Source organism: Perognathus longimembris, chromosome 5 (assembly GCF_023159225.1).
Source record: "Perognathus longimembris pacificus isolate PPM17 chromosome 5, ASM2315922v1, whole genome shotgun sequence".
NCBI classification, from domain to species: Eukaryota; Metazoa; Chordata; class Mammalia; order Rodentia; family Heteromyidae; genus Perognathus; species Perognathus longimembris.
Window position 1 is genome coordinate 8,280,097 of NC_063165.1, and position 57,551 is coordinate 8,337,647.

The 57,551-nt window shown below is 43.7% G+C and overlaps 1 pseudogene; it reads right to left on the reverse strand.

The window, feature by feature from the left end:
- Positions 1-4,284: 4,284 nt before the first annotated feature.
- On the reverse strand, positions 4,285-9,705 carry LOC125351019 (annotated as a pseudogene).
- Positions 9,706-57,551: the final 47,846 nt, after the last annotated feature.

Genomic DNA, 57,551 nt, shown 5'->3' on the forward strand with positions numbered 1-57,551 from the left:
GTAATACAAAAAAAAAAAAAATACACAATACAGACGCCTCATTGGGAGCCTGGTTTATAGGTTTGGAATCTGATCATGCATGGGGACCTGATTATCTGTTTATTCAGCAAATATTTATAGAGGACTCTATGACACTTGGATTATTGTTCCCAAACATTTACTGCCCACCATTGTGGAGAGATTACATATCTAAATGCCACTGATACAGGGAGGGGAGGGAGGATTTAACTTGTTTGTCCAATGAGCAGTCAACAGCAGCAATTTGTGTAACTTCTAGGCAGAGGTTGTAGGAGCCAATGTGGAGTTCTCTGTGACCTTCTTTCTTCCCACCAAGGATTGGCAATGTTCCAAAGACTGGCTCTGTCAGCTTGAGTCCCAACGTAGGATGGATGACACATGGTATGGAGCTACAGGAGATGCACAATGGACATATAGTCTGTTTGCCATTGCTGTCATTAAAAAAAAAAAAAACAACCTACTGGATTTATAATGATCAGAAATTTATTTAGCTCATGGTCTAGAGACCTGGAAGTTCAAGATCAAAAGACTGCATCTGATTAGAGCTTTGGGGTTATGAAAACCTTGTCTGAAGGGCAAGTGAGTACATGCAAAAGAGCTAAGGGTGAGGAGGGGTCAGACTCACTTTATAATCATCTACTTCCCTTATGAATAACTCACTCTCGTAGTAATGACATTAACCCATTCATGAACCCAGCACATTGCATCTTCAAGCCTCCACTTCTCAACACTGTTACAATAGCAACTAAATGTCAACATGCATTTAAATCTTAGCAATGAGCAAGAGATAAATCTGCCCTGCTAAAAGTTACTGAGATCTGGGGACTCATTTGTTATAGCAGCCTCTGATTAACACATAGATAGCCATTAGGCAAACATCAGCGTGCTGATGTATAATTCATTTACATCTAGTAGATCATGGCCCCCAAATAAGAAAAGTAAAATAATAATAATAACTTTTAAATTAGAGTATTCTCTATGTTACAGAAGATTTCAAATTTTCCTTAAATCATAGGACTCACAGATACAGAACTCACTATAAAGCAGACACTAGTAGAACTGCTCTAGTTGTTGGAGTGAGGACCAGAAACTTGGCAGATCAATCTCCCCAACGACCATAGCCAATCCATGCCAGACATCTGGCCAACACTCAGTTACTATTTGTTGAATAAGTAAGCAAATATATCAATTCCTAAGAATTTTTTGAGGACTCACTAAGGCCCCCTGGAATGTCATAGAAGAGAATTTAAAATTCCCTTTAGGGAACAGATGGTCCCTAGAGGGTTCAGACATGGTTGTCAAATTTATATGTATAGAACAAGAAGATGAGAGCAGAGACTATAAAGATCTTTTTCAGATCTAAGGATGTTGCTCCTACATCTTTCTACCCACAGTTTATCATCCCATGTCAGCACAAGATATAAATGATTGTTATTGAATAGTTTTGTTGAATGTTTCCTGTGACATGTTTTCTCCATGGTCCAGCCAATTGTAAAGATGCTAACAAATAGAGAAGATAAAAAGGAGTAAAAGATCCAATAAAATTCCTACGTTGAGTAATTACTCCCAAAGCACTCACTCAATTCCCCATATCTAGATTGTGTTAGAGATGATGCTACATTGACAAGCCCAAGAGACAGGGCACAAAATTATCCAATGTAAAAATTATTCTCCTTACTAGACTCTCTCTTCCCTTCCCCCACCCCCATGAGTGTGACCTGCTAAACATTATCTAAGATTCATATTATCCCACTAACAATGACATCTTAGCAAGGCTAGAGAGTTTTGTTAACAGATGTCAAGCTAAGATAAGAGATCATTTAAGGGGCTGGGAATATGGCCTAGAGGCAAGAGTGCTTGCCTCGCATACATGAAGCCCTGGGTTTGATTCCCCAGCACCATATATACAGAAAATGGCCAGAAGTGGCGCTGTGGCTCAAGTGGCAGAGTGCTAGCCTTGAGCAAAAAGAAGCCAGGGACAGTGCTCAGGCCCTGAGTTCAAGGCCCATGACTGGCAAAAAAAAAAAAAAAAAAAGAGGTCAGTTAACCCTCTTGATGTACTGCCTTAAATGTGATCTTGTAAAACCTTTTCTTCTTCTTTTGTTTTGTTTTGTTTTGTGCCAATCCTGGGGCTTGAACTCAAGAGGGCATGGGTGCTGTCCTGCTGTCCCTGTGCTTTTGTGCTCAAGACAGCACTCTACCACTTTGAGTCACAGCTTCACTTTTGGCTTTCTTTTTTTAAAAAAAATTTTTTTTGGTAGTTAATTGAAGATCAGAGTCTCATGGATATTCCTGCCCCAACTGGCTTTGAACCACGATCCTCAGATCTCAGCCTCCAGAGCAGCTAGGATTGCTAGGATTACAGGCGTGAGCCACCAGCGCTCCACATTAAAATTGTTTTCTAAAAAGGACAGATAATGAAGGAAGGGATGGCATTGTCCAAAAAAGAAAAAAAGGAAGCCTTTACCTGACTTATGTAACTGTATCCCCTCTGTATATCACCTTTATAATAACCATAAAAATATATAAATATGAAAAAAAGGATGGAGCTCACATGAAAAAAGAAACTTCAGTGGCCACACAGTAGGATAGGGGGTACTGGCTAGCTTGCGTGTGAGCTGATGCGGGAGGTGTATGGGTAAACAAGGAACTTGAGTTTCAGTGTTAATGTGAGGACAGATGCTAGATGAGATGTAGAGGTAGCATCTAGAACTCAGGGATGGAGCTGGACTGTGGAAAAGCTGCCATGTTAGCACCAGCGTAGTGTCTTAGTCAGCACCAGCTACTGAAACAAAACACTGAAACTGGCTGGTTTATAATTACTTGTATTACTTGTAAAGGTTTACTTGTAAGGGTTTTAGAGGTTGGAAGATCACAGTGCCAGCAGAGTCAGGTGTTGATAGGGACCGGAATCTGGCTGGGACACGGGTCTTTCCTCTTATCCTCACATGACCAGGAGCGTGAGGAGAGTAAGGGAGCTTTCTGTAGACCCTTTTCTAAGGACACTAATCCTACGCATGCGAGTTCCACTCCCCTGACCTGAGCACCTCCCGAGCCCCACCTCCCAAAACCATCACATTTGGGGATATATATTTGTACATTTCAGCTTACGAATGGGGAGGGAACATTCAGTTAAGAAAAAAAATTCACCTGTCAATAAAGGGAGTAGTTAAGAAAGGAAGCTCACATCATCGCCTTGTGAAAATAAAGAAATCTAATTACTGTAGCATTTCTTTAGATATTATAACTTCTTTCTCTTGGGTTGGTCATAACTAGAGCTCTTATTATAAAGTCCCCAGGTTTTGAATAGACTGCTTAAGCACTTAGCAGCTTTTAATTAAGTCAAGTCTATTTTACTCCGGTGTTTTCTATTTGTTTTTAGAGACTATGAATAAATTATATAGTCTAGAAAAAAAGCTATTTACACAAACTCATCTTCTCTACTGTTCTTTGAAAATTTCAAAAATGTAGTATTTTTTAAAAAACTATAGAGAGAGCATCAGAAAAGTCAAGCTAAGGGACCTCAAAAAGCAATTCCATTACAAAAGGAACAAGAATACTGAAAAAAAATGGTCATCATTATAATTATTATTATTATTAATTTATTTTTTGGTGCTTGAGCTCAGGGACTAGGCACAGTCCCTAAGGTCCTTTTGCTCAAGGCTAGTGCTCTACCACTTGAGACATAGCTCCACTTCTGGCTTATTTTTTTTTCTTTTTGTAGTTTTAGTGCAGATAAGAGAGTTTCACAAACCTCCCTGTCCAGGCTGGCTTCAAACCATGACCCTCAGATCTCGACCGCCTGAGTAGCTAGAATTACAGGCATGAGCCACCAGCGCTTGCCTGACACAACAACTTTTTTAAAACTAGAAGTAGGGTAAGAGGCTGCTAACGATCCATCAAGAAAGCATAACAAGGGCTGGGGATATAGCCTAGTGGCAAGAGTGCCTGCCTCGGATACACGAGGCCCTAGGTTCGATTCCCCAGCACCACATATACAGAAAACGGCCAGAAGCGGTGCTGTGGCTCAAGTGGCAGAGTGCTAGCCTTGAGCGGGAAGAAGCCAGGGACAGTGCTCAGGCCCTGAGTCCAAGGCCCAGGACTGGCCAAAAAAAAAAAAAAAAAAAAGAAAGCATAACAAAAATAAAAACACATATGTACCTAACAACAGAAATCCATAATATATGAAGCAAAATAGAGAAAATGAACAGATATAAAGGGGGAAATAGTCAACAGTAAATATTGAATTTAAATTTCACCTTTTTTTTTTTTTGGAGGAAAGAAAGTTTTTATTATCTTCATGTACAGAGAAATCAACATTGTACACTTAACCCAGCTTGGTGGCCAGTTCCTTAGCCTTCGCCTTTTCCAGCTTTGCAATTGGTGCCACGGATTTTGGACCCAGGGCATTGCCTCCCCGGCCACGACGGATCTCATCATATCTGTCATTGTAATTGGTCCTGATGGCCTCCACCAGCTTCGCCAGAAATCCTTGGTCTTTGGAGTTAACTTGAGTGAAGGCAACGGTGGTGCACGTCTTCCTGTGCACGAAGCGCCCCGGCCTGGCCTTCCCCTTAATGCTGCCACGGAGAACACCCACCTGCGGTACAGAGCAGGCAAGAATACAACCAGCTCGATGGGGTCCAGCTCGATGGAGTCCACGTCATGTGCGATCACCACAAGCTGAGCCTTCTTGTTCTCCACCAGGGTAGTAACAGTGTTAACCCTTGCTCAAAGGACTGGAGGTGTCTTGGTGGGGACGTCTCCTTTGCCAGCAGCTTTCTTCTCAGCTCCAGCCAACAGTCTCTGCTTCTTCTCCTGCTTTGTCTCTGGCCTGTACTTGTGGGCCAGCTCAAGTAGCTGTCTGTGTAGCTGTCTGGCAGTCCAAGGTCTGGGTAAACTGGTTAATCGCACGAGGCACTTTCAACCGTTTGTACCGAATCGCCCTTTGTCTTTGCAGCCGGATGTATCACGGCCATTTGACAAAACGGGCGAGGTCCCTCCTGGGCTGGATGTCCTAGCCAATGCCAAAGTTCTTAGGCCTCTTTTCAAACAGAGGATTGACCACCTTCTTAAGCCTCCTGCTTTTTCACATCAGCAGCGGCGGGGGCCACCTTGGTCCCCTTAGCCTTCTATTCCTTTTGGCATCTTGGGTGGCTGGAAATAGCTAAATTTCACTTTTAATAAGACAGTAAGAACAGATTGTTGGGGTTTGGACAACCCCTTTCTCCCCCCACGGGGAGAATGGTAACCACAAACTCTATGAAAGAGCACTCAGCCTGGCCCTCCGCCAGCGGAAGGCCAAAGGCGTGCTCACATGGACCTGCGCTAAGTTGAGGAAGGGTTGCTGAAGCCTCCCCTCCCCCCAGTCCCCCCACATGTTACCAAGGGCGGAGGCGAAAAGGAAGGCATCAGGGACACGCTGCGGTGGTGGGAAGCGTCTCAAAGACTTTAATATGGAAGGGCACTTATATAGAAGTAATGGCGGGAAAGAAAGGGGGCTGGCCAAAGGGCCAGTCATAGGCTAAGGATCACGTTCATCAAGTGACATCACGAAACTTCCCTTTGTGGGCGGGACAACCCCATCATGGTGGCACACACGTGTTCACCTCCCAAGGGGTGGAGGCCAGAAGGTGGGAGGGACTTCCATTGTCCCAAGGCTGGTGGAAGGGCAGCCTTCCCCAGGCCATAATAATCCCCAACACAGATGATCTGGCTGGGACTGTGGCTTAGTGGTAGAGTGCTTGAAGCCCTGGGTTTGATTCCTCAGTACTGCATAAAAAGAAAAGGCTGGGAGTGGCACTGTGGCTCAAGTGGTAGAGTGCTAGCCTTGATCAAAAGAAACTTGGGGACAGTGCCCAGGCCCTGAGTTCAAGGCCCAGGACTGCCCCCCCAAAAGAACAGATGATCATTGAGGAAACAGAATACTTGAACACCATCATGAAACAATCAGACAACCAGACATCAACAGAACATTTCTCCCAGTAAAAGGATAGCATTGTGTGTACATGGGAAACTCTCTAGGAAAGACAGCGTGTTAGGCCATAAAACAAATCTTGATAGGTTTGAAGGGATAAACTGTATGGGTCTGCTTTTTTTGACCATAAAGAAATGAGATTGGAAATGGGTTACAGAAAGAATTGGAGGGGGGGTGGCAATGTGAAAATTAAACTAAGAACTCCTAAGGAATCAGTGAATAAAAGAAGAAATCACTCAGGAAATTTGAAAACACTTTTAGATAAATGAAAAATAAAGATTGGGTAAAGTGGTTCACGCTTGTAATCCCAGGTACTTGGGAGGTGGAGATTGAGATAATCACAGTTCAAGAACAGCCAGGGCAAAAAAAGTGAGACTATATCTTGAAAAATAAGTTAAGCCAAGTGAGTCATGCCTGTGGTTCCAGCTATACAACAAGCTATAGGTAGGAGAATCACAATCTGAGGCCAGACCTGGAAATATATATGATATCCTACTTGAAAAAATAGAAAGGGCTGGAGGCAAGGTTCATATGGTATATCACCTGCCTAGCAAAAAGGAGGCTCTGAGTTCAAACCCTACTACCACAAGAAAGAAAGGAAAGAACAAAAGGAAGGAAGGAAGGAAGGAAGGAAGGGAGGGAGGAAGGGAGGGAGGGAGGGAGGAAGGGAGGGAGGGAGGGAGGGAAGAAGGAAGGAAGGGAGGGAGGAAGAAGGAAAGAGAGAAGGGAAGGAAAAGAGAAAGAAAGACAGACAGGAAGAATATTGTGTCATTTGCTGGGAAATGGACAGACCTATAACAAATCATGTTAAGTGAGATAAGCCAAGCTCAGAAAGACAAACAGCATGTTTTCTCTCATATGTAGAAGCTAGATCTAAAATATAACTAGACAAGGTAAATTATACAGGACTCTATGCATTTGCACATGGTCAGACTAAAGGAGGATTCCCTTAGGAAAGGAACCCAAAGGTGTAACTTCTCTGAACATTTAAAATAAGGTTTTGTGAAACAAATTCCAGGAAATGGAAACATTATTTTGGTTGTTATTGTTACTGTTGATGTTGTTGAAGGTGATAGTGTTTGTTTTTGCTTTGGAGTTTTTTTCTTTGGGGGGAATGAAGGAGGGGCACAGGAAAGGAGGGAGGACGGGTGAACAGATGCAATCATACTTTTCGGAACTCACCATGTGGAAAATGACCTATGTAACTTGTGGCAGGGATGGGAGGAGGAACTGGAGAAAGCAAAGAAGTGACACTCTCCAAAAAGAAATATATTCATTACCTGACTTATGAAGTAGTAACTCCTCTTACCACACTTTAATAATAGCAATAACATTATATTTTTTAAATAATAGCCTTCTCTTTCTCCACTGTGCCCCAGGGCTGGGACCATTTAATGGGGGAGCCCATTAAAATCTAATGTCAAGAGAAACGGCAAAAACTTAGAAAGTTATCTAATATCACACAGCTGATAAAACAGTTGGAATTAGATGGTCTTTTCATTTCTAGGCCATTGCGTTTTTCAGTATGTAACGGACAACAGAGAGAATTTCACTGTTTGATTATTGTCAATTCTTTTCATTATGACATGAAAACTGAAAACATGAATGAGCGAGGAACGAGAACATCTAGCCAAAGGCCGTATTTATCCATGTCTGTGACTGCCTAGAATTCGTTTCCTTCTTTGGGGATGTGGGAGCAAAGTTGGCATAAATAGCTCCCCATGTCTCTCATCCTGGGGGGCACCATGTCGAGCAGTAAGAGCACACACCATCAGAAACAGTATGCAAATTTGAATGTGAGGAAAACTCATTTGATTCTCCATCTGTCTCCCCATTTAATTACTTAGCCATAAATTAGCACATTTTTTACTAGCTATGTTCTGCAAATGTGATCAATTCACTGACTTTAATGTCAAATAAGGAATATTTTTTGACTTTCAAGCACTTAGCCTTTTAATTTACATTCACATTTAGAAATATAAATTAACTGCTGAAATCTGCACAGATACAACATTAGGGATTTTTTTTTTCTATTTGTCTTCTCATTGATGACATTTCTTTGATTGAATCATTGATGATATGCATTTTTGAAACATGACATTTTTCCCCCTAAAGGGCAAGAAAAGAAAGTATTTTCAATCGTTCAAGGATGTAATTGGGATACATATGATGAACAGTGTGAACTCGGGGCCTTAAAGACACAGAACCTTGGGTTCAATTTGCTTGCAACCTGACAGGATGGCTTTGATCTACCTTCTCTAAATGACCATCCCCATACTTTGATCAATAGAAGCTGCCACCTTCCCAGAATCCCTTGCACATACTATCCTATACATACTATTAGAAAACAACTTTCCCTCTCCTCTGTTACTAAAACCATCCCACTGTTATTAGATTTTCACTATGTTCATAAACATTATCCAGGTCCAAAAGGGAAATAGAGAAAGTGAGGTAAGTACTGATCCTCTAAGACTATCAGGCATGAGGATAGGCCTACAAGAGGCAGAAGTGTGTATATATGTAGATGTGTGTATGTGTATATATATTTAAATTGCAAGACATATTTAGTTACAAAAATACTAAAATACATCCATAAAAGAGGAAAAGTTACTGAAAAGCCTAAGCGTTAGTTTAATGTCTGCTTTCCATTTAAGTCTCAAAATATCCAGCTGATCCAATTTCACTTCCTCGGTTGGAAGCTGATTCATCAACCCACTAAGACAGTAGGTTCCGATATGTTCTTTGGGCTAGAACAAATGCAAGAGAGAGATGTGTTGGTGTTTGGGATGATATATGCAGATAGTTCTGGTAGAAAAAGAAAAACATTTAAAGGTTTCATTGCTTGAAACTCAACACAAACAGGATACCTCCTGGCTAAGGAATGTCCAAGTTAGCATGGCTGGGATCAACTTCGAAGCCCTTCTGGTGGGCTTAATAAGCCAGTAAAGAAATACTAGTTGGACCCAAAGCAACTTGCAAATTCAATGCAGTCCCTCTGCAAAAAATGGAAAAGTCAATCTTCCTGTTTATATGAAATTGTAAGGGGCTCTGAATACCCAAAACATTAATAAAGAAGAAGAGAGCTGGAAGATACACACTTTCCAATATGCTTCATACAAAAGCAGTTTATGGTTAATTTTTTTTACAAAGATGCCAAATCATTCAGTGGTAAAAATAATATCACTTCTCTCGAATTGATGGTACTGGTTAACCAAATTGACACATGTAAAAGAACCTTTACCTTAGTCCATATGCAAATATTATCTCTAAATGAGTCAATGACCTAAACAGTAAAGCCAAATCATAAAGGTCTTCAAATAAAGCACGGAAATAAACTCCATGACGTTGATTTGGCTATGCATTCTTCAAAACATCACCAAAGGGGGAGAGAAAAAGGGGGAGGGGTGAGAGGGGAAATGAGGAAGGAGGTAACAAGTTATACAAGAAATGTACCTACTGTAACCCCTCTGTACATCACTTTGACAATAAATAAATAATTTTTTTAAATCACCAAATCAAAAGCCATGGAAGAAAATATAGATAAACTAGGCTTGACTGAATCATAACTCTGTCTATCAAAAACCACACTGAGGGCTAGAAAAACAGGGAGAATATATTTGCAAAATATAAATCCAACCTGAGCTTAATATGCAGAACATCTCAAGAACTCATATTCAGCAACAAAAAGAAGACAACTCACTTTTCCGCATCAGCAAAGTACTCTAATAGACATCTCCCCAAATAAGACAGATGAGTGACTGAAAGAGATATTCAGTCAAATACATTTCACACCTAATAGGAATAGCCATGATTTTACGAAATGAGAATTAACCAGTACTGACGAGGATACAGCGAAAATTAAGACTCTCATCTGTTGCTGGTAGGAACATAAAATGGTATTGCCACTGTGGTAAACAAGTCAGTGATTCTTCAAAAAGCTAAATGTTAGCTGGGTGCTGGTAGCTCGCGTCTGTAATACTAGTTACTTGGGAGGCTGAGATTTCAGTTCAGTGGCAGCCTGGGTAAGAAAATGTGTAAGACTCTTATTTCTGGCAAAAAGCCAAAAGTGGAGGTGTGGTTTCAGCCTTGAGCAAAAGATTTAAGATCCTAGACCCTGAGTTCAAGCACTAGTACCAGGACATAAAAGGGGTAGTGGGGGGGCTGGGGATATGACCTAGTGGCAAGAGTGCCTGCCTCATATACATGAGGCCCTGGGTTTGATTCCCCAGCACCACATATACAGAAAATGGCCAGAAGTGAAGCCAGGGACAGTGCTCAGGCCCAGAGTCCAAAGCCCAGGACTGGCCCAAAAAAAAAGGGGGGGGGGGGGTAGTGGGTCCTAACTATTGCATAACCGTAAGACACAGTAATTTAATCCTATACTTAGAAGGATTGAGACCACAGATTCAAACTGATACTTACATGGAAATAATCATGACAGAGTCGTTCACAATAGCCCAAAAGTAGAAAAATCTCAGGTGTGAGAGACTTGAGTTAGGAACTTTTCCTTTAAACAAAGGCAAACTTATAGCACAGATTTTATGACATTGAATCTTTCTAATTGATAAACCCTTCAAATCTCCTGGAGGGAATTTCAAATGACTGAGGTCACTCAATCATTTGATTGCTTCCTTAACAAAACCAATATAAATAATTTATACTTACAGATTGTTGTTTTATTCTGACAAATATTTTAACTTTTTTTTGCCCTGGTAAAACAGAAGCATTGAAATTCACTAATGTAATATAGAATCTCTTTCTGCAAGGCAAGCACTCCTTCCTTCCTTCCTTCCTTCCTTCCTTCCTTCCTTCTTTCCTTCCTTCCTTCCTTCCCTCCCTCTACATGAAGCTCTCGGTTCGATTCCCCACCACCACATATATAGAAAATGGCCAGAAGGGGCGCTGTGGCTCAAGTGGCAGAGTGCTAGCCTTGAACGGGAAGAAGCCAGGGAAGGTGTTCAGGCCCTGAGTCCAAGGCCCAAGACTGGCCAAAAAAAAAAAAAAGAGAGAGAGAGAGTTAGAAAACACAGCCTTCAGATTCTGATCTGAGGCCTCCATGAGACAGGAAGAGAAATGCGTTGGGTGAGATAACCCAGACAGAAATCCTGCCTTTATCATTCACTGTGCAATCCTGCTCTGTGAGAAGACTGTTGATATAGCCATGTCACATGGGAACCAAGGGGCCACTTAAACCTTGTGTCTGCCTGCCTGCCTTTCCTTTCCTTCCCTCCCTCCCTCCCTTCCTCCCCCCTCCCTCCTTTCCTCCCCCCTCCCTTCCTCCCTCCCTCCCTCCCTCCCTCCCTCTCTTCCTTCCTTCCTTCCTTCTTCCCTCCCTCTCTCCCTCCCTCCCTTCTACCCTTCCTTCTTTCGTCCCTTCCATCCATCTTAGTCTTTGATCCCAAACCTAAATGTTGGTCATGCTGTGTCTTGTAATCTTTCCAGAAACCATCAGGCAGATTATCATCAGGATTGGGCAATATGTTCTCAAGGGAAATCTTATTTCCCACTCAATCCCATCATAAATCAGAAACTTGTTTGTCTGGTTGATTCACAGCTATCCCTCTTCCCCGTGCCTCAGAGAACTGAATTTCATCTTATGTAAAGAAGTGCCTAAAATTAGTTGCTCTAATTTAAATTATTTTCAAAGGATTGTTAATACCTTTACCTATTTTTTCAGTTCCTAGTGAATTAACTCAAAGTGAATTTCTTGTGTGCATAATTAGACTTTTTTTTCATTTTGAAAAAAAGTCTTTAAAATATTTTTTAAGTTGAGCTGCTTATTAGGTATGAATTTAAATCCTTGCCACCTACATCTATCTCAATGTTCAGTGAAGTGTTGGGTTGACAACATCAAATTATCTGTTCTTTAAGGTAGGAAAGAATGTACTGTACACAAAGCTGAAGATGCCAGTATGTCCCCCGGGAGAAATTCTGTACACAGAAGAGAGGCTGGATCGAGGGTTAGACACATCTAGGTTAAGAAGAACGGAAAATAAATTCAAGGACAAATGTCTTGGGAGGGGGAAAAAGCATGGACATAAGACAACTTAAAAGTAGTCCCTTTGGGCTGGGAGACAGTGGCTCACACCTGGAATTCTAGCTATTCAGGAGACTGAGATCTGCGGAGATGATGATTCAAAGCCACCTTGGGCAAACAAATCCATGAGATTCTTATCTCCAATCAACGAACAAAAAGCCAGAAATGGAAATATGGCTCAAGGGGTAGAGTGCCAGCCTTGAGTAAAAATGAAAAACAAAACTGAGATAAGACTGGGCTGGGGATATAGCCTAGTGGCAAGAGTGCCTGCCTCGGATACACGAGGCCCTAGGTTCGATTCCCCAGCACCACATATACAGAAAACGGCCAGAAGCGGTGCTGTGGCTCAAGTGGCAGAGTGCTAACCTTGAGCGGGAAGAAGCCAGGGACAGTGCTCAGGCCCTGAGTCCCAAGGCCCAGGACTGGCCAAAAAAAAAAAAAAAAAAAAAAAAAACTGAGATAAGAGGGCAAGATTCTAAATTCAAGTCTTGTACCAGCACAATTTTTTTTAATCTTCTTTGAACTGGAGATGTGACTCAAGGGTAGAATACCAGCCGTGATGTGAGCAAGAAAGCCTAGTGAAAGTGCACAGCTCTGAGTTCAAGGCCCTGTACTGGCACCAAAAACAACCAAACAAATACATAGTTATGAGCAAGAATCCCTTCTTTGGATCAAAAAGATAGTGCTCAGAGTACCCAGAACCTCAGCACTTTCATTCAAATCCATCCTGAGATAAAGCCTGCCTTCTTGCGTAGGAAATGAGGCAAAAGGAACACGTGATCGAGGAGTAATATCACTATCATTTTGTTTGTTTGTTTGTGTACCAGTACTGGGGCTTGAACTTCAGTCTTCCTGCTCCCGCTCAGCTTGCTTGCACATAGCTGATGCTTTACGGCTTGAGCCATACCTCTAGTCTGGCATTTTGCTAGTTAATTCATGATGGAGTTTGGTGGGCTTTGCTGATAGCTAGGATTATAGGCATGAGTCTCTGGCACCTGGCATACCAACATTATTTTTAAGAAGAGAAAACATTGGGCATGGCTTTGCACACCTGTAAACTTAGCCTTCAGGAAGATGAGGTAGAAAGATTGTGAATTCAAAGGCAACCTGTGCTACATAGCAAGACCTTGCCTCAAAAAAATAAAAGTATATCCTTATTTTTTTCTGCCATCCCAAGACATTCCATGTTTCTCTTGTATATTTCTTATTCTAATTTTTCTTTTTACTTTTGTGTTCTGGTCCTGGAGCTTAAACTCGGGACCTAGCCATTATCTCTGAGCTTTTGTTTCCAACTCTACCACTCTGAGCCACAGCTCCACTTGGCAGCTTTTTGGTGGTTAATTGGAATGAGAGTCTCACTGACTTTCCTGCCCAGGCTGGTTTTGAACAGATTCCATCCTCCTGAGCAGCTAGGATTACAGGCATGAGCCACCAGCTTCTTATCCCAATCTTAAAAACAGATCTTCCCTCCCTTCCCCTCTTCTTCCTTCTCCTGGCGTCTCTTCTTCTTTTACCTACACATACTTCTTTTTTTTTTTTTTGGCCAGTCCTGGGCCTTGGACTCAGGGCCTGAGCACTGTCCCTGGCTTCTTCCCGCTCAAGGCTAGCACTCTGCCACTTGAGCCACAGCGCCGCTTCTGGCCGTTTTCTGTATATGTGGTGCTGGGGAATCGAACCTAGGGCCTCATGTATCCGAGGCAGGCACTCTTGTCACTAGGCTATATCCCCAGCCCCCTACACATACTTCTAATACTAACTTTATAGGGTCATAATGGGGATATTTCCAGAGACGGTTGGCATAAAGGTTAAATCCCCAAATCAAGACCCAGACTACTTTGGTTTTGTTTTTCTCTCATCCTCAGTGCTTCATGTAACTTTTCAGATGGGTTCCCCTTGGGTGGTGGCTCACAGGTCACCATAGCTCCATGATTACACATGTCACTTTCTCACACATGTACACCAGCATTTGTAAAAAGAAGCATGGCTACCTTTTCGAAAGCAAAAGAAAATTTCCCGCAAGAACTTGAGCAGATTTGTCCTCTTATCTCATTAGCCCAAACTGTGCTCCATGCTCATCTCTCTAGCAGCCCCTTCAGACATCTCTAGTCCGTTCCACATTTTTCTACCAACAAAGTGACTTGTACAGCCAAGAAGTTGGTTTCGCTTACAGTTAGTGGCTGAAAGCATGAGAGTCACATCTAGTAGCCCCCATGAGGATCTCATGGCTCTGCCATAACTCGGCAGATGGCACTGTGAGCCTGTGTGAGCAAGGCAAGGGGGGCATGCAGAAGAATCTGCATGGTGAGACAGGAAGGGAGTACATGGGTAGATGCAGGCTCTACAATAACAACCCATTCCCGAAGGAACTGCAAGAACTATCCTAATCCCTTCAAAAGGTAGAGCCCTAAGATTCCATCATCTCTTCACTGTCCTACCAGCTGATCACCAGTCCATGGGAACCATACCCCATATCATTGCAGAGGGAAAACAAGCTCTTCTACCCTGAATCTGGAGCCATGGTGAGACCTTTCCTACACCGAACAGCATGGCCATTCCACTGCAGGGTCATTGACAAATGGAACCCTATCGGAGTGAAATTAAGGGGACTAGAGCTTGTTACCAGATGGCATATCGGTCTTCGAAATGTATCTCTACTGACAGAAGAGCTGTTAATACTTAGACAGGAAGAGTGTGGTGGGAAAACAGTAGGGATATCACAGAGGCTTTGTTGCAGAGATGACTTGGGAGTGCACCAAAATAGCCCTGGTACAAAACACCCTCCTACCCCATGCATCCCATCTTCCCTACTCTCGCATGGCTTTGTCAATTTATTATTACAACTGTCTTCTCCCCCCGCCCTCCAGTCTTTTATGACATTTCCTGCGTTCTATCTCATTTCCTCTCAAAGAATCATTTGAGTTTCTAAATTACCAGCTTCCTTTCAAGGTGCTAAACAAGGCGACAGGCAAGAGCATGTTCCAAGGTCCTCAGTAGCACAATGGACTAGATCTCTGCACTTGAATACTGGTCATAACTTGATAGAATCACAGTGAGAACCATCAAAGGGGGAAATTTCTTTATTCACACACAAAAAAATAGTGATTGAACATGTGGGCTTAATGTGGGCTCTAGGAAATGGAGTGTTAGGGAGAAGCAGGAAAGAAAAGGCAATTCTGTCTTTGAGAAAATAAAGCAATGTTCCTTGCCATCACCCCGTGTCCCCAGCTCATGCCACCTCCTCACCATACTGATTATACTGGCTAACACGCGGTTAGCTAGAGGTAATGAAAAAAAAAAAGAAAACATGAACTCTTAGATTACTTTTTCTCCACATCTTAAGCTGTCTGGAGAGGTCATCTCACTGTCATTTAGTTCACTGGCTCAGGATCATCTAAGCATTTAAACCTTTCCATCCTGTTATCCACTACTTACTGGCTTTCTGTCTTTGGATTTATTGTCACCTGGTCGGAAGATGGCTGCCACAGCTCCAGAAATCATAAGCATACTCAAAGTCAGGATGCAGTGAAGCAGATAATGAAGGAACTCCCCTTACTTTTCCAGCCTTCTATTAAAGGGACCAAAGATATTTTTCATACGCCATCAACAGACATCCCCTTTGTCTCACCGTTCCATACCTGGTCTCAATCTTCCCCAGCTACAAAGGGGACAATGATATGATATGAATACTTGTTAAATGCATTAGCTTTGCCATGACCTGCTAAGCCAATCACAATATATACCTAGAAACCAGACACATTCCTGCCTACTCCTTTCAGAGAGAAAACAGAGAAATAGCAGATACCCAGATCTCCCAAATTCATTACATATGTGCCTTTTATTCTTGTCACCTCACCAGTGGTAGCTTCACCAGCCATCCTTCTTAATCAAGGTCATTTATACATCAGGGTTCCAGATCTCCTTGCTAAATTTAGGATATAGCCAGGACCTATATTATACCCCAAAAAGAAAGCTGCTTTGGGGATAAACAGTGGGCTCTGGAGTCTGCTTTCCAGAGCTTGAATACCGGCCCTGTCTCTTTCTTAATTATAGCGTTTTAGGAATTGATTGAGCCCCCTGAAAGTGAGGGCCTTTTCATTCCCTCATCCATCCAGTGAGTAAAAATGCAGTGACTGGCACAAAGTTGTCTTTCAAGTTTAAGGAAAGCTGGCTAGATGGGTAGATGATGGCTGGATGGATGCATGAGTTGGGTGGGTGGGTGGGTGGGAAGGTTTGTAGGGAGATGAGACGTCAGAAGCTAAAACATCCAAGAAGAGCAGGAAAGAGGAATATATCCTCTCATTTCTAGATCTGAGGATAGTAGTTCAAAGCCAGCCCAGGCAGGAAATCCATGAGATTTTTATCTCCAATTAACTCTCCCCTAAAAAAGTCAGAAATGGAGCTGTGGCTCCACGTGATAGCGTGCTAGCCTTAAACACAAAAGCTCAGGGACAGTACCCAGGGTCTACGTTCAAGCCCCTTTCCAAAAAAATAACAAATATTGGGAAAGCTCCATAATTACCTGGGAACCTAAAATTTGCCAAGCGGTGAAGTTGCAATCTCCCGATTGTTTTTGTAATCAAGTTGTTTCTTTTATACCTTGCATGCCCAAGCTCAACCTCTTTGCTGCAGCTACTCTTTCTGAGTCCTCATCTCTGCACATGGACCCTCCATAAATCTGTCTCCTCCACTCACATTCTGCCAACATTGCAAGGCCAACTTTCTGTGTGATGGCTCTCACATTATTATCATGGAGCCAGTGACCATACTGCTCATGACGATACTGCTTTGCTAGGGCTTCCCTTCAGCTAGGTCCTCTCCTTATAGCATGAGTCCTGTATACTGAGCCTACATCCCTTCCTACACTGGTACTCTCATCGTTTCCCTACTTGAGAAGTTCTTTGACTTGCACTCTTTTCCTTCCTTAAATGCAAATATCTCACCTGGAGCTCTGAACTCTACACATTCTCCCCACACATCAACCCCCATCATCCTTTCCTTTACTCATTGAAAATCCTGTCGTACATTCAGAAGTGTTCATGAGAGCTATACAAATTGTCACAGAGACTGCACCTGTGAAACCACCCATCACAGTGAGACATGAGACGTGTCAGGCTTGTCAGCTATTCATTCTCCTCTTCTTCCTCCCATAATTTGTGCCCCTCCCTCTCCCAAGAGCTGACATCGCTGACATTCCACAATCATGCCCTTGATTTCTCTGCAGCGTTATAAATCTTCATAAATGACATATTCCTCAATGTGGCTAGATTCCGAAGTTTCTATAGACAGTATCATTCTCTATGTATTTCTCCTTTCCTGACAGCTTATTGGAGATATAATTCGTAGGCCATACAACTTACCTACTTAAAATGCACAATTCAGTGGGCTTAGTACATTTGGTGCAACCATTAAAACAACCTAATTCTAGAAAATATTGTATCACCCATCAAAGAGATCTGTATTCATTAGCAGTTACCTCCCAAGCCCTAGACAACCATGAATCCTCTTTGTGTCTCTATATATGTGCCTTATCTGTTTTATTTCATATCCATAGACCATATGCATTTGGGCCTTCTATACACTCTGTGCTGTCATATGGCTGGCCAATCAGTCTCCAATGTGTGGGAACATTTGTCATTCTGGCCTGAGAATGGTGGCCATTGCTGCCCATCCAGGCCTAGGGTGGAACTCGTTATATGTCTCTTCAAGGGAATCTCTCTATCCCTAAACCCTTCCAGCCTTGCCAACATTTTGCATATACGCTGCAACTAGATGGTCAGCTGGTTTTCAACCATCTGGTTGGCAGGTCCTGGGGAGGAAATTGCTCTCTCTTCAGAATGTCAATGATCTTGTTATCTTTTTTTTTTTTTTCTTTTCTTTTTTGTTTTTGCCAGTCCTGGGCCTTGGACTCAGGACCTGAGCACTGTCCCTGGCTTCTTTTTGCTCAAGGCTAGCACTCTGCCACTTGAGCCACAGCGCCACCTCTGGCCATTTTCTGTATATGTGGTGCTGGGGAATCGAACCTAGGGCTTCATGTATTAGAGGCAAGCACTCTTGCCACTAGGCCATATCCCCAGCCCCTCTTGTTATCTTTTGACTTGGGGCTTCAGCTAATCTAAAGAAAAAGGCTTTTGTCTTATTCTGTCACAAGACTAGGAGCTCCTGGAAGACAAAAAATCTGCCATCTTCGTGGTGTTGCCTTCACCCCTCTTCCCAGGTGCCTCATTGGTACCAGGCTCCAAGTAGGAATTTCAGAGAGACCAATGTTGACCACCCTGCCTTAGAAAGAGGATGGAAAGTGGAAGAGCTTGAGCTTGCAGCCATGATTCAAAGAGAAGGCTCTAGAATGTTCACATATTATTCAGGATTGAATGCTGTTTTTCAAGGAAGTCAGACCATCTCCCAGGTCAAAACCAGTCAAGCAGAAAGCCCACGAGGCTCTTATCACCAATTAACTAGCAAAAGGGCCAAAAGTAGAGACATGGCTCAAGTGATAGAGCACCAGCCTTGAGTTTTGCCCAGGCCCTGAGTTCAAACCCCGTGGTCAGCACACACACACATGCACATACACACACAGTATTCAGAAAAACATTACAACTGTACTGAATACATACTGACTTCCAAATATACACAATAATAATCGTTTTGCACATATTTACATTATGTTAGGTTTTAAAGTTTATAAGCAGCTTGCTTAGGTTATATGAAATTAGTATACCATTTAGGGCTGAGACTTAGGTACCCACAGGGGTCCTTGGCAGTTACATATAACATAGGTAATCTTATGCAGACTGGCCTTATCGTGCTGAGATATATACAACACAGGAATTAGGAGGCTTAAGTGGAAGAAAGGATCCCTCTCACTGAATCTAGGACCTTAAATTATTTTCTATATAACACTATTCCTGAAAACTCATCTGCCATCAGCCACTTCTCTGAGCTAGTAGGCAACATACTTGTCTGTTTTGCCTGGACACGGCAGGTACTCAGGTCTCAGACATGTACAGAAGGCATGTTTATTAGCAAGATAGAGAGCTCAGGGTCTAGAAATCATCAAACAAAATGTCAAACTTGCTTCCATTTAAGTAACATACTGAGAGCCACTCAGAGCTGGCTCTCATCCCTTTGCACCTGGGTCTCTGTTTCATCCTAAACTATGGTGACTCCCTACTCTCATTGTCAAACATTTACTGACAATGGATAGAAGTTCTGGTTAAGGCTTTCAAGCCTGTCCCTCCTCCTATCACTAACCTCCTCCTAAGAGGTCTGTGGTAGAAATGACCCAGAACCATAAGATCCTCTTCCTACCATTAATATTTTACTACCTCCCAGTACAACCTGAGGTTTCCTCTTTGACTTCCAATGGCCTGATCGAGTTGTCACCTTCACTCATACACAGAGGTCTGTCAATACCTTATCCCCTCCCAACCTCTTATCTAGTCAACAGCCTGATTTAGATGTCTGTTCAAGGCTAAACTGGGTCTCCTCAAAATCTCTATCTTGAAGCTCCGAGCCCCAGGTCTGCAGAATGTATTTGGGGAAAAGGTGTTTAAGGAGGTGAGGAATTAAAGTAACATCCTTAGGGTGGGCCTTAATCCAATATGACTGAAGTCCATACAAGAAGAGATTTGAGGGCTGGGAATATGGCCTAGTGGAAATAGTGCTTGCCTCATATACATGAAGCCCTGGGTTCAATTCCTCAGCACCACATATGTAGAAAAAGCCAGAAGTGGAGCTGTGGCTCAAGTGGTAGAGTGCTAGCCTTGAGCAAAAAGAAGCCAGGGACAGTGCTCAGGCCCTGAGTCCAAGCCCCAGGACTGGCCCCCCCCAAAAAAAGAGATTTGATGCAAACCTGTACATTCACATGAGCACCCACGTGAGCACGCGCGTGTGCGAGCACAGACGCGCACACACACCAAGGAATGATCATATGAAGACAGAAGAAGGTGGAACAAGCTAAGAGTAGAAGCCTCAGAAAGAACCTGCCCTGCAATACCTGGGTCTCAGAACTGTAGCCTCCAGGACTGAAAACATGGTTTTTGTTAAGCAGATGGCTTGCGATACCTTGCAATGGCGGCCATAGCAAGCGCATACAATGCCTCCTTTGCTCCCCACATATAGATCCACACACTGTCCTTTTTTTTTTTTTTTTTTTGGCCAGTCCTGGGCCTTGGACTCAGGGCCTGAGCACTGTCCCTGGCTTCTTCCCGCTCAAGGCTAGCACTCTGCCACTTGAGCCACAGCGCCACTTCTGGCCGTTTTCTGTATATGTGGTGCTGGGGAATCGAACCTAGGGCCTCGTGTATCCGAGGCAGGCACTCTTGCCACTAGGCTATATCCCCAGCCCCACACATTGTCCTTTTTAGAATGCTTCTACAGCCCTCATTTCCCTTTGTAGCAGATTTAAAATACTTCATATAAGACAAATAAATACACATTATTCTGAGCCTGCCTCTCTCCCTGTTGTCATGTCCTTTTTCTCTCCTGTTCTAGGCCCATCTCCAACCCCAGAACTCAACCTATCAACACTAATGTCATTATGTTACCTTGACTATCCGCCTTCCCCTGTACTTCCCTTGTCTTTCAAGACTCCATTCCAATGTCTCCATCCTATGAAGTCTTCTCTGCACCCCCATGCAAAGTTTGTCCCCTATCCTCTGTGTACTTTCATTAGCAATTTATTCGGGTTGTGATTGCTTGGAGACAGAGATGGTGTTTTACTCATCAACAGAATCGTAATACTATGTAATTATAGTACTATACAGTTAGAAATACTTGTTGAATGGCTAGAAGCCCTAGGTTCCAATGGAATGGTAAGTCATCCTTCTGTGATCCAGAGTGCAATTGGTTCCCACAATTCTCACAGACACCAAAATCTCTTTGTGAAAATCAGCCCATCCCAATTGTCTCCTGTGTCTTAGATCTTGGCCAGCATCACCCAGTTACAAGATTACCCCATGCTGCGGAGAGAGAGCCTCTATTGGAAGCTTGAACACAGCCCAAATTGCCTGAGTGCAAATCCAGAATTCTGAACTCCTCACAAATTATGCAATTTCACTCCCATCGGCTTTCTCCTAAAATGGTGATAACATACATAATTCAAGCATACATAATTCTAATAAATTATATTAGTTTAAACATGCATTAAATTGAAAGGGAAATATAATCCACCTGCAACTGAAGCATTTCATTTCAGGACTTAGCTATTGCATTTCTCTACTTGTAAGCAGGTAAACCTATTGTGTCAACAAAGAAATACTTGGTGAACTGAAATTTTCTCGCCCTTATAACTGACATTTCAGTAAGCTTGCCCAACCCCTCCTCCTACTTGCTGTGTGAACGAGTCTGAGAGCTGCAGAAATTGTGGGGCACAGATCTGAGTGCCTACTTTCTCGTGTGTCAAGTTGCTGAGAGACAAGTGAAAGGGTGTTTCTGGATGCCCATATGAAAACATCCCCACCAGGACTTGGAGGAGGAAAACCCCTAGAGATACAAGTGCTCTCCTGTTCTACTCTTCAGCACTGCAGCCGTGAGCCATGTGTAGTCCACTTCATGTATACTTGTCACTTTTGAAGCATTCAGGAGTTGCCTCTGGCTGGTAGCTTCCGTAGACTTGGAGAAAGGGAACAATCCCATTATGGTGGAAAGTTCCACTGCAAAGTTCTAATCTATGACATAAATAATGTGTTTATGGAAGACCAGAATGTGGTCATTCTAATTTTGGATTGAGTGTTGGGGGAAAATATGAAGTGGACTTTGTTGACTGCAGGAAGAACAAAATGGTATGTTTTAGAAATTAACATTTCTAGTTTCAATTGACACAAACAAAAAAGGGGAGAGAAAAGGAATATTAACCAGGTGGTAATCGGCACTGAAGGGATTCCCTGACAATCAAGGAGAGCCTCATTGTTCCTCAGGCAAATGAAAACCAGGGGTCAGAGGCTAACTTGCTCAAAGCCCTGCTGAGAGGTGGCAAATTCTTTTCTACATGAGAAATGCAGGCATGTGCTCAGACAAGCATGAGGCCTGGACTGTACAGGCAGAGTCAAGATGCCCCTAAAGTGCTAGCATCCACCCCTGTGGATACCAAATCCATGGATGCTCAAGTTCCTTATACAAAATGGCATAGCAGTTGCATATAAATAAACATACTCTATACATACTTTAGATCACATCCAGATTACTTTGAATACCCAATGCAAGATGAAGGCTATGTGAACAGTTATACAGTGTTGTTCAGTACAGTTGATTGGTTGCTGTTGTTACTGTTGTTGAATCTATGTGAACCTTCAGACACAGAAGGCCAACTGCATTTGTGTTTCTATTTAAAAGACCTAATATAGCCAGGCATTAGTGGCTTATGCCTGCCATCCTAGCTACTCAGGATCTTGAGGAGCATGGTTTAAAGCTAGCCTAGGTAGGAAAGTCTGTGAGACTCTTATCTACAATGAGTCACCAAAAAGCCAGAAGTAGAGTTGTAACTCAAGTGGTACAACACCAGTCTTGAGCAAAAAAGTTGAGGCCCTCAGTTCAAGCCCCAGTATCACCAAAAATTAATTAATTAGCTAGTTAGTTATAAGATCAAATATAGATATGAAGAATGATAGGACTTAAATCATTCCTAACTTCTACCTTAAGACTACATTACGAAGTATATTGATTTTTCATTTCTCAGACAGAATACTCAAGCAAACCAACTTAAAAGGAGGAAGAGGAAAGTGGTGGCTCATTCCTATAGTCTGAGCTACTGAGGAGGCTGAGATCTGAGAATCTCAGCTCTGAGCCAGTCTATGTAGACAAAGCCTTCAGACTCTTATCTCTAATTAACTAGCAAAAAGCCAGAAGTAGAGGCGTGGAGCCCAAGGGGTAGGTGTCAGTCATGAGCCCAAGAGCTGAGCTGGAGCTCAAGATTCTGAGTTCAAGACAGTACTACGTGTGCGCACACGTGCACAACACACACACACACACACACAAAAGGAAGAAAGATTTATTTTACCTCATGGTTTCAGAGGCTTCAGTGCATGATCATCTCACTTCATTGCTTTTATGGTGAGGCATAATTTCATGGTGGGAGCTGATGGCAGCCAGAAAGCAGAAAAATATAGGAGAACACTCTAAATAGGATATATACTTGAAAGTTACAGCTCCAGGAACAGACTTCCTCCAATCAGGCCCCGCCTCTTGCTTTCCACTAACTCTCAATAATGCTATCAAATCAAGAAACCACCATCTGAGGAATCATTGATAGGATTGGAGCCATCATGATCCAATTACCTCCCCCAAAGCCCACCCACTGGCCTCCCAGCCCCTCAGCCTTCAGGGAACATTTCAAATTCAAACAGTGACATTTGGTCATCTACAAGGGCACCAGTGCTGGGGATAGGAACTGAGGTTACTCCTAGGTTAAAAAACAAACAAACAAAACCAAAAACAACAACAACAACAAAAAGCCTCATTGTAAGCCTGTTGGGAGAGAGACACAGGAATCTATCATTCTAAGGAGACGATGCTATAGTATTGGGAGTTTAGCTAGTGCCAGCAAATGGATACCCACGTGACCAGCTTCTCTGCTTCCTTCCCTATTTCTAAGGATGTTTCAAACTTTGCTTACTAAGATTCCAAGCCAGGTGCCAGTGGGTTATGCCTATAGTTTTAGCTACTTAGGAAACTGAGATCTGAGGACCTGGGTTTGAAGCCAGTCCCAACAGGAAAGTCTGTGAATCTCTTATCTCTAAGTAACCTCCAAAATCTGGAAGAGGAATTATAGCTCAAGCGGTAGAATACCAAACTTGAGTGAAAATGCTAAGGGATAGCATCCAGGCACTAAGTTCAAGCCCCACACACAAAAATGCCATCCTACTATACCACCAAATAATAAGCAGCTAGCATGCATTCTGCCGCCATCTTGGCTTTTCAAGGCTTGCTTGTCATAATCCTGGCAGAGTAGTTCGACTTGTAAGGCTCTAAAAGAGCTCTGAAGAAAATCAGCACGCCTGACTCCCCACTCCAGCTGACCTGTGAGGTAGACTGGCCCAAGCACAACATGATTCAGAAAGGCTCTGGAACTGGGCAGACCTACTCGTGCAAGTGTGAGACACTGGTATCATTGCTTTCTTGTTTTGAGCTTCCAGACCATTGTTATCTGGATTCCTAAGTCTCTGCTCAGTCAGCCATGTCTGATCCAGCAGCTCTCCAGATTGGCAGGATGACGGAGGCTGGCTTTTGTTAGCAATGAAATCAAGATATAAACCCCCTCTGCCTCTCACTCCAACCAGCAGAGGAACAACAGGGAGCTGCAAGCTCAGGCACAGAAACAGAAATGCTGCACAACCAGTCTGTGCCAGACACCTGCCCCCTCCCTCGTTCCCCTCCCCCACCCAGCACTATCACCCACCCACCCTCTCGCGTAAGGACAGTCTTGTCCACCCATAACCAGGACTGGCAAGCCTGTGCACCCAGTGAGGCCCAGGGCAAACTGTTAATAAGGCTATAGGCTTAGCACATACACAACACTTGCTTATGTAGGTATGCATGTATATACCCATTCTACACATACAATGTACACACACATGCATGTGTGTATATATACATGTGTACGTGTGTACATGTTCATGTACACACATATGCATGCGTGTGAAAGTTCAGCTATTACCAGCATTACTTTGCCTAGCTAAGCTTGAAGCTACCTGTGAATGGGAGGTAGACTCAGAGATGAAATCCAGCTGGCCTCTCACAGCCCTAGAGCAGTTCCAGACAAGAAGGAAGGCGCCTAGGCCGAACCCTCCTCTGTGTCGGTCCCTCCCAGAGGCATAGAGTCAGCCAGAGCTCAGGCAAGAGGTTGAGCTGTTTGCCAGATTCATCAGATATCCTGTACTATATACTACATCCTGTACTATAGTACTATATCTCTCGTTAAAAAGTATAGCCTACCTTCCAGGCATGGTGGCACTCACCTATAATCCCAGCTACTCTGGAAGCAGATAGAGGAGGATCATGGTTCTAAACCAGCTCAGGCAAAGCTAATATGGGACCTTATCTGAAAAACACACTAGAGTAAAAGTTCTGGGAGTGTGGCTCAAATGGTAGAGCTTTCCATTCAATCTGCAGTTTCACCAAAACAAACAAACAGGATACCTTACTGTTATGGGGTTTGAGGGAAGGGGGACTCCCTCCAAAAGTCCACCACACAGAGACAGTCTCAAGCAAAAAGATGGGTTTATTGGGGAAGCAAAAAGCGAACTGACCGGCCAGGGCTGCAGCACAGACTCAGGAGCTGAAGTGCAACAGTGAAAAGTGGGCCAGGGACACAATGCAGACTCGGGCGCTGCTCCCGTGACCCCAAGAAGTCCTTAAATTAGGGCTTATAAAGGTAAAAGGGTAGCACAGATGTAGAGGGTAGATAAAGCAACAAAGAAGTTAAGCAAGCCATTTACAGAAGCAGAATTTTGGGGTCAGGTTGACCTAATCTACTCCCCCCAACATTTCCTACCATGTTTCCCTAATCAAGATGGCGTCCGCTGTACTCCCTACAACACTTACTACCTAATACCTTATGACCTGTGATACTATATGTAGAACATATGAAAGATATATGATATATAATGCATATGTGTATATATTTGTATGCGTGTGTGTGTGTGTGTGTGTGTGTGTGTGTGTGTGTGTGTGTATGAACAGACCAGTGAGAGAAGAAAGCAACAGCCCCCTAACAAGCAATCAACAGTCTATGTTTAGAAGCTGATCCTGCAGCCTGGTTGAAATCACATTCACAAAAGTGATGGACGCTGTGGCCTCTTCAGCTCCAGTGTAAAAAGCATAAGCAGGAATGGCTACCTCAAGGAAATCTGGAAGAAATATGGGCTGATGGAAACGGCAGGAATGTGATTTTATTTTTTTAAGGGTGGTGCTAACTGGCTAATAATATCCGGGTTTGGGGCTGTGAGGCAGACAATCTCAGGCTTCTGCAAACACGAGCTAATTAACCTGTGATCAGAGGTGGGTGCATGTCTGAATTGTTACCACTTCAGCTTGCAGACCCACTTATCTCTGTCACACCTCTTGTAGCAACATGCCAAGTGATCGCTAAAAACACGCTGAGCTTAAAATACCTGCATTTAAACTAATAGTTCTGGGGATTTCTGAGGCTAGCTTGTGCATTTGAATTAGAATTCTCCCTCCCCCTTCTAGCTCTTGGCTGCTATACATTCTCCTAGACTAACACCCACTCAAATGTCTACCTCTGCTACAAAGCTTTCCTCCTCTGTGCTTGCTCCTAAATTGATTGTTCTCTATGGTGACCAACACTCCTGGTTTACCCAAGACCATCACAGATTTAATACTGAAAATCCCACACCCCCAGTCCACACCAGAGTCCTGGGCAGACCCAGGATAGCTTGGTCAATTTGAGATTTTTACTTCCCTTCAGAGTCTATAGTATGTACCTATAATGCTACATAAAATTACACTATACTAAGCTGGGCACAAGTGGCTCACACCTGTAATCTTAGCTACTCAGGAGGCCAAGATCTGAGGATTACAGTTCAAAGCCAGCCCTGCAGGAAAGTCCATGAGACTCTTATCTCCTCCAATCAATCACAGAAAAAGCTGAAAGTAGCAATTTGGCTTAAATGGTAGAGTGCTAGCCTTGAGCAAAAGATGCTAAGGGACAGTGCCCAGGCCCAGAAGTTAAGCCTCATTACAGACAAAAAAAATACACTATACTATCTAGGACTATAACCTAGTTAGTGCTGAATTTGTCTCTAGGTAGTGAACTGTTCAAAATTAAGAGCCCTAGCCAAGCTCCAGTGGCTCACACGTGTAATCCTAGCTACTAAGGAAGCTAGGAACTGAAGGACTAAGGCTCCCCCAACACCAGCATCCAGAAAAGACTGTGAGACTCCATCTGCAATTTACCAGCAAAATGATGGGCTGGAGGTATGGATCAAGTGGTAGAGTACCAGATGAGCAGTGTAAGTTGAGTGAGAGTGTAGGCCCTGGGTTCAAGCCACAGTACCAGCAAAAGTCAGGGGTGGGGAAACACTGACAGTCTGACATCTGAGCCTCCTTTTATATTTGGGGAAATGTCTCCTTACACAAGTTTTGTCCAGCCACCTGCCCAGTACAAAAGCTTAAATGGTCAGATATCTGGTCTCACTGTCAACCTTACAGCTAGGTCTAGGCATGTGATGTTGAGGTCATGTGAGGCTCACATTACCATATTGCACTTTGCAAGTAAGGCAAGAAGCAGTATTTTTCCACTCCTTCCTGGAAGTAGAAATGGTTGCAATCAGGAAGATTTTTAGCCTAGGAGTTTCGAAGCTAGCCACAGTGGTTAGTGAGACATAGTAGTCAGAAGACTGCCCGATTTGGACGGCTCACAACAAAGTAGTCAGTTCTGCTTTAACAAAAGCAGATCATCAAGCTGACTATGACTGTCCATGCCTGTAATCCCAGCACTCAGGAGGCTGAAGCAGGAGGATCAGGAGTTGTTTGCCATGGATTTGTATGCCAAGAGTTGATAAAAAAGAACTTGGGACCAAGACAAGCAAATAGAAGAAGCAAGAAGCTTATGAAGGTGCTACTAAGAGAAGCAGCAGGCCACTGAACACAAAGAAATGTTGCTGTTGCATCCATTTGAAGACTGGGCAAATTATTAATACAAAGCAAATATATGTCTCCAGCAGGAAAGTGGGCAGACAAGAGTGAGATCAGGATTTCATTGGGGTGTGCAGAGATAGGAGTGGTCACTCTTAGAAGACTGGCAAATGCGTCATCAACTCTCAGAAGACTGAGCTATGTGTGATCAATTCCTACCACAAATTGGAGGTAGGTAGCATTGGATGGTAAGATGGGTTGGTATTTTCTGTGGGTTTCATGGACTTCAGGGTCATTAAGACTCTGTTGTATTTCACAAGCCATTCTGTTAGAGTCAGCAATTTAGGGTTTGGGGCCTCATGACAATCAAGCCACAAGCCTCAACCATCAGGTCTCCTAACTTCCTGCCAAGCCCCTCCACCATTCTCCTTTCATGTGGGCTTTTATAATCTTATAAGAGAGGAGGACCCTAGGAAATTCTCAAACTACTTCCTGCTCAACAGGGGTGTTGGCCTTGCTTATGGGCTCCCTTTCTTTTTGCTGTCTAGTGAGGGTGACGCTAAGACATAGTGGTGGAATAGAACACTTCACTCGTCTACTTTAGAGGTCTTGGTGCTACGGGAAATGTAGTGCAGCTAATCAACCTCAATACTTTTTTCTAACTTGAGAAGAACTCAGGTAAAAGTGATAGGAAAGCTTACCAGGCCAGAGATATGCAAGAGGAAGTTATGGGACATAGATGATAAGAAGATAGCATCTCAGCCCATCCTCAGTTATTTTTCTGCTGTTTCCAGGGGCACAGACATTGCCCCTCAGGTGAATAGAGAGAAAGGGCGCAGGGTATGGGAAGGCATACAGAGTTAAAACAGTCTAAGTCCTAGGCAGGTTGAGAGGAGGTGGCAGCTAGTTTCATAGTCCATTGTCTTGGGATTGGTTGGATGAGTCCTTGTTACAATAAGAGTCATTTACATTGATAGGTGGTCCATGGTCCTTTCTGGATTCTAAGATGACTACAAAATGACCACAAGAGAAAAGAGCTCAAGAGCATTTTGATAATGGCTCAAAATCATTTGGCACACGGTGGGACAGACAAGCAAGGTTTCTTACTGTTCTAGTCTGTGTTGATTTTTTTTTCCACACCAGTACCAGGGCTTGAACAAAGGGCCTCATGCTGTTGGAAAGAAAAGTTAGTAAGGGTCCATTTTTAAGACAAAGCATCTGACCTTAGGTTACTAGGAGCTCACTTATTCAATGACTCAACAGCTTGATGATGTGGCAATTGCAAAGTTCATGCAGGTAGAAAGTCCTTAGGCAAACAGGATGTTAGAAGTGGTGGACTAGCAGGGGGAAAGGTAGACCCTGAGGAACTGAGAAAGCAGTAAAAACTGTGTACCTGCCAGACAGCAAGTACCCAAAATGCCTTTCTGCAACAAGAGAACACAATGCTCTCACTCTGCTTCATCTCTCACAGTTAGTGCTCTGTCACTCGAGCTATGCCTCCAGCCCACCTTTTTGCTAATTAATTGGAAATTCTGTCTAGACTGGCTTTGAACCTCCAGGTTTCAGCCTTCCAAGTAGCTGCCATGGTTATAGCCATGAGCCACTGGCACCCGGCTTGTAAAAGCCTTTTAATCAAGAGACTGTCCAATTACTTGTAAGTTTCCTATACCTCATCATGCCCTATCACATCCCATCAATGGTCACTGTCACCCTGACACAACCCTTCTGTGACACGCTTTTGTTACCAGAGATTTAGGGTGACTAAGTTGACCTCTGGTCTTTGCAAGTGGCATGAGAGGAGTTCAGGAAAGTCACAAACATAGTTAAAGGTGATAGGAGAGTGTATTGAGAAAGAAATATGGCAGACAAAGAAAACATGTGGAATTGGCATGACATGGAGAGATCTAAGTCGTCTTACACTGTGTTCAGGGTTACAGACTGGCCTTGTTAAATACGGAGAATGGGGGTCCTTGAAGAAGACTTTCTGTTTGATGGATCTTTTCTGTTTCCTATAAGTTTGTGCTCTGTCCTTATTAACTCATTCTTTTGTCCTTGTTTTAGTCTTTTTGTTTTTATTTTATTGTTGTTGTTGGTTTTGGAGTTGGTCCTGGGGCTTGAGCTTTTGTGCTCAAGACTAATGCTCTACCACTTTGAGTCACAGCTCCATGTTGAGCTTTCTGGAAGTTAATTGGAGACAAGAGTCTCACAGACTGTCCTAACCAGGCTGGCTTTGAGCCACAATCCTCTGATCTCAGCCTCCTGAGTAGCTAGGATGACTGTCCTGAGCCACTGGTGCAGGCTTTCTTTTATCCTTCCTACTTTCTCATTCTTTTGTATCCCCATCCCATGTTGTTGTCCACCAGGTTTTGGATTATCAGCTTATCCCACCGTTTGTAAATTGCACAGGTCTCAGTTCCTGATTGCCCAATTTTCTACTAACTCTCATTAGTTTTAGCCTCCCCGATTTGTCCTTACCTGCCTTTATCTATTTTGGAGTACTCCATCGCTTTTAGTACAAAATCTTCTTTACATACAAAATTGTTTTTTTATACAAAAACAAAGTCCTGTCCTTTGTTACCTCTTTATGTCTCCTCATTTGTTTTTATGAGTTCTTTTTCACCTTGTCACTGGTCCACATGTAGATGCACATATTATATAACTTTTGCTACTGCTTAGATTTTTAAAAGTGTCCTTCACACAGTTTTTCCTTTGTCTTACTTCAGTCGACCAGTAGCAGAATGATATATACCAGTAGGACTAAGAAAACAAAACTTCCAAAGACCTTCAGCTACAAAACTATCTCAGTATTAGCAAGAAGAAAGCACATGGAGAAAAAAGAAAACAACAACACAGAAAGCTCAAAAACTCTACACATTAACCTCATGGTTATAGTTTAGGATACAAAAGTGAATTCGCTAGGTAATTTTCCATCTTTCTAGACCTGAAATAGATAAGCCTCCACACATTTTGTAAGTTTTACAGAATGAGTCAGATTGAAAAGGTGATTTCCCCCAGATCAATTAGAGAATTGATCTCGTCTCCTGTCACATCCTTCAGTGTAGTGGAACAGAAGTGAGGTGAGGATCATCTAGAATGTTCTGAAAATCTAGAGGCTCTTAGAATTGGGCCAGACATATCCAGTACCCCTCCTGCAGCTCTAGATCCAGTGAGAGGGACATGAAGTCCTGGACACAGGAGAGCTGGGGTTACTAGAGCAGAAAATGTTGACTTGGAGGTTGGTGCCATCATTAAGGGTGCTGTTTAGAGGCCAGACTTCCTGGTCTGGCAGCTTGAAGACCAGCCAAGCCACATTACAAAGAAAAATCAAGCATTTCTTTTTAAGAGTCTAAGGATGAAATTTTGTACAGTGAGAAAGAATGCAGTCCAGAATGTAGTCAGGGGGAATTGCGGCGGCTTGACCCATGTTGGCAGTGACCCAAAGTCTCATCGGGACACCCCGATGGAATGAAAGGGCCTGAGTCATCCTCAAGGGGAACAATTGTGGCAGGGGTATCCCATATGAGAAGAAAAGTCATGGGAGAAGCTTCCTCAAGGGACTGGAATGCCACCCCTAAATGCAGGAGACCCCAACCCTCTGCAAGACACCAACCGCAGCTCCCAGAGTTGATTCCCAGGCACGGGGCTAGGGCTGTCAGGCCTGACGGGGAAGAGGTGGGGAAGAGGGAAGACTCATCACAAGTGTCTTATCATCTTCTAGGGGCAGAGATAGCATCTCTGAGAACGTCAAGGTGAAGGGAAAGTCTCCCACAACATACACAGCTTCCCCCAGAACAAGCTGTGGCAAGTCGTGGAACAACAAGTGGGCATACAAATGGAGAAAGCCTTCATCCCTACATGCTGTAAGCAAGCTACCCTCCCTTAGTCACTAATCTTTGGGTTCTGCCAGAGAGTGGTGGGCTTGTGATCTGCAAGTACCAGAGGAGGGAAGCTGCTCCACAGAGGAGTCTGTATAAAGCTGAGGCCCTTCCACGCTAAGGGCGATAGCTTCCTGTCACCTGACACCCAGGACCTTCCCACCAGGCTGGGGAAGTGACTCAGCAACTGCTGTCAATGGTCCCCAAGTCCAGGAGTGGAAATACTGAAGGTCTGTGTAAAGGAATAAGATCTTCATATGCATCATCAAAATGTCATAGATTTGGGTGTTGTAAGTTCGTAAAAAATAAAATAAAGAATATTACAAGCTAAGCTAGTGGGAGGACAAGAAGTTTGCAAGAGCACCGCTAAGAGAAGCAGCTGGCAGCTGCACTCAGGGAGAGCCGCAGCTGCATTCAAATGAGAGTGGTTCAGTAATGCAAAGCAAAGCAAGAGGATACCTGTAGTGTAGGGGAGCAGGCAAGGAGGGGTGCTGTGCTCAAGACCCCAAGACCTAAAGGTTTTTGTTGTTGTTGTTGTTTTTAATTGAGGTCGGCAGAGCTGGGAGTAATCAGTCTTGGAAAATTGGGTTACAGCCAGGAGCTGGTGGCTCACGCCTGTAATCCTAGCTACTCAGGAGGCTGAGATCTGAGCATCCTGATTCAAAGCCAGCCTGGGCAGAAAAGTCTCCAATTAACCACCAAAAAGCCTAAAATGGAGCTGTGGCTCAAGTGGTCGAATGCTAGGGACAAAAGCTGAGTGCCCAGGCCCTGAGTTCAAGTCCCAGGATGGACACAATAAAACAAACAAACAAACAAAGAAACCAAAATAACTTAGTTACCAGTGGTACAAAAAGTGAACCAGTTCAACAGTGATACTCATTAGACATTATGTTGGAAATGAATTTTACAAGTTGTTGATGTTTGGGGGGGGTGGAGTCAGGAGGGGAAAAAGTGGGAGAAAATGAGGGATGGGGTAACACTGTTTAAAAATAAATGTATTTATTACCTGACTTATGTAACTGTAACCCCTCAGTACATCACCTTTACAATAAAATTTAAATTAAAAAAAGAATTGATTATATGTCATTAACTCTGAAAGACTGGGCTATCGCTCCTCCCACAAGCTGGGGGTAAGGGTGACTTTGGATGGTCAGAGTGGGGCTGCTATTTTCTGTGGGCTCCAAAGTCAGCAGGTCATCAGTTTTTGATTGGCTGAATGGAAAAGTATTGTGAGATTCTTGGACTGTGGGCAGTAGCTAATGTTTGGATAGTAGGTCAAGAGCTTGGAAGAAACAAGATTGGGAAATTAGTAACAAGGAGGTTTAAGAAGGAGCTCTGTATATGCTGAGCATCCAGAAAGTGCCTCAAGTGGATTCTCACCACAAGACTTCAACACACCATGGGAAAAGAGGAGAAAAAATAATAATAAGAGTGGATAAGATGAGTAGCCCTATTTGCATACATCCTCCTCCTTCCTGGTCACCCCAGTGATTCCTCAATGGGATCATGAGCAAACTTGCCGTGATGTCATTAGAACTGAACACAATCAATGGAATGGAAGATGTAGACCTCCCTTCATCAAGGCTAATCTGGCTTCTTACAGGGCTGAGATTCAACCTAAAAACCAACCAACCAACAAAAACAGCTTCTTTCATTCTTTGATTGTGTCCTTCCTGGAGGGGCCAGCCTGCCCTCTGGTGGCAGAATGGCTATATAATTTTCCATCACTGACATGGACACTGCAACTACCTTTTGTATTTTTTTATTTTTATTTTTTTGGTGGTGGTGAGGCTTGCACGCTGGGCCTGGGTGCTGTCCCTGAGCTCTTCAGCTCAAGGCTAGCGCTCTTCCACTTGAGCCACAGTGCCACTTCTGGTTTTCTGGTAGTTTATTGGAGATAACAGTCTCATGGACTTTCTTGCCCAGGCTGGCTTTGAACCTGATCCTCAGCTCTCAGCCTCCTGAGTAGCTAGGATTACAGGCATGAGCCACTAACGCCTGACAGCAACTACCATTTTAGCTCAACATCACCAACTACAATATGAATTGCTTCTATCCAAAGAAGACACAGTCTGTGAGCTTCTCTGTGTAACTCACATATGCTGTATTATACAATATCCCCTTAGAAATAGCTGGGAAAGCAGACAAGTCATACTGAGTCTCAAGCCACAGGCCCTTTCTTTCTGAATAGTCCAGATGCCCATTGATTGTAGCCACAATAAATAGATTCTGCCCTCTCGAGGTATTCTGAGCTATGTTACCTCTTTATCTCTGAGCACAGGTGTCTGTCTCTTTATCATTTCCCTAAGGAGATTTGGCAAGCACTCTACCACTAGGCCACATTCCCAGCCCCCCTAAGGAGATTTGGAATCCTCATCAACACAGGACTCTGGCAGTCGGCTCTTACGTTCCAAGGTCCTCAAGTGCACAAGTGCTAGGTCCAGGAAAATCCCGAGTCTCACGTCATACAGGACAGTTGGCCACCTAAGTAGTCAGCCGCAGTGGAACACAAATGCCTGCAAGTTAAGGTCAACAGAGAGTTAAGGTACAATTATTTGCTGCCCTGAATGTTAGCACAGATGTAGTTTTCTTGCTTTGTATCTACACACTGCATTTTCTTCGACCTACCAGAATGGGGAAGCAATTATAGTTCTTTGTCAGAGCTTGAAAATCTTCATGGAAGTCCTGGGGCTGCTTCCTTCCAGCTGACAGGCTGCAGCGCGAAGCATTCTCTCGTCTCACCTTCCACCCTCCTCTCTCTATTCATAATTTTAGCTGATATTCTCGGCACCTTTTCCAGCATCACTGCATCTTCTTGAAACCATGGACCTCAGAATGAATGCCTGGCACATTTACATGGAGTTTCACCCCTTAGTTTCATTATGTGCCTCAAGCAGTAAATGAAGCAAAACCATGTAAGCATCTTATCCAATTATTATAATTGCTTTTCAGACACATATACACACAGACAGACATGCTCTGTTAGTCAAGTGAATTAAATGCCTTCTGAAGGTCAAAACCAACATCTCTCTAGGTTACAAGACATGGAAAGACACGGAAATAGTCTTGTAAAAGTAAGAAAGCCTGTGAGGGCTCCACCCCAACATTCTGGGAGGCGTTAGAGAAGTTAATTCACCAATGTGGTTCTCCATTTCCTTGTCAGTAAAGACTGATGCTCATCCCAAATTTTCTTCCCAGCACTGCATTCTGGGAAAAGACAGATACCACTCAGGAAACATCTAAACTAAAAAATCTCAATAATAGTACATCTGAATCCAAGTCACCTGCACTATATTTGTTTCTGCTGCTGTCTTCTACTGCCTTTCCCATCATGTTCACATAGGGAGAAAGGAGAGAGACATTTCCATCTTATGAAAGCATTTCTAGTGGCTATGGTAATGACTGTGGCAGGCCAAATACTGTTCTCCCCAAATAACAAGAACTGTGAATTGCTGCATTACATGACAAAAGGAAATCAAAGCATTAAAGTGGAGTTAAAGTGGTTGCTCAGTTGAACTTAAGACAAAAAGCTGCTGCTGCATTGTCCAGATGAGCCCAATGCAATCACAAGGGTGCTCTGAAGTTGAAGGGGGGTGGGGGTTGGGATAGTGGGTTACTCAATATGAGAAGGACCCCAGACACCATTGCTAAGTGTCATTGTCTGCTTCCTGTTTGTTGTAACAGAACATCCAAGAATGAGTCATTTATAAAGCTAAGAAGTTGATCCAGGCTCATAGTTCCAGAGGACAGCAAGTCCAAGAGCATACATAGTGCTGGCACCTGCTCAGTCTATAGTGAGGGCCTCATACTAATTCCTAGCGTGGCAGAAAGGGCCGGGGGGGGGGGGGAAGGTACAGGTCTAAAAGAGAGCAATGTAGACTGAACTTCTGTGGTAACTTATTCCCGTGAGAAAGTCGGGGATCCCGACATGATTCCACTAGGTCCAACTTCACTACCACAGCAGCCCAGTTCCAATATAAAATTCAAAGATGGATCATATTCAAGCCATCTGGGCTTTGAAGGTGGAGGAAGAGGCTAAGGCCAAGAAAAAAACTGATTCTTTCTTAGATCCTTGGAATGTTTTTTTTTTTTTATTCCAACTTGGCAAGCTTGAGAGATGCCTAGTGGATTAACAAAGCATGCTTCTAGGTGTTTTTGTGAAAGCATTTCCAGAAGCGGTTCATGTATGGGACAGCAATGGAAAGGAGAGACCTGCCTTGATTGTGGGCAGCACCATGCAATATGGTGGTAGCCTGGATAGAATCAAAGACAGAAGGAAGGAGCCAGGCAGCTGTACAAACCCCAGTCTCCCTGAATGTGTCCATTACCGCAGACAGTGCCTGTGGACTTCACACTCCAGCTTCTTCAGTCCTTAAATAGGGACTCATACCAGCAACTTCACAGGGAGCCTCCAGGCCTTTAGCCACGGACTGAGATTGTATCCTCTCTCTCTCTCTCTCTCTCTCTCTCTCTCTCTCTCTCTCTCTCTCTCTCTCTCTCACACACACACACACACACACACACACACACACACACACTTCTGAGGCTTCAGGCACCATCCTAAACACACAGCTACTGGGTTCTCTGGCTTTCTTGAACATAGAAGGCCCTTGTTGGACTTTCCAGTCTCAAACTGGGTAAGCCAATCTAATAAATCCCCTATTAGAATTATATACATATATTCTATTGATTTTATTCCTCTAGAGAATCATAATACAAGACTCTTGAAAAAATGCTTACACCTCAGCTTTAGCCCAGTGAGCTTCATTAAAGACCTCTGACCTCCAGGACTGTCAGACAGCAAAAGTATGTTGCTTTAAGACACTAAATATGTGGTCCTTGTGTTACAGAAGCAATAGAAAACAAATACAGTGACCACTAGGGCAATGTTTAGATATATACACTTACTCTGACATATACACACACTAACACTTACACTCTTTCACACATACTCACATATGTGCTCCCTGCTTAGCTTTTTACACGAAGCCAGCACAGAATGCCTCTTGCCCCTCTTCAATGGAAAGAAAAGATAGTAAATCCCTCTTTACAGACAAAATATTTGAACTGTGTATTTTATTGACTAAAATACACTCCTGACCTCGCTAGCCTGACCACAGCCCATCTGTGTACATAGTTACGCTTGTCTACAGAAGAAGGCATTGGCAAGAAGTCAGACACCTTTTCTGGAAACTTCCCACAAACAAAGAGAGTGACGAGTGCACACTGAGACAGGTGTACTGCACAGCAGACTCCCATCCCATGAGCTGCACAGTCACACAAGACAATTTTCAGAAATGTAAGCAACTCAAAGCACAATGGTGTTTCCATTTATGTGGCAGTTATACCACTGGGAAAGGCCATGCATATTAAAAGTGTACAAAAACAATCTGTGCTAAATCTGATGTATACATTGCATAATGTACACATGTATAGAATGATCACATGCCACTGCATACATTTGTGCAATTTTAATGTCTTATGTATCAGTTAAAATTAGTTTACATTGTCAGGTGCTGGTGACTCATGCCTGTAATTCTAAATACGTAGAAAGTTGGGATCTAGGAGGATCAGTGTTCAAGGCTAGACCAGCAAGAACCCATACCAACCAATAGCAGGGCACAGTGGCAAGCATCTGTTGCCTTAATTATGGGGGCGGCTGAGACTGGAAGAATGGAGGTTCCATGCCAGTTAGGACAGAAAAGTCCAAGAGACTCCATCTTAATATAAGAATCTGGCCATGGCGGTGTGTGCCTGTCATCCTAGCAACAGCGGGGATGGAGGGTCACAATATAGGCATTCATTGGAGCAAGAAGTGAAACCCTATTTTGGTGACTCGTGCCTGTAAACTTAGCTACTCAGGAGGCTGAGATCTAGGGATCATGGTTCGAAGCCAGCCAATGGCAGGAAAGTCTGTGAGACTCTTAGCAAAAATAAAAATACTCAGAGGGGCTGGGAATATGGCCTAGTGGCAAGAGCACTTGCCTCGTATACATGAAGCCCTGGGTTCAATTCCCCAGCACTACATATATAGAAAATGGCCAGAAGTGGCGCTGTGGCTCAAGTGGCAGAGTGCTAGCCTTAAGCAAAAGGAAGCCAGGGACAGTGCTCAGGCCCTGAGTCCAAGCCCCAGGAAAGGCAAAAAAAAAAAAAAACAACTCAGAAAAAGCTCGGAGTGGCACTGTAGCTCAAGTGGTCGAGTATTAATATTGAGCACAGAAAGGCTCATTGCCTGACTTCAAGACCCAGGACTGGCAAAAAAAAAAAAAAAAAAAAAAAAGACCTCATGCAAAAAAAAAAAAAAAAAAAGAGCTAAAGTCATAGCTCAGCAGAACAGCTCCTGCCTAGCAAGCGTGAAGCCCTGAGTTAACCCCTGTTACCACGAAAACCAAAATCAATTTACATTAAAGTATAGTATGTTGTATTAGATTGAACAGAGTTCAAGTCTGATATTAGATTACTATCAACAAGCTTTTTTACAAACATGAATGACCAATAAGACAGTGAAAAATAATGCAGGCTGAAAGATAATTGCTGTGAGGTAAACTCCTATCTTCCAGGATGCCCAGCTACGGGCTCTTACATACTAAGGGTCAAGGTTGTTCCCAGTTGCTCTAATGACCAAACAAAATGCCCTGCAGATTTCCAACACTCTATGGGTAGAACCTCCCTGTAAGATATTACTGCAGGTACATTTTTCCTACAGCCCAGTGCTCTAATCTAGACACTCTACTTTGGGAGGTAAGGGAAGAAGGGTGAACAAGGACATCTCACCAATGTTTTACTTTTATTATTTTAATTGCCAGATAGTAATTGTACACAGGGCACTGTCTGTCATTTCAATGCATGTACACAATGTGCAATGGTTACATGAGAGTAGCTGGCATATCTATTATCTCAGACATCCGAATTTTCTTTTAATGGAAGCATTCACAATCCTCTCTAATAGCACCTTTGAAATATTCGATTGTTGTTTGAAGCCACTGCTATGTCATTGGGTTACAGAGCATTAGAAGCTGTCCTTCCGATCTAACTGCACACATATCATTGACCATCTTTTCTCCATCCCTCTCTCTTCCCACCAGATGGATTTTATGTCCAGTACCATGATGGCTAGAAGGTCTCTGAAGTGCCTAGAACTGCGTGTGTTCAGCTGGGAAGACTGCCATATGTCTTCAGGCTCAGAGATGTGAACTTTCCTTCTCTGGCTTTTTTTTTTCCCCTACCCTAAAGCCTAAAATAGAGGTTTTGTTGTTGTTTGTTTGTTTTGTGCCAGTACTAGGGTTTGAACTCCGCACCTCTCACTCTCACTTGGCTTTTTTTTGCTCAAGCCTTGGGGCTAGGAATATGGCCTAGTGGCAAGATTGCTTGCTTCGCATACATGGAGCCTTGGGTTCAATTCCTCAGCATCACATAAACAGAAAAAGCTGGAAGTGGTGCTGTGGCTCAAGTGGCAGAGTGCTAGCCTTGAGCAAAAAAAAAAAGCCAGGGACAGTGCTCAGGCCCTGAGTTCAAGCCCCAGGAGTGGCAAAAAAAAGAATCTCATAGATTTGTTTGCCCAGGCCAAAATGTGATCTTCAGATCTCAGCCTCTTGCATAGCTAGGATGTAGGCATATGCCACCAGTGTCTGGCTAGAAATCAGTTTTTCACAGGAAAAACAAGTAAGATTGAGTCGCATCAAGGTCCATTTCCCCACATTGTGTAAAGCATTTCAGTGTTTAAAGCAAATAGGAAAACAGTTGGTTCAAATATTCAAAACCATATGCATTTCACTGAGCAAAAGAAACTCACTGACAAGGAAATAAAGAAGACTAGAACTGTCTAGCGTGACACATAAGGCATGGTTTCTGTCGGGAGCAATCTGGAAGCCTTTACACACAGGCAGCTCCAAATTTTAAGAATTGCATGCATTCTCATCTATAGCTCTGACTCTCCTTCTGTAGTGGCCTGCCCCCTGGTGGAGGTGCTGGCAAGTAGCAAACACCTAAGGCTGAATTTACTGAATCCAGGAAGAAATATGATGATAATGATAGCTAGCAGTGGTGATTATAAGCAGTGGTCCTGGTGATAATAGTCATGGTGATTTCATGACAACTCTATGGTATAATAAATTTCATGACCCCCTATTAACACACGAGAAACTAAAACATAGAAGAGTTATATCACTTTCTCAAATTCATACAGCTCATATGCAGACAGAAATGGAACCCTCCAGCATAGCGCTTTAAAACATGGATTTCATTTTCTCTTGCTCAGAATTTATTTCCTAGAGTTTTGTTAATTCTCTCCCATTAAAAAAGGAGCTAAGATCATCTGTTATTAGCACGAATATGAATGACTTTAATCAAGCATTACCCGACTACTTAGGAGTTTTCATGAAAGATGGGGAGAGAAAAGTAGCATTGGAGAGTACCTTGAAGAAGGACAGGTTTGGGGGAGCTCCTGTAGTGAGGGGATCTAGTCTCAAGCAGTCAAGAGACAGGCACATTTGAGTCAAGAAGCGGAGGTTTAGGGCCAGTCCTGTGATTCTAGCAACGTATGAGGCAGATGGAGAAAAGAAACAGTCTGAAGGAAACAGCCTGAGACCAGCCTGGGTAATAGCATGAGATTTTTTGTGAAACACAAATTAAAAGCAAAACAACTTTGGAATGACTTGCGTGATAGTGTGCTTAAGTGAACTTAAGGTGAGAGGCCTTAAGTTCCAATTCCAGTGTCACCAAAAAAAATGGAGATGGGGGGATGGGAGGGAGAAGGGGAGGTGGAGAAGGAAGAGAAAAGGCGTAAAGGAGGGAGGTATGAAGCACAGGCATATTTGTCTTGTAATGTTCCAAAAAGCTGCCATTGGCATGTATGAACTTAACTTTTTCAGGACAACAGCTTAAAAGGTGGGAATGGCTCTGGCCAATGGCCAAATAGTGGTCAAAGTAGTCACTTCAAATCACTATCATGATAGTTTCTGTAATGGGGAGACCAGATCTGCCCAGTGCCATTAATAGCTGTGGAGGGACTTCAGGTTGACTCTAGCTCAGATTAGAGCAGAAGCCAACTCCATCTCCACTAAGCCCTCCCCCACCCTATTCAGGGAAGCTCCCTTTACTATGTAGATTGACTACCTGAGGCCTGGGAGCTTCAAGGGAACCTGTGTCCTCCTCTTTATTATGATAAGTTATGTAGATTAACCACCTGAGGCTTGGGAGCTTCAAGGAAACCAGCTATGAATAGGCATATCCGCCTGCATCATGTGTGCCCCGCCAAATCCATGTGTCAATTCTAACTAGAATGATAGGTTAGTTCAAGTAAATATTATGAGACAGACTGTAACTCTATTGGCCACCTGCGTGCGGCCTAGCATGCTCTGTAAGTGTTGTATCTTCATTGGTCACCTGCGTGTGACAAGTTTGTCTGTGATGTTTGCCTTATAACCAGGCTGGAAGGCCACACGGGGGCGGTCCCAGCTCCCGAGTCTGGGCCGCCCAGGTGTGTACAAGCCCAGCTCCCGAGTCTGGGCTCCACACGTGGTCGGCAGTTTCGGCTCCCGAGTCCGGGGTGCGACCAAGGCCTGTCGGTTCACTTTTTGTTCACTTTTTACTTCCCCAATAAAACTGTCTTTTTGTCACCTTGTAGCTGGAGACTGTGTGGTGGACTCTTGGGAGAACCAGGAATCCCTTCCCTTGGGGGGAACCCTGTTTCATTGTAGCGAACCCCCACTCTACTTCAGTTTCAACTTCCCAGTCATCACGGAAAGAACAAAAATATGCATTTGGGAGAAGGCTTAGAAAGTGTGTATTCACAGTGAAGAGGAAAACCAATTCTGGAGAACCAGAGAGGATTGATTTTATTTATCATGGGTTTCTCTGCATTTGTCAGAGTAGTTGTTCAACAATGTTTGCCCATAAATAAATAAAGAGACAAACACATGAAATGTGTCAGGAATAGCCTTAAGGTAAGAAGTCTGATGCAATATTGGCTGTCATGATGGATCTCAGCTCAGCCACAATAAGTTTTGGCATGGATTTCTCCTACCTTCTAGAACTATGCAGTCTCTCCATGATGGGATAACACTAAGGGGCTGTGGATGACACCTCTCCACTCCAACACATGCTTTTGCTTATTTTGTTCAAGATTTCCTTTTATTCTTTTCCTATATTCTATAATCCCACTGGTCCTATTAGAGGGATTATATCACCAGATGATATTTGAATGCTGATGATTTATCATACTATGTGGTCAGGGGACATTATCAATCATGGTAACTACTTCAGAGTCCAGATAAAGCAAGTGTAAAAGAGAGACGGGGACCACTACCTTAGGTTGGGGACCAGAGAGGGCCTTGCTGAGGAAGTGTATCTAAGCCAGTTACAAAAAGAAGAGGAGGGCTGGGAATATGGCCTAGTGGCAAGAGAACTTGCTTCGTATACATGAAGCCCTAGGTTCGATTCCTCAGCACCACATATGTAGAAATGGCCAGAAGTGGTGCTATGGCTCATGTTGGCAGAGTGCTAGCCTTGAGCAAAAAAGAAGCCAGGGACAGTGCTCAGGCCCTGAGTTCAAACCCCAGGACTGGCAAAAAAAAAAAAAAAAAAACCAAGAGGAAACCATGCATGCAGTGTCCACAGCATGGCATGGACAGAAGAGGTGGAAATGAGGTACAAGGAGGATGGTAGGATAGGAAGCCACCCAACTGGCATGGAGTCTCAAAGCCTGGAGGGGCTTGGTTGTAGTTTAATTCAAAGGAGATACATGACATGGGGTGGGGAAGGGAGAACAAGGAGTGGCATGATGGGATTTGTTTGGAAAGGACAGTTGGGCTGCATTTGAGGAATGAACTGAAGAAGGAAGGAGTCTGTGGCAGGAGTCCAGGCTGGGAATCCCAGTGGCTTTTATGCTAAGTCCTGAGTGTAGAAGACAGAGAGGAAAGCAGAGTCAGGATATGCCTTAGAAGGAGACTGAGACAGATCTACTTTGGAATTAGCAAAATGAGGAAAAGAATAGAACCAAGGATCCGGTGCCATTTATAGAGACAGGGTAAAATCAGGAGGAAGGTCATTGTTTAGTTTTCTCTTGGGATTGAGGTTGGGAGTGGATCAAGAATTTCTGTCTCCTTGTTTGTTTTGAGAAGCCTTTGGGGCATAGAGGAATGATTCCAAACATGGCATTCAAGATGGTAAGTTTCAAATTCTAGGGAGAAGCCAGACCTAGAGAAATAGAGGAGGATGTTGAATAAAAGCCTGCAGCTAACAACACACACTGGTAAAAAAGCATCTTACAGCTCCCTATACCTCAGGTTGCCTTAGTGCTGTAATCTAATGAGATCTTTATTATTTCTGCAGTTGTACTGAGCAGTAACAGCCATTTCCATTTGTAGCTCCCCTTAGAGTTGCTATAACGGCTTCCTTATAAGCTGTCTCTGTTCATTTTGCCCCTTTTAACAACAATGGACAATTGAAAGACATGGACATCAGCAGCTGTGAGAACAATAATTACACTGGCCAGAAATCTTCACTACTGAGGCACACAGAAGATGACATGGTCACACCTGTGCTGATACTGTATTATGTACATAAGAGCCCTCTGCTGTTCAGTCTGGGTTTATTCAGTAACTCAGATTCTCGGGCTGAAGGATACTAAAGTACTGAGTCGGAGTTCCCTTCAAATTTCACATCCTGACCATCAGCAACTTTTAGAACAGTTTAACTGGCTACAATTAATCACACCTCTGTATTAGAAAACTCAAAAGACAATTTTGGTTTGAGTGAAAGAAATTAAATGCTTTTATGTTTAAGAGTTACTTTTTTTTTTCACTATTAAGGATCTCAATCTAGATATGGTCCTTGAATACACGTAGCAATTGGCTAAAAGATGGTGAAAAACGCCTAGCCTTTACAATGTCAGCTCATGGGAAACCTTGCCCTATTTATGTATGTGCTGTCCTGGTGTATTAAGCTAGGCCCAGGAGGATGTTGATTTGTAAAGAGGACACAGGCTAGTCCTTGATCATGAGAGATTGCAGAAGTGACAGAAGGCATGCCAGATCGAGGGACTGTACCAAAACCCCGAGACTCATATACCTTGGGGTTAGACCCAAAGCTGGAAGGGTGCCCATCCAGGTTTTTTTTCCAGGTCAGACATAATCAAGTATAGCCTCCATACTTGGTGAGACCTGCACCTATCATCTAAAACTCCCCATTAGCCCTAAAGTTTCTACTCCCTCCCAATAACACACCTCTGGGGAATAAGCCTTTAAGTCACAGGCATTTAAGAAACATTTAAATCCAAACTACAGCAGCCTTCCCTCCTAAGGATCAGAATCTGATTCCACAGGTTTCCCCAGCCTGATGCCCAGTTGCAACCCATCAGGCATCCAGTCTTCTGGCCCCATTTTACCCGCATTCATCCCTACCTGCCTGTTGGATATGCCTACTTCCCTTTCCTATGCTCTGTGACCACCTTCTGTCATTGCCACACTTCTCTTCCTGCTCTTTAGTGCCTTGACCAACCAGGGACCTTTCCTTAGCATTTGCCAGGGTCCCTGCCTCCATCCAGCCACAGAGCCTTGTTCTAAGTCCGACACACTTCCAGTTTGCCCTGTTCAGCAAAGAGTAATGAGGCAAATAAGGTATGTCTTTAAGGAATGCAAATACACTCAAGCACAGACCAATATTTCCTCAAAAATGAGGCTTCTGTATTAACCAAGAGGTGAAGACCACAGCTCCTCCTAAATTCCCCTTCTGTTGAACCTACCCTGAAGATTTTCTCAGCCTCAGGTTGACTCTGTCAAATGATGGTCCCTGGTCACATACTCACTAGCTTCCCTTGCTTGCTCTCAAATTTTACGAGGGGACCTGCTCTCAAAGATGCTACATTCTAAAATTTAAGACCTGTGGTTGAACCTTTACTCTCTTACCTGGCATGAGGGATCTTGTAGGTGTGATTAAAGGTACTGAGATGAGAAATGATCCTGGATCATCTGGGTAGGCTCAATTTAATCCCATGTGTCTGTAAAAGAGAAATGGCAGCATCAAGATTCCAAATGCCGACTTTGAAGGCCAAGGATGGAGCCAGAAGCCCAGGACGTCTCTGGCCTCTTGTGTATTTTTTACCTTCCCCTTCCCATTGGTTCCCATTTCCTAACAGTCTCCATTTTTAACTCACACTGCTCTTTTTTTTTTTAGGTCTAGGTTCCACATATAGGAGAAAATAGTTGCAATTTGACTACTTGAGTTTCTCAGTCTGCCTTGTTTTACATAACATGTTTCCAGTTCCATCTATTTTTCCTGCAAACAATATACTTTCATTTTTTATGGCCAAGTAACGTTCCATTATGTCCATTTTGTGTATATGTGTTTCACATTTTCATTGATGGGAACCTGGGATGATTCTATAGCTTGATTTTTGAGTAGTGCAGCTATAAGCATGTGTGTGTGGGCATCTCTACTGTATGTGGGGTTTTATTCCTTTGGATATATGTGAAGAAGGATTCTATTTTTAGCCTCTATTTTTAATCTTTTTGAGAAGCCTCCACACTGACTTCCATAGTGGCTGCATTCATTTACACTGCCACCAACAGTATATAAGAATCCCCCCTCTATCTACACTCCCAGCCTCACTAGCATTTGTTGTTTGTTTTCCCAATGATGGCCATTCTGACTGGGATGACATGGAATTCCAGTGTTGATTTCAGTGCACATCATGCCAATCACTCCCTCCTTTTTCTATGTTCTAAGAACTTACCAACTATACTACAATGTACCCAGGCTGGCCTCACACTATAACCTCCTTGTCCCCAAATAGCTGAGATTACAGGCTAGTCCTCCCAGTTAGTTATCCAGGACACCTGTGAGGAAAAGACTGACAAATTTATGTTTAGGGAAAACTCACTTGGCAATGAAGGTGAAGGGGACCCCTTAGAGGAAAGATGGGTGAGAGGACAGAAATAATGTTTTGAGCCTCTCTAGAAAGGTGTTTTGATCTAGCAACGGGCATACCACTCCTTTCTGGGAAGAGCTCTACAGTTCCTTTTTTGTATATGAGTTGACATCTACCAATAGAGTTTAGAGTCCTTGGACGGCTCCAAACAGTATGTGTGGCCTATGGAAAAGGCAGGAGTTAAGGATAGGAATTCTACTCTGTGTCCTTGGTTCTGTTAAATGAAGCTGATTCCAGGAAAGGGAGTGAGCCTTCAAATGGGGTACCTGTGAGAAAACTGGGCATCATTATCTGCCCCACAAAAATTGTTCTACACCATAGCAGGTAATTAACAGCAACAAGTCCTTGGCACCTATAAAACTAGACATAACTGTGATCGCTGTATCTAAGTGGCAACAGGTGACATGTGTTTGCTGGAAGTTTATTGCATATGGTGACAGTGGGAATCTCCAATTTTAAAGAGGCTGGTTTTGTATCAACAGGACTTTCCCCATACCCCTGGCTTCCTTTTCCTCCTACACAACCAAAGCAAGGGGTCCCCTGGGGAGGGAAACAGGAAGCACAAGCAGGTTCCCTGAAGCCCAGGCCTCCCTGCACACACCTGGCCAGCCTTCTGCTCAAGACATGGGCCTATGTTCATCAGTCATTTCCTGATCAAGAACACCGCAGACAGAAATTCCTCCCACCGCTTCTTGGAGCTAGCCATCTGCTTTGAAAGTCACGTGCGCCCCAAGAGCAGGTGATTTCAAGCATCGCATCATCGCCCCCTCGAATTAGGAAATGAAATGTGTTCGTGAGCAACACTTACAAGTTACTGGGGATCCAAATGCAGATGCTAACAGTCTGTGTTTTGTGTTATTTTATTGTGTGAAACAGGTTTTCACAACGTAGTCCAGGCTGGTCTCTAGCTCAAGATTGTCCTGCCTCCGCCTCCCAAGTGCTGGAACTACAGGCATGTGTCACCAAATATGGCCTTGAGGGCGATGTTCTGTTTCTTTCTTTTCTTTGTCTTTCTTCTTTCCTTTTCCATTTTTTTTTCTTTTTATCAGAATGAGCTTTTGAACTTGGGGGCTTGTACTTGCTAGGTAAACACTCTATCACTCTGTTAGTTGAGTCATGCTGTCACTCCTCTGTGTGTGCACACGCGTGTGCGCACTAGTATTGGGGCTTAAATTTGCCCTCGTGCTCTCCCTTAGCTTCTTCATTCAAGGATGGCACTCTACCACTTGAGCCACAGCTCCATTTCTGACTTTTGGGCAGTGAATTGGAGAGAAGAGTCTTGTGGACTTGCCTGGCAAGGCTGGCTTTGAACTACCATCCTCATATCTCAATCTCCTGAGTAGCTAGGACTATAGGTGTGAGCTACCAGCATCCAACACACCTACTTCTTTCTTGGCATTCGTTGTTTCTTAACTAGAGTCCTGGGCTTTTTGCCTGCAGCCAGCCTTGTTACTGGATCCTTGTTTGTTTTTTTTTTTTTGGCCACTCCTGGGCCTTGAACTCAGGGCCTGAGCACTGTCCCTGGCTTCTTTTTTGCTCAAGGCTAGCACTCTGCCACTTGAGCCACAGCGCCACTTCTGGCCATTTTCTGTATATGTGGTGCTGAGGAATCGAACCCAGTGCCTCATGTATATGAGGCAAGCACTCTTGCCACTAGGCCATATTCCCAGCCCGTTCCTGGATCCTTGTAACTAAACCTGCCATGTGTCTAGGATCACAGGTACACTCCGTCTAATCCCACCCAAAAGCTGACATTCTACCATGGCCTATTTCAGGTGTCTCTGGGAAAGCAGTGACTCTCTGTGAACTATTACAGAACACAGTTGAGAGCCAAGAGATTTGGTTGCAGAACCATATGCCTAAGTAAGCTTGGACTGCTATAACAAAATGGACAGCTTAAAGAGCAAAAGCTTATCTGTCACATTTTGAAGGCTACAAGTCCAGGATTGGGATATCAGTGTATCCCTGAAAATTCTCATTTAGGTATAGCTTCTAATTAGAGCCCCACATGGCTGAAAGAAAGAAACGGGTAGGAGAGCTCTCTGGGGCTTCTTTCACAAGGGCATGAATCTTACTTACTATGGGGTCTTCACCTCTCCAAAAGTTCTGCCTAATATACTATCGTGTTGGGGATTCGATTTCGACATCAGAACGTGAGGAGCAGTGACACAAACATACACTACAGGATAACCATCTTCCATGTGCATAAGGAGAGGCGGACCAGCAGTTGCACCATAGTTATATTCAGACACAATTCCCAGTATCACCAGAAAAAGAAGAAGAAGCAGGAGGAGGAGGAAGAAGAAGAGGAGGAGGAAAAATGAGAGAATAACTGGAGCCTATGGGACATCCATTCTATCTGCAAAGTTTCCTTTCTCTTATATTTAGAAAAGAACAAATTACTAAGTCCTGGTTTCCATGGTCCTCTCTGACATAGAGGTAGGAAGGAGAGGAGAGAGGAGGAGGGAAACCAAGTTATCTTAGTTGACACGGCTCTGTCCCAATCCATACAGAGCTTCTCCCCATCCTTCCTACAGTATGGATGTCAACTGTCCCTTCCATTCCACGAGGCCTGCTGGGGTGCTTGACACATACCCCACCTCATTTCTGTGGGGACTAGCAAGGATTTTCCCACCAAAGTGGCTGCAGACAATGTTCTTTAATCAGGAAACCTGGTGACCTGTGAGAACAATGAGGTTTCTAGTGCTGGAAGTCTCCTCAGCAACCTGGGTAAATCTGTGATGGAACAGGCCAGGAGGCTGACTCCTCAGCTCTTCCTAGGAGCATGAGGAACAACAAAGCTGAGGTTTACCATCAGAAAACAACCAACGTGGATTATCAGGCCAAGGGCAAATCAGACATCACCTCTGAAGGTCACGGTGGCCTGTCTGGCCGCCTCAGTTCAGAGGAAAATTCCTTCAGTTCACCTTGACCTGGGTCAGGGGCAAGCTTTGCCTCCAGCCCCCTCTTCACACAGTTAGGGGTCCACAGGTTGGTCCTTCCTCAGGCCCTAGGCTGAGGGCTCTCCTCCCGTCACAATCTCTCATATCCCCATCCTTCTTGCCTCCTCCTTCTGCTTCTCTCGCAATCTCCCTCCCTCCCTCCCCAGTTCCCAGTGTTGCCTCCTCTTAGGAGCCCAGGCTCTCTCTGGCTTTAGTTTCCAACTCAGAGGAATCCAAGGGCTGTCCCTACCTCTGTGGACCAGGGAGAGAGGAGAATAAGCAGACCACCTATTTCTCTAAGTCTTCCCACAACCATTAGCTGAACAGATTTTCCTGTGCTCCTACACGATGAATACTGCTTCACAGCAGTCCCTCCCGGCTATGGTTTGTATCGTAATTATCCCACAAGGTCCGTGTGGAAAAGGCTTGGTCTGCAGGCGGTGCTATTGGAAGGCAACACTCTCTTCTCCCTTTTGGTAAGTTTACCTGACTGAACTTTCTCCCTCAGGTTGTGGGTCAGCAAAAAAAAAAAAGAGGGGAGAGTAGAATTTGCAGATATAGGACAAGAAGCCTTAAGACCAAGATGGCAGAAGCGAGTTTGAGGAACCAGAGTGGGCAGGCTTCAAAGCCTGTACTTGTGTATTGCTCCGTCCTGCTCAGGATGTAAATGGTCCCTTTATCTGGCATATCCATTCTGTATATGTTACCCACATGTTGGTCAGTGGTGCTTATTTATTCACTCACTCAGTACTTTTCCTTCACCCCATGAGTTGTTCATACCATGCATAGGAAGCAAAAAGGAGGATTCAGCAACACTGAGTAAAAGCTCACAAGCTGGTAAACATCAAACCACCCAATTGATAATAGAATGTCAGGAAGTAGGACTAGTAGCACTAGAGAGGGAATCTACTTGGACAAATGAACAAAGAAAGCCTGGAGTAGGGCCCAGTCTCCTTTGGTTTGGGGAGGTGGGATCAGGGATGATCTCACCTTGAAGATCACCTTGCAGATGATCACCTTGCAGAAGGTGATGTGACAGCAAAGACTTGTATGAAAGGAGAAGATGTCTCAGGCAGACTGAATGGCAAGTACAAAGGCCCTGAGGCAGGATACTGGTAGGAAACTCTAGGAATATGAACATTGCTAGCCTATGTGTGCAAGGTTAAGTTAGAAAGAACAGCAAAGCTTAGATCACCAAGCCTTTGCTGCCAAGCTAAGAACTCCAAGTTCTTTTAAGTGAGATGACAATCCATTGAGGAGTTCTGAGCAGGGGAATGACAAGACCAGATTTTCACATGTACAGATTTTTTACATGTAGTCTATCCAAGCCACACCCAGACCACTGGCCCTCTTTTCAGTACCAGAATTGGAGGTACTTGAAACCAGCCACGGATTCAAGTTTTGTTCCCATCTTTCCCACATTTTCCCAGCATGTTGACTCATACTACCTGATGCTAACCAAAGACTCTCCAGAGCCCGGCACCTGTAACTCCTACCTGGACGCCTAGCTCCTCGAGAAGCTGAGATCTGAGGATCACGTCATGGTTTGAAGCCAGCATGAGCAAGAAAGTCTGTGAGATTCTTATCTCCAATTAACCATCCAAAAGCTGGAAGTAGAGCTGTGGCTCAAGTGGTAGAGCATCAACTTTGAACAAAAAAGTTAAGGGATAGCACCCAGACCCAGATTTAAAGCCCCAGGACACACACACACACACACACACACACACACACACACACACATACACACACTCTCTCTCTCTCTCTCTCTCACACACACACACACACACACACACACACACACACACACACACACAGCCTCTTGGCTCCCAGGATGTACTTCTACCACTGTTCTGTCTCCCATCTGCCCATTTCAGGCCCAGGAGACACAGCTAGTCTCATGAGGCATATTTGCATCTCACCTGCATCAGTAGAGCAACAAGGGGACAAAGTTGTGATAAACAAATAATTGAAAGTAGGAAGCATTAAAGCAGAGAGAAGAGAAAAATGTTCCCGATAAAGCTAAATATAGATTCTACTGTGGGTCATGTTGCTTGGATGTACACAGTAACAGCAGATATTCACTTATAATTAACACAAGAGACAATCTTTGCAATAGGTGTGTCTGAGCATGCGCGCACATGTGTGTATGGTGCTAGGGACCAAACCCCAAGGTCTGAACAAGCTAAGAACGCCCTTTACCATTGAGCAGCACCTCCAGCTCTTTGTATCCATGTTTCCGTGGGGACAAAGCTCTTCTTGCAGGGCACCAGTGGTTCACACCTGTAATCCCAGCTACTCAGGAGGCTGAGATCAAAGGACTGAGGTTCAAAGCCAATCTGGGCAGGGAAGTCCATGCAATTCTTATTTTGAATTAACCACCCAAAAGCCAGAAGTGGAGTTGTGGCTCAAGTGGTAGAATGCCAATCTTGAGCACAAAAGCCTTGAGTTCAAGCTCTAGGACCGGCACATGCACACACGTGGGCACACACACACAACACACACACAGCTCTTCTCACTGCTTTGCAGATACAGAGGATTGAGAAGTAGGCAGGGAAGATGCTCACCCAGGACCCCCCAGCTGCAAGGTTATGACTCCACCCCAGAGCACTTGGCAAGCAATCAAAGCCTCCTTCAACAACAGCACATGAAGCAAAGACATAAATAGCTGGGCAATAATTTTTAAAGGTGCACGCAAGACTTCTACCTAATGCAAAGTAAGAACATGATTTTTGAGGAACAGAAACTTGACTAAGGTTATAGCCCACCTACAAATAACACCAAAGAGAAAACTGAACACTTAAAAGGAAAAGCATCGTTCCTCCTCAGAAAATCTGAGAGGTTGCCTGTCAAAAGTTATCTCCTCCAACTGAGAAATCTGGAAGTCTCAGGTAAGCTTCTCTAGCATACCATAAAATAACAGGTATTTGGGGCTGGGGATATGGCCTAGTGGCAAGAGTGCTTGCCTTCTATACATGAAGCCTTGGGTTCGATTCCCCAGCCACCACATATACAGAAAACGGCTAGAAGTGGCGCTGTGGCTCAAGTGGCAGAGTGCTAGCCTTGAGCAAAAAGAAGCCAGGGACAGTGCTCAGGCCCTGAGTCTAAGCCCAGGACTGGCAAAAAAAAAATAATAATAATAATAGGTATTTGAAAAATGGAGTGACTCCCAAAGTACTGAAATTGCAGTCATCTCGTGTGGCCATCCCAAGAGTCCTGAGAGGAGCTGAAGGTCGGTCTCATCCTTGTCCCCATTCTGCACACACAAGGACACAGAGGCTCCAAACACACAGGGGGCTTCCCTCAGTCATGCCGCCGAGCCTGACCTCTGGCTGCTGAAACGGTGTCATGCAGTGTGTTAGAGAGAAAGTCAAGCTTGATGCCAGGACAATGCAGATTTGCACTCTCACTTGCCACTCACTTATTCTCCATAATAGGCTGCTTCTTTACACAGTCTCAGTTGCCTCCCCTGTAAAAACAGGAAGCATTAAAGCTGCATGCAGTTATTAGTTACCGGGAGGATTCATTGAGGAGAGAGTTATGGAAAAGGGCTCAGCTTCCCATATTTTTTTTTTTGACATAAAGCAGGCAGTCAGATGGTGGTCTTTGTTGTCCATCACATCTGTGGCTTCTTTTGGTCACTCTCATTTGTAGTTTCTCCAGCACGTGACAGAACTCACACACACAGGGGAAATGATATTTCCTCTGGACTTAAGCTCTGATTCAGCTTGTTTCTTAGTGAGAAAGATCTTAGCTGGGCCTGGATATACGCCCGTAATCCTGGCACGTAGGAGGCTGAAGCAAAAAGATCATGAGTTCTAGGTCTACATAGTGAAACTGTTTCAGAAAACCAAAATAGATAGATTTACAGACAGACAGACAGATGGACAGACAGATAGATATAGACCGATAGATCGGTCTTGTCCTTGGACATAGTTTGCACATGGTTTGTTCCCAAAAGGCTCATGTGCTGGAAGTTGGTCCCCAGAGGGGCAGTTTCAGAGGTAGTGGTATCTTTAAGAAATGGAGGCTTGGAGGGGTAATTAGGTTATGACACACTGCCCTTGAAAGAGATTAATGCAGGTCTCATGGGACTGAATTAGTTCCCATGACAGTGGATTGTTATACGGGAGCCTAACAGTTTTCTCTAACCCCTTCCATATGTGCTACTTACCCACTCTTGCACACATTCCTGCCATTGTGCTATCTTCCATGAAACCTCTAGAGCTGAAATGAAGACAATACTATGTGTAATATGGAGGTCAGATCTGGCCAGCGCCATATTGGCCACATGGCAAGCTTGACCATGTGGTATTTCTAGCATCTTGTCTTGATGGGCGTGCCTAGATTCCTACAGGAAGGGAAGTCCCATCCCCAGGTATTGGTGTTCCTAAATCCCAAGAGACAGGGACAGGCACATGGTCTAGAGGTTACTGAACCTGTCTGTCAAGTGCCTGGGACTGGGAGCTTCCTGTGACCCAGCCCCCTGACCTGACCCTATTTAGGGCTCAGGCGCCATTACACCATGGCACGTGTTCAAGTCTGGTGTCTCCTCCCTGTAGCATCCCAAGTCAGCTCTCCATTGGAGCTGAATTGGTTTGTTGGTACTTAGAAATCTTCTGAAAGTAAGTCTCTCTGCCACTGTCCTGTTTTGTGTCATATGTTTTTCTGGAACCTGGGACAGATCCATCTGGAACTTCCCCAATAAATCCATTTTTTTACTTGAGATTGTCTCTGAGTGGTGGACTCTTGGAGGGATGGGGGACTCCACCCTTCCTCGGACCCCACTACGCTATGTTCTTGAGTTTCTAGAACCAGGATTCAAATAAATCTATTTTATTTATGAAGTACTTAGCCACAGCTATTTTGTTAAAGCAACAGGCTAGGACAACTGGTTTAAGCAGAGATTCTGTGTTACCAAAATAATCAGTTGATGAGTTCACTAGAAAGTAAACATGAAGAAGACAGACAGCACTTCATTCATGTCCTAAATGTTAATAAAGTAGCTGTAATATGGAGGTCAGATCTGGCCAGCACCATCATTGGAGGTTGAGGGGTGTCAGATTGACTCCATCTCAGATCTCCCCCACCCTATCCAGGGATAAGATTGTGATAAGATTGTGTAAACTGCTTGACCACCTGAGTAGTGGAATGTTCAAGGTTAAACCTGTGCCCTCCCGTGAGTAGGCGTATCTGCCTGTGTCATGTGAGCCCCGCCAAATCTGTGCGCCAAGCCTAACAAACATGATAGGTTGGTCCTAACAGTTGCTATGAGGCAGATTGTAACTCCATTGGCTGCCTGTGTGTGACCTGGCATGCTCTGTAAGTGTTGTAACCTCATTGGCCACCTGGGTGTGGCAGGCTCGACCATGTGATATTTTTCTTTATACCCCGACCCCAAGCGTGGCCCGAGGCATGTGGTCTCAGCTCCCGAGTCTGGGCTGCATCCCTGGCCAGTCAGTTTACTTTTTACTTCCCCAATAAATCCATCTTTTTACTTGAGACTGTCTCTGAGTGGTGGACTCTCGGAGGGATGGGGGATTCCCCTCCCCTCAGACCCTATTACATTGTGGTCCCCTCCCTTGAGGGGGAGGACCCCATTACAGTAATCATTATAAAACAAATTTTAGAAAAACCAGGGTGAACTTGGTAGGGAGCTTATAGCTACTGAGAAGGCAAACATCAAGTAAGCCATTGCTACCATGACTCAGACACCTCTGGTCCTCTACATTGTGTGTGTGTGTGTGTGTGCGCGTGCACGTGTGTGCACACACACATACGCACCTGTGCACATGCCAGTCCTTGGGCTTGAATTCAGGGCCTGGGTACTATTCCTGAGTTTTGTTTTTGCTCAAGGCTAGGAGTCTCTCACTTGAACCACAGCTTCACTTCTTGCTTTTTGGTGATAAGAGTTACATGAACTTTTCTGCCTGGACTGACTTCAAACTGCAATACTCAGACCTCAGCCTCCTAAGTAGCTAGGATTACAGGCATGAGCCATTGGCACCTGGTAGGGGGGTGTGTGTGTGTGTGTGTGTGTGTGTGTGTGTGTGTGTGTGTGTGTTGTTCCTGGTACTTGAACTTGGGGCCTGAGTGCTTTCTCTGAATTTTTGTGCTGAAGGCTAGCATTTTATCACTTGAACCCTTGAACTACAGCTCCACTTACAGCTTTTTTGGTTGTTTACTAGAGATAAAAAGTCTCATGGACCTTCCTGCCTGGGTTGATTTTGAACTATGTTCCTTAGATGTCAGCCTCCTCGAATAGCCAGGAATACAGGCCTAGCTGGTACCTGGCCCCATACACTCTTTTATTTTTCTCATTTGAATGAGTTTTCATACCATTAAGTTCTAATCCCCCTAGACTTTTGAGGGCTCAAGAACAATGAGCAAAATGAAGCTCCATATTGTCTTCTGCTTTCTCCATTTCCTGCAAAACGATCTCCAATTAAGGGAACACCCATTCTAAGCAGAGGAAACAATAATTCTCCATCATTGAGAACTAATAATACTGGGTATGAGGAGGGATGGAAAAATTATCTCTGGCTGAATAGTCAGTTCCCACACTAAGAATGACAGGGTACAACATTTTAATAGTCAGATAGTCATGTCTGCTGTCAGCAGGATAATATTAATAATAATAATGAGGAAGAAGAGGAGGAGGAGGAGGAGGAGGAGGAGGAGGAGGAGGAGGGGGAGGAGGAGGAGGAAGAGGCCACAGAATAATTGAGACACCTGATTTTTTAAAAAATGGCATAGGAAAGCTAGAAATAAGAAGAAGGAAAAGAGAGAAAGAAAGGCAAAGATCCTTCCTTTCCAGCTCATAAGCATAATGATTGGGTTCTCAAGAAAGAAAGGAAGGGGGAGGGAGGGGGGCATGAGGGACAGGGTAACAAACAGTACAAGAAATGTATCCAATGCCTAACGTATGAAACTGAAAACTCTGTACATCAGTTTGATAATAAAAATTTGAATACAAAAAATATATATAAATAAAAAAAACAAAAAACATAAAAAAAAGAAAGAAAGGAAGGAAGGAAGGCAATCAGAATATTCACAATCTTCATTCCCTACAAAATAGAATCTAAGATAAAAATCACTTTGTTGGGCACTAGTGGCTCATGCTTGTAATCCTAGCTACTCACAAGGCTGAGAGCTAAAGATCATGGTTTGAAGCCCGCTGGGCAGAAAAGTTCCTGAGGCCCTTATCTACAACTAAGCACCAAAAAGGCTAGAAGTGGAGCTGTGACTCAAGTGACAGAGTGCTAACCTTGAGCAAAATAGCTCAGGGACAGCATTCAGGTACTGAGTTCAAGCCCCAGGAACAGCACCAAAAATTAAAAGTTACTTCAAGTATAGTATCATAATGAAAACTATAATTCCCCATATATGTCATAAACCCTTAGCATGTAAAAATATAATCTCAAAATACATAAAGCAAACCTCAATAAAAATTCAAGGAGAGGCTGACAAATTCTCATGGCAAGTGAATTTAAATATATGTTTCAGAAACTAGCTGATCAAATATTACCAAAATGAGTAAGGCTTAAGAAGTCATGAGTAATCAAATTAACATTTATAACCTAGTAGATATAGAGAGAGAAATGAGTTTTTACCCAACAGAGATTGCACATTTTATTCAAACTCCCAATACATTTTCCAAATGTGTTAAGCAACAAAGAAAAACACGATAAATCCCCCCAAGAAGAACTCTGACAGCCCACATTTATGAACTATAATGGAATACAAAAATTAGACGATGACGAAAGAAAGATAAATAACCAAAACATTTCCTTCTGGGTATTTTTAAACATTCTAGCAAGGAAATAAAACAAATTACAACCTAGAAAGAATTGAATCACAATAAGAGCAGTCCGTGTACATCAGAGCCCAGAGGCCACATCCTGAGAGAAAATACATAATTTTCTGCACATATGGTTGAAAATCAGAAAGGGTGAAAATAAATTTACCAGCCAAGCTTTCAACTCAAGAAGGTATGGGGAAGGAGGAAACCAAAATAAATCTGAAGAAAGCTAAAGGAAGGAATTAAGAAAGATAAGCTAATTACTAATAAAAAATCGAAGTAGGGGCTGGGATATGGCCTAGTGGCAAGAGTGCCTGCCTCATATACATGAGGCCCTGGGTTCGATTCCCCAGCACCACATACACAGAAAATGGCCAGAAGTGGCGCTGTGGCTCAAGTGGCAGAGTGCTAGCCTTGAGCAAAAAGAAGCCAGGGACAGTGCTCAGGCCCTGAGTCCAAGCCCCAGGACTGGACAAAAAAAAAAAAAAAAAATTGAAGTAAAGATAACAGACTGTTATTTCCAATGTAAATCTCTGGTATGGCTATCAAAAAGAAAGAAAAGACAATACTAGAAATTAAAAACTATAAGGATATTTACCCTTAACTTTCCTTGCCTGTCCTGGGGCTAGAATTCAGAGCTTGGGCACTGTCCCTGAGCTTTTAGCTCAAGACTAGCGCTCTACCACGTGACCCACTTTCAGCTCCACTTTCAGGTTTTTGAGGAGGAATTAGATATGAGTCTCATAGACTTTTCTGTCCTAACTGGCTTCAAACCACGATCCTCAGATCTCAGTGTCCTGAGTTGCCAGGATTACAGGCATGAGTCACCATTCCCCAGCAAGGATATTTACCACTTATGACAAACATTTTAAAAATCGCTAGATGAAGTAACTGATTGATTATAAGGATCAATTCAAGGAGAAGTAGAAACACTGACTAGGATTGCGATTATACAAATATGAAGGGAGCCAGCGCTGGTGGCTCATACATGTAAACCTAGCTACTCAGGAGGCTGAGATCTGAGGATCACGGTTCAAAGCCAGTCTGGGCAGGAAAGTCCATGAGACTATCTCCAACTAACCACCAGGAAACCATAAGTGGCATTGTGGCTCAAGTGGTAGAGAACTAGACTTGAGCTGAAGAGCTCAGGGACAGCACCCAGGCCCAGAGTTTAAGCCCCATGACTGATAAAATAAACAAACAAACAAAAACATGAAGGGAACAGGTGGCTCTGCTGAGGATCATGGTTCAAAGCCAGCCTAGGAAGGCACATCCATGACACTTTTTTTGTCGGTCCTGGAACTTGAACTCAGGGCCTAGGCACTGTCCCTGACTGAGCCTCTTGGTCCTCAAGGCTAGTGCTCTACCACTTGAGCCACAGTGTCA